At 39.7% G+C, this 72,089-nt stretch overlaps 5 protein-coding genes across 5 annotated transcripts; 1 reads left to right on the plus strand and 4 right to left on the minus strand.

Annotated features, from left to right (window-relative positions):
* The first annotated feature begins 4,387 nt into the window (after positions 1 to 4,387).
* On the plus strand, positions 4,388 to 6,099 carry ppp1r3c2a (protein phosphatase 1 regulatory subunit 3C2, duplicate a). The gene is made up of 3 exons (XM_080510552.1): positions 4,388 to 4,448; positions 4,564 to 4,670; positions 4,795 to 6,099. Exons 2-3 carry the CDS (start codon positions 4,657 to 4,659, stop codon positions 5,780 to 5,782), a joined length of 1,002 nt encoding a protein of 333 aa, XP_080366678.1. The 5' UTR covers positions 4,388 to 4,448; positions 4,564 to 4,656; the 3' UTR covers positions 5,783 to 6,099.
* A 1,536-nt stretch (positions 6,100 to 7,635) lies between these two features.
* On the minus strand, positions 7,636 to 8,221 carry LOC308140114 (phospholipase A2-like; the record flags this gene model as incomplete). Its single annotated transcript, XM_080509785.1, has 3 exons — positions 8,076 to 8,221; positions 7,848 to 7,981; positions 7,636 to 7,754 (listed from the first exon to the last, which is right to left on the minus strand). The coding sequence occupies exons 1-3, from the start codon at positions 8,180 to 8,182 to the stop codon at positions 7,636 to 7,638; spliced, it is 360 nt and encodes a 119-aa protein (XP_080365911.1). The 5' UTR covers positions 8,183 to 8,221.
* A 1,053-nt stretch (positions 8,222 to 9,274) lies between these two features.
* On the minus strand, positions 9,275 to 10,026 carry LOC308140113 (phospholipase A2-like; the record flags this gene model as incomplete). The annotated part of the gene is made up of 4 exons (XM_080509784.1): positions 9,981 to 10,026; positions 9,728 to 9,875; positions 9,509 to 9,642; positions 9,275 to 9,393 (listed from the first exon to the last, which is right to left on the minus strand). Exons 1-4 carry the CDS (start codon positions 9,994 to 9,996, stop codon positions 9,275 to 9,277), a joined length of 417 nt encoding a protein of 138 aa, XP_080365910.1. The 5' UTR covers positions 9,997 to 10,026.
* A 2,804-nt stretch (positions 10,027 to 12,830) lies between these two features.
* On the minus strand, positions 12,831 to 22,244 carry prkab1a (protein kinase, AMP-activated, beta 1 non-catalytic subunit, a). Its single transcript, XM_080509767.1, has 8 exons — positions 22,155 to 22,244; positions 19,662 to 19,844; positions 19,405 to 19,574; positions 19,132 to 19,225; positions 18,681 to 18,795; positions 17,432 to 17,565; positions 17,188 to 17,256; positions 12,831 to 14,704 (listed from the first exon to the last, which is right to left on the minus strand). Exons 2-8 carry the CDS (start codon positions 19,803 to 19,805, stop codon positions 14,627 to 14,629), a joined length of 804 nt encoding a protein of 267 aa, XP_080365893.1. The 5' UTR covers positions 19,806 to 19,844; positions 22,155 to 22,244; the 3' UTR covers positions 12,831 to 14,626.
* A 9,702-nt stretch (positions 22,245 to 31,946) lies between these two features.
* On the minus strand, positions 31,947 to 53,708 carry phf24 (PHD finger protein 24; the record flags this gene model as incomplete). Its single annotated transcript, XM_080509700.1, has 8 exons — positions 31,947 to 32,043; positions 33,656 to 33,733; positions 34,974 to 35,006; positions 39,147 to 39,313; positions 40,169 to 40,371; positions 42,222 to 42,300; positions 50,450 to 50,635; positions 53,283 to 53,708. The coding sequence occupies 8 exons, from the start codon at positions 53,706 to 53,708 to the stop codon at positions 31,947 to 31,949; spliced, it is 1,269 nt and encodes a 422-aa protein (XP_080365826.1).
* Positions 53,709 to 72,089: the final 18,381 nt, after the last annotated feature.

Genomic DNA, 72,089 nt, shown 5'->3' on the forward strand with positions numbered 1-72,089 from the left:
AGTGGCACTTTTGGTCTACTAGTGCGTAGTCAAACCTCACTCGTAAACTACTGTACTGCACTCGTAACACTACGAGGTCGTGGCTGGCTGACATGAACATGCTCAACAAACTAATCAGAAAACTCAGTGATGTGGTGTTGGTGCAGAGAAACTCCATACATGTGGTCTCAGAGAGGAAGATCAGGTCCAAACTGATGTCTGATCACTGTTACCTGTAAATTGTGTTTATTGTGTTTTTCTACTTAATAACATTTAAAAATGACTTATTTAACTTATTTTACTTATTTTACTTATTTTGAGATTTTAGCTTCTATTTATTTTGTGTTATTTTCAAAATGTTTCAAAATTCTATTCTATTCTATTCTATTCTATTCTATTCTATGCTATTCTATTCTATTTTGCACTAGAAGGTATTTGGCTTTGTTTTGAGATTTTAGTAATTGTTTGGTCTTGTGAGAATGTTTTCATCACGTATACTCTGTGCCAAAACAAAGAATTCTTTTTTTGTAAAGGTTATTATGGCATTATCTTACTGGTCCAGCCCACTCAAGATGTAATCGAGCTGTTTATGGCCCCTGAACAAAAATGTGTTTGACACCACTGATTTATGGGATCTGGTTGTGGTACCTTTTTTTAATCAAGAGGCCGGAGTGAGTAAAAAAAAAAAAAAAGAGGTCAGAGTGAGAATAGTTTGAGATGCGTAACTAAGCAAATAAAGCTGTATTTAATGGAGCTTGTTCATTTATTCAGTGGGCTTTTGTAAAGGCGTAGAAGTGCTCTTTGGATGTGGTTGAATTATGAGTCTAAATTTAAGCACTGGGCATGAAGCCAACCTTTAGAAACCACTGTGCTTTCACTATGAACATAACACATCACATGACATGATTTTTGTGGGGTGACAATTTACCAACACGAAATCCTCACAAACAGGCATGCCTTGTATAAATTGTTAGATTTTTTGGTTTGGTTTGAATACACAATGTGTATCTCACAAGGTTAATTTGCATAAACCTCAGAATGGCTGGTTTATCCTCGCCACCTACACCTACATGATGTTAAAGATTTTTTGGCATTTGTGTGTAAAGAAGGCTGATGCATGTTTATTGACTGCTTGGCCTTAAATTGTACAAAGTCATTTGTGTGGATGTGACCTAAATAAGACATTAATACACACCTTCAGAGAGCAGATCAAGAAAATGGGATGACATGGCACCATAAAAGGAGACACTGTTGTACCACTGTTCATCAGACATTGGGCAGACAAATGAACTGACTGCAACGGGAGGTATGTGTCTTACTCATTGCTTCATTAGGTAACCTGACTTCACCTGCAAAAGTTGGCAGCAGGGATGCACCAACCCTTTTGGCACTGGTAAGCAATGATGCATGTGGCAGACGTCACAGCACCCATAAACCTGTTTCTGCGGATGGCAAACGTGCTGCACGTAAAGTTGCCCGAGAACACAACGGCTGAACTCAACTGCTTTCTTGTATTTTGTTCCGGTAGGACAAGGAGTTGTGTGTAACCGTGTCAACTATTTTTGCAATTAGTTGACTATAAAAGGAGTATGATTTGAATTCATTGTCTCATTTAAAAATGTTGTAAAACAATCAATGAAATGTAAAGCGGCATCATCTTAAAGATGTGTATGTATTGTATGTGTTGCTTTGAAGAGTGACTGAGAGAAGCTCACACATGTTTGCGTAGTGAGTCGATGCAGGATCTTTTCTGTCCGATATTCAAGAAGACAGGGGAAAAAAAGACTGCTGATGTTGATACAGTTGGAGAGAGCTGCAAACACAACAAATGGTAGATAATTTGGCAGTTGTGCACAAAAAACCCAACTCCTAAAGCTTTGAGTGCACCGGATGCCATCAATGCAGCACAATTCAACACAGAAACAAGATTCATTAGAATTTACGAACTGCTCTTTTGAGGTTAAAACATAACTGCAAATATTAATAATCAAAACAACTTGCATAATATCAACCTTTACCTTTTCATTATACTGTGTCTCTTTTGAAGTTACCAATTTCTGGTCCACAAAGTTGTTATCTGCATTATAATTACTCAGTGAGCTGGCAGTAAAGCAGCAAAAGGTGCCACTTTTGTTGAGTTGCTGCTGTCAGTTACAAGAAACAATGCTGGGTGAAGGGTTGTTTGACATTATTGGTGGCAACGCTGTTGCTGTTTTTCTTCAGGCACCATCTAAATGCACATGGATGTGAAAATTTGTGTCAGGCTCCAATCCGGACTTCACATATTTTCAAAGTTAACCATTTTTTTTGTAAGCAACTATATTTGGGAACTTCAATATGTAATTTATTCACATATTGACAAAGGTGTATTTTGGGCAACACTTTTAGAATTTATGGAAAATTATGATGACTAATAGAATCTCATGAATACCGTTGAAGTTTTACCCATTTTGTTTTGAACAGATATATTTTGTTAACTATAACTAATCAAAAAATGTTAGGTTACTATATAATACTATTACATAAAAGCTTTTGATCATGTGCACTGTAACACCGAAAAACACATGTCAAGTATGTCCTAATAGGGTAACTAAAGTGCTATACTAAAGTGTAACTAAAGTGCTATATTAGTACTCAGAAATGTATACACATAAAGCATCAAACATTATGGTTTGGTTTAAACACTCATTTCGAGATGGCGCCAGTGTTTCAAAAAGTTCCACCTTGTGAGCCATTTCAAAAAAGTTGCACTTTTAGTGGCTCTGAGAGCCGTCGTCCTATAAACGGACACCCAAAATATGATGAAAGTTTTCTGTTTTCACTTGAAAACATTGCGCTAGCTGTGTCTAAAGCCATCATGTCTGCACTCATTTGTAAAAAAGTGTTTTTTTTTATATTTAAATATTCTATTTTTGAAGTCCTGAAGCATGTCAGGCTTCAGGACTTCCCAGACTGAAGAAAATTCAAACAAAAGCATAAAATGAAACCCAAACTCGAAAGAAGCGTTTCAAGAACTACTTGAAATTCTCCTGTGTGACAAATGGCATCCAATAGTATCACCTGAATTGAAGTTACGATACAATATACTAACCCTTGGCATATAACAACTCCACTAATGTGAAAAATGCTACAAAGCTTTAAATGTCTTTAGTCCATTTGGTCAACACATTCACACTTTGGAGCAGTGCTTGGGTTGTTGAGTGGTTCCTCAGGTGCCTCTGTAGTCTGGATCCCTCCTCGCTAGCCTCATCCTGCTCTTTCCCACGCACGTCTGGTAGGTGCTCGCATGCATGATTCATCTGGCTGGCGGCTTCGACTGGGACGCCTTACAGGAAGATTTGTCATCCTTCTCCACTCTTCTAGTTCTTAATGCCCACAGTATCTACAGCCTCAACGTAACCCCTGGTAAATATGGACTGGGAGCCATGACACTGTGGAGGCTGCCATTGTTGTCATTATTGATCTATGCACACATGTGCAGAAGAACTATTCACAGCAGCCGTGGGGCTCATGGCAGCGTTTCAGGAAAGTTGCATTTCAAGGACATGGAGTCGGAGTGTTTTCGAAACGTTCCACCTTGGGAGCCACTTTCAAAAATGTGTATTTTCAGTTCCTCCAAGTCCAAGCCTCCACCATTGTCGTGTAAACGGACACACAAATCGCAACACAAGATTTCCTTTTTCTTGAAAATGTCTTGCCATTAGACTGACCCACACAGTGCTGAGCTATTGAGCGCAGCGCTATGATCATTTCACAAATTAGTATTTAAACAGGCCAAACTGAGAGACATTTTGTGACACACAAGTTACTTTACAAGTAAAATTTTAAATAATCTGTATAAGTATGATTAAGTAGTCATACATTCATTACATCAATCTGTTGTACAGAAGTCTTTCATCGTTGTGCGACCTGGAAAGCAATATACTACATATAAGTTGGGATGAAAGGTGAGTAATGACACTATAGTGATGAGAGCCGCATTTTACAGTCGTAGCCACTTCTCAGCCCTAACTGTTTATTTTTACACTCTAATTCATCACAGTGTGATCAGAGGTTTGCGTTTCTTTTTATGCTGGCATAGCAGTTGTCTCTTGTCGTGTTTTTTTTCCCCCTCCTAAACTCATTCTGAAGTCACTGTGCTTGAGACTTAAAACATTAGATACAAAAACAGTAGTATTCAGATTGCGCCTTTAAAGAAACGTGATACTTGTGTTTTCTAAAACCAAATCCATTTAAGGAGACACACGAGAGTAAGGCTTTCATGCAGTATTCCATCAGGGGCAGGACATAAACACGGCTGCTCTGCTTGATTGGCTACACTACACCCCCATGCAAATGCAGTGACACAGGAGGTGCAGCCTCATTCAAAAACTCAACACATAAACTCCAGAGAGAGCAGAGAGGAACCACAAACACAGTCTCAGCTTCCTCATTTCCCTTCAGTCCAATCACATGGTGCTTTACATCCTGTGAGTATATTTTTACATTAAAAAATGTTGTTACCGTTTATTTAAGGTATTTGGCTGTTCAAATCTGTTTTACAACTTTTTGAGTTTTTTTGACTGAAAATTTCTCAATCTACAGATCATATTGTGTGGTGCAGCCGTCTGGGGAAGTCTGGGAATTGGATCAGGATTAAGATCTAGGAAAGTCAGCAAGCTTAGACACGGACCAAAAATGACCTGCACAAGGTGGGTGATGGTTTTCCTTTTGTCAGATTACACTGTAAAAAGCATATGCTGACATGCTACTGAAATTATAATAGGAATAATGAGTGTATAGAAAACTTATTTGGAACATGTAATGTTTTATCAGGGTTCTTCATGCTTTGAGTCAACCCAACACTGCTGGAATAACGGCTGGCCTGGCAATGCATCTGACCCGGCGCCAGCCTCTCTATCAGCTGCTGCCCATGTCTCCTCTGAATCCGACACAACGTCTGTGTCAGTCAGCCGACTGCCCACAGCAAGGAGGCCTTCACTCTTCACACCTGTCTTCCACATCCTCCTCATCACATGCCTCCTCTCATGCACCCTCCGGATTACGGAGTTGCCTACGCAGGTATAGCAGCGGCATGAGCAAGAAGCGGGTGGTGTTTGCCGACACCAAGGGACTGGCCCTCACCGCTGTGCGCCTCTTTGTACCTGAACTCTCATCTCCCACCTCCACCCTGGTGACAAGGGCCAAACCCCAACTGTGTATTTCAAGCAGACTTCAGCACCACAGACTACAGCTGGGCTTCCCTCAGCCAACTCTGGACTTTACACAGTTCCTTACACAGTTGCAAGAAATGCACATACAACTCGAGAGCTGCAGCATTTCTGAGAACTCTTTCAGAGGCAAAGTGTATGCTTCCCATTGGGGTACTGGGAGTGCTGCGCATGTGAGGGTGACTTTTGACTCTTGGCGAAGCCATCGCGACATTCCCTGCAAGTTTTTGCAACAGCAACGCTGTGGCACTTTGGACGTGGATGTTTTTACCTTTGACATAAGCTTCCCCCAGAATGTAGATTCAAAGGAGCGGATAGAGTTTTGTGTGTCGTTCAGGCCAAGCGTTGGCTCCATGCTATACTGGGATGACAACAGGGGGCAGAATTACAGATTGCACATAGAAAAAGATGGGCCAAATGTAACTCAAGGCAGTGGGAGCCGGTATTACCCCACCCTCTCAAAGTACCGTCCTCCTGGTTGGCCTTTGAACTTAGTTGGCAAGGTGCCCAGCTTTACATCAGACTGGCTGCATATTCAGAGGAATTCAATAAACAAAGGCATGGAGTGTAAAACTTCAGTTTTAACCAAGTAGTCCAGAATAATCAGTCCATACCTTACAAGAGTTATTATAAACGATATAAGATTGACTTTTGTTTTCACTCATTGCCTGTTTATTATGTATCCTGCACTGCCACTAATGCAAGTTGGACATGGCTTCAAGATGAAAATGGATAAATGATGGATGTGTTATTTAACGGAAAAATAGAAAAAGTGTTCTTGTGGGGTTTGGACTATTTGCAATCTCTTGTTTCACAAGATTTGAAGCTGTTCTGTCAGTTCATACAAACTGCTCATCCACTTGGGATGGATTACCCTGCTTAAATGTGAACAATGCATTATGCATTAATATTCTCAATAAACTTCTTTTGGAAGATGAATGGTTTGTTTGTTTTTGTCTTTGTCTTTAAGTCCCAACTATTCAGATCAAGATAAACTGCACACAAATGCAATTGTGTGCATTTTCACAAAGCAGAAAAAAATAAAAAATAAATAAAATTGTATGTGTATATATATATATATATATATATATATGTTCAATGTCCATTGACACTGACATTATTGTTCTTAGTTCACACTCCAGTTTCTGGTGCGACATTTCATCCAATTCGTCACGCATACCAGACGAAGTATATAAACAAACTGGATGATCATCTGGGGAAAGTAGCGCAGGTGTTGTGAGTGAGACACTCCTTCAGCCGCCGCCAAGAGTTGAGTTGGGATGTGTTCATTCTTGTGTTGTACCTGTCAGGTGAGGCAAACAGTAGGTAACCATGGCAGCAGTGGGGCCAGCATGTACTCTGGGATAAAGCTCGGGTTCGTGTTTACATGCCAGGGGTGGAACCATTATTAGATACTGTGGCAGTCTACAGTGAGAAAGTCTCTTTACCCCCCTTCTCTTCTTTCATTAGTCACTGTTCTCCTTTTTCTCTTACTTTCCCCTACCTCCCCCAGGGCTAACAACCCTTGAGAACCGTCACAGCTGAGTGATATCTGGTACATGTGAGGCACTCACACATGTTTTGTGCTGATAGCCTGAAATATGTTTTATGTGGTTTCAACATGTGTGTCATGTGTTGGATCTTTGCTTTCTTAACTTTAAGTGAAAAGTGTGTGTGTGTGTGTGTGTGTGTGTGTGTGTGTGTGTGTGTGTGTGTGTGTGTGTGTGTGTGTGTGTGTGTGTGTGTGTGTGTGTGTGTGTGTGTGTGTGTGTGTGTGTGTGTGTGTGTGTGTGTGTGTGTGTGATCGAGCCAATAGAGCGGGCATGAGGACATATAGAGTAAGATTCTCTTAAGTTTAATTCTCATTTGACACAGGAAAAAGTAAACGGCTCCAACTACCAGCAGTAAAGATACTTCTAATGGAAACGACAGGACAAATGACACTTTGCCTAAAAATTGTTCACACACAAGGCATTGGGTGAGAGAATGACTTTTCACTCGTTCTTTTTTGCCCGCATTTGTCATCATTCTCATTTTATCTTTTAGCTCACAGCAGGCACAGCTGGCTCGTGGCCAGTGGACAGCCTGCTGGTGCTCACAGTGCTGATGCCTGTGTTGTCTGAACAATGGCCTGAAGACTGATCCAGTGGGCTGCCGCCACAGCTGTGATCGCAAAAAGTGAGCTGTGCTAACGGAGGGGCTTACTGAAAGAAACACATTAGGCAGAAGCAACAACTTTTTTTTTTTTTTTTTTTTTTTGCTTAGTGTCCAATAAGCAAGTAATCGCAGAAGAACTATGTAAGTTAGAGTGAAGATTGCCAATGAATTTCAACCATCTTAAACAGTTGTATGTTTGTATGTTCATCCCTGTCCACCTCATTCATGTGAAAGAGGTCATTTCTGTGACAGACAGAGGTGACATGTTTCGAGTTATTTGCAAAAGGCTTCAATTGCACTGGTCACTAGGGAGGTGCTCGTGCTCGGGGTTCCAAGGTGATCTGGCAAAACACTCGGCAGCCTTCCTGTCGCACTCACATATGAACATCTCGCATTCGTTGTTATCACCTAAAGAAATTGCAATAGAGAGCAATTACTTGACTGTGATCTGAAAGCCAGCAGCTAACATAATTTTGAACAACAAAATGAGAATATACTCACTCCCACATTTGACGACCTTGTTGTTCTTATCACAGCTATAGTCGTAAAACTCAGTGTACGGGTTGTCAAGGATGGGCCAGCATTCAGAATGCTGCATGGCATCGGTGTAACACTGGTCATGAACTTGGCAGCAGCTGCGGGTCCAAAAGACATGCCAAGTGTTAAAGCATACATGACATAGGCTGTTTGATAGTGTTTTAGCATGAAGGATTGAGGCACAATGGCGACCTGTCCAGCTCATCCACAGGAGTGCCGGAGCCTCCCAGTCCACAGTAGCACCCATAGTCAGCGTAGTCCAAAGCTGGCCAGCTATCAGGGTTCAGGCATACAATCATGTCTCTGAACTGGTGCAGTGCCTTGTAGTCCAAGGACTGGGCTATAATGCAATAAAAGGGCACAATCACAGTATATGAAGGACACATTCAAAATTGTGCTCACAGCGGAACAGCTTTTAGGTTGTACTCACCAAAGGACAGGCACAACAAAAGAAACACGTTCTGGAGGGAATTCATCCTGTAATGTTTGTTACGAACTGGTGCTCTTTCAAACGTCCAGCCCGTTTTTATATGAAATCTGGGAAGGCTTTGCTGGTCAGCTGTTACTCGTGCACAGGGTCACATGGGCCGTGAGAACAACCTCCTGGTCTTACATCTGCTGCATTGTGTTGGACTCTCACACTGAGCGAACTTGTCTAGCATTGAGCATTCACACATATGGTTGATAAGCCAATTTCACAAATAGATAGTAGATCATTTTTGGGAAGAGCTGGTGATTATTCATGAATTACGTTACCTGTCACTGTACAGAATAGCCCCAATGTCCTTCATTTTGTCGGCACTATCTGACTCATTGGACTCCAGCTGACAGTGAATGAAATGTATTGTGCACACAGGACTGGCCATAACAAGGTAAACACATATAGATATTCAAACACAGTCAATTTGGAGACACCAATTCACATAACTGGAGTAGGAGGGAAAAAAGCAATCACAGGGAGAATATACATGTCATCAGACAAAAATTATTTTATTTTTTAATATCTGCAAAAATATGATATACAAGTGACGCGGATTGCCAAGTTTTTGGCCTTGTCATTTTCCTGCTTTCTTTCTTTTTAGCCAGAAAAGTGAAAAGTTGAACAGTGTCCCCAATATGGGTAATATTTAGTAATTAACCATCAGGATCTATACAAGGAGTTAGGAAAGCATACGATAAGATTGGGATCTAAAGCCAATAAGACACACAGCAATTTAAAAAATGATCAGGTGGTTCAAGGTGGTAACTGCACCAGAAATAAACCAGAATCCCCAATTTATGTGATTTGGGAAAGTCCATTGAAATGTATGAATTATGATCAAGTTAACTTGTGATCTGCCACTTTTGTGCTGCATTAATGACAATGATCCATATTCAGCATCGTTGAAAGCCTATTTGCACTGGTCGCTGGGGAGGTGCTCGTGCTCGGGGATCCAGGGTGATCTGGCAAAACACTCTGCGGCCTTTCTGTCGCATTCACAGATGAACATCTCGCATTGATCGTTGCGACCTGGAGAAGACACAATAAAAGGTGTTGACTTATTTCTGCAACTACTGTAAATACAAGGAACACTGCTACCATTTGACCAAAAAGATAGAACGGTTTAGGTTTGCGGTGGACTTACTGCCACAAGTGACCACTCTGTTTTTCTCATCACAGCTGTAGTGGTACAACTCGGTGTAAGGGTTGTCCAAGATGGGGAAGCACTCAGAGTGCTGCATGGCATCGGTGTAACACTGATCATGAACCTGGCAGCACCTGTGGGCCCAAAAAGCATTTAAAAATTCTCAAACTTGCTTGTTGTCTGTTGTTTAAATACAACGCAATGAGGCTCAGTAATAACCTGTCCAGATCATCCACAGGAGTGCCGGAGCCCCCCTTTCCACAGAAGCAGCCATAGTCAGCGTAGTCAAAAATTGGCCAGCTCTCAGGCATCACACACAGGATCATCTTTCTGAACTGATTGAGTGCCTTGTAGTCCAAGGACTGGCCTGAAGCACAATAAGAGGGCATGATCGCAGTTTATCCTGCACAAGGACAGACATCTATTCTTTATTGTATGCTCAGGCGAGAGGCTTTTGTCAAGTTGTACTCACCGAACGACAGGCACATAGCCAAGAGAAACACAGTCTGTAGGGTATTCATCCTGTCAGCTCAAAGGTTGGTCACTGAGTAGTTCTCACTCTCGCATCGGCCACCTTTATGTATGAACTCCAGTCAGCTGTTCATACTACTCAGGGTCACGTGGATTCAAATGTAAAGCAGCATATGTGTGAGCACCGGTTCATTCTCACACATTTTGGAAACTTGCCACTCAGCACTGAATTCCTATAGGAGACATTTACCTCAGTGATACGTGATTCATTTATTCCCAAAAAGACCTGAGACTCTGTGTGAAATGTAGGAAAACAGATCGCATTTGTATGGAAATATTTAAACGCTGCTTTCAATAAAGAATAAATGGAGATTCTGAACATCACCCCTGGCTTCAAACACTTGTGTGACCCAACAAACCAGTTTTACGTTTCACTTTAAATCCGTTTGTTGGTTTTGTGGTCAAGAAACACCTTTTAGTTTTAATTTCCCTTCAACTAACTACAACCATTTCCTATATGTATCCTGGAAAAACATTTATGAGACATGTTTAAGACCGTGCTGCATTAGCTTATCGACCTCATCATGACAATACCAAAAGTCGATTACATTGTGGCTTGTTGTGCTACAACTTCATTGCCTGACTCCTCATATAATGAATTATGGACCCCCGGAAATATGCATAGATATACTTTTGAATAAAACGTTATTCTGCACCTGGTACTTCCTTTAGAAAGAAAATGTCAGGATGCTGGATAAGATGTGCAGTGATCTCCAGCTTTGCCCCACAATGAGAATGGAAATAAACCCAGCCTGCCGACCAATATGTCCTCACTGAGTGGAGTCTGTCTCCTTCCTGCTTTCCTCTAAAACCTAATATTTGAGCGAAAGTACACTCTATTATATAAAATAACATGCTCATGTGATTACTTGGCATTTCTAAATTACCCACAGTCATATGAGTGTGATTGTCTGTCTGTATTGTGACATAGTGATGATTTGTTGAGGGTTTATTGTGCCCATTGTCAACATGGACATGTTCTGCCGTCCACACTTCACAACCCTGTGTTATTAAAACAGACAGTTGGATGAGTGGATGGATGGTGACTAGGGTAGTTATACAGTATATGAGCTTCTCGTTCACAAGGAAATTACACAAGGAAACCAGCAGGGGACAGGGCGGGATGAACAAGTGAATCAGATAAACTTGCAATTGACATTACACAGCACACCACCCAGAAGGAAATGCTGAAGGAAATGAGACACAAGGAATAGGACTGCACAATTAGCACAGAGAGATGTGCATATGAATGTCTGCCATGCTCAAAGTTGCCACAACACTTTCCACAGTATGATTGCTGGCTAGAATGAGATCATAAACTAGAAAAGATTGAGAAGCCCTATTCAGATATATGTAGTATAAGTCTCAAATTGTCATGCACAAGTGAGAAAGTGATTAATAAATTTGATTCACTTGATACGCATTGAGCTACAGATGTACTCTGAGCAGCATGAGTATTAATACTTCACATGTGTTCAACATGTGAAGTATTCCTTAAGCATTCCTTAAGGCAAGTTGATGTGAAATACAATGGCTGTCTGTAAGTCTCTCTGGGGACACAAGTGGACAGTAACAGTACCCTCGGGTATTAAAATAATGTGAATTATAAGATAATAATCTCCACACTTCACCATAGCCAGGAGACTGAGAGGTTGAGAGAGAAATGCCAAAGATCAACTCGTTTGGAGTTGTGTGGAACAATATTGCAAATTATTCATGAATTTCAGACCTGTATTTTATTTATGTTTTACAGATGAGTATGACTCGGGTTATTTGCCTTGATATTGGTGAATATATTTGTAAAATGACTGAATATTGCCTTAAACATGATTTTGAAAAGAAAAAAAAAAAAAAAACTACATTGCAAATGCATTAAACATAAGCGCGGTGAAGATCTGGTGTTTAAATTATAAGCAGTTGCTGCTTGAAAAATCGTGCCACTCCACGCTTACCAGTGAGACACCTTGATGATGATAGGGTTTATGCTTGAACTGGATCACAAAAAATGTTAGAGACTGAGGGTAATGTAAAATGAGATGAATGAGGATGATTTAAAACCGAATCATAAACTTCTAAAGCATATTCAAGAATAAAAAAAACCAGAAGACTATATTTAGTGTCAAGAGTGATCTGTGATAAAACGGTCAGGTCTACCGGATGGCAGTGAGACCAGTTATCTTGTTTGGTTTCCTGTCTTTTGGCGGCACAGACCAAAAGATGAGCAAGATTAAGAGTGAGTTTAGATTAGAGGGACGGCTCCTGTTTGTGAGAAGTTGAGAGAGAGGAGCTTGAGGTGGGTTTGGTCACGTATGCAGCAGAGATGAAAGGTTTCGTGAGGTGTGAGGAGGGCCGACACTGAAGCAGATGGTTCACAGTAACAATTCCCACTGTTGTTTTCAGAAGCAGAAAGTTCTGACTGGATTCTAGACTTCTTGTATTTTTACAACAAAATATATTGTCAACTTCTGATCCACAAGCAGTAAATGATTGCCGTCAGGTTTCACCGTGTACAATTTCAGCTCATCTTTTCCAACTCTGGTTTTTATCAACAGAGAACCCGTGTTCTTGAAAAATAAACTGAAAGCTTATCGTAATCAACCTCGTTACTCTCCACTCTCTAAATGAGTAACTTCACTCTAGATATGAATATGAGTCAATGCGGAAAGTATACACATGCAGTTAAAAGAAACCACGAGAATTTTAATGATTGTGCCATTTATTTAAATGTTAAACATCTTAACATCAATAGACCAGTGAGATCTAAAACAACAGCAGAGTGAGCACAAACAAATGAGACCTCAGCATTTACTGGCCTCTACAATTCTGTAAGGAAAAGAATATTTACTAATACCAGCTCATTTGTTTGTGTGAATCGTATCTAGATGCTATATTCCGAGCCACAGTAACAACATTGCTTCATGTCATAGTATTTTGTTTTTAAACATGAAACACATTCACCTCCATTCTTCGGGAAAAGAAGCAGGTCATTATAAATCTCTCACTGGTGGTCCATATACCAGTGTTGTGATTGGCTGCCTTACATTTGCTTGTTTGGTCTATTTCTGGCAGAAATAAACCATAACTTGCTCAGAAACATTATTCACAGGAAAGTAGTACAGCTACTCAAGGTTGGCAGTGTTTTGTGGCACAAACTAAAGATGCCATATCGACAAAGCAACTGTCAGCTGTAACTCTTATATAAGTGCATTTGCTCCATATAAAAGCAGGATAAACATGGTGTTGTGCAAAAGTAAATCCACACTTCATGAAATGCAATAAAAAGCAATGACATTTCTTTTCATACATTGTCATGCTGCAAGTGCTTGAGTTAAAAAAAGAAAAAGAAAAAGAAATCAGTTCAAGCATTATTGGCTGTTGAGTGACTTAGTCATGGCCACAGACCAGAAAATAACTAAGGACAAAAACATGTATTGTAATGTAGACAAATATACAGACGTGACAACATATAAGCACAGTGTTATTTAATTTCTCTTTTTGTGGTGATGATGACTTACTATGATGTCGTTGTTTAACTTGGTATTCCAATACTTCATAGATCTGGGCTAGTTTTTTTTTTAGTTTAAAAGAGAAAAAAAAACAAAAAACTCTGATATATGTTAAAAAAAAAAAATTGCTGTTAAATAAAACCATCATTCAATCAATGTGGCCTGAAATAGTTCCAGCAAACAAAATTAGTCAGCATCAAGTTTCAAGGTTTTTCTTTGTCACCTGCCTGTATAAAAATTAAATATATTAAAGAAAACATCTACTAAGCGCTGCATAAATACAACTAAATAAATTCTCATCGTCAACAACAAGAATTTTAAACAACAGTGGAAAGCTACTGCAGTGCATTTCTTTCTTCCTTCATCTTCTTTCACTTATGACATTCTTGAGTCTCGTTCCGATCCGTGGGAAAGACGACAGCAGGTCTGAGAGTGCGCCTCTCCCAGCGTCGCCTTTCAATCTGTAACCTGATGACTGTGTTTGTTTTGGTAACAAACATGCCAGTGTCCTACCCCATAATCATTACCTTTGTAGCACACTAAGCTATTATTACATCACTGGATAACTCCGGAGGGTAGTCAGTGAACGTGGAAGGCAGAATACGAAGGATCAGGGCCACACTTGGATATGTTTACAATACATGGGTATACAAAGATATACAACATATATCGCTTCTTACCTATAATCGGTGATTCTCGTGCACAGACTATTTTTAGTGTAAGTTAAATAATGAATAGTTGGTGGCATTGAATCCCCAAGATTAAGGTCACTTCACTAACCATTTAAAGCGGAATAGTAAAGTTTTGCTGCCTCAATTGATCCGTTGACACTAACATTTGCTGCTTTCAGTAAACTACTGTAAAGTATATAGTAAACAAATCTAAAACCTTTTTCGAAGTTGCAATTTCTCTAAATCGTGTCTTTATTCGATCTTCAATATAGTAGCTTCATCAAATGATGAATTGAAGAGGTGAAATACGACCAAGATTACATCCAGGTCCAGCGAAAAAAAAATGGTGCTAAAATAATGTACACTCTGTGTACACACTGGGCTGTGATAATAATAAGGCAAGTCTTGGATCAGATGGGCTTGTATAATAAAGTGGTGACGTACTTCTTCTTATAGCGATGTGTGGCACTGAGTACCATCACTCCATCCTGTGACAGGAAAAGACAAAACAGAGAACAAATTAAACAGATGCACTTTATAAAGCAGTTTTTGAATGTTTTGATTTTTAATCAAGTGCACTTAAGCCAAAATGTTTTTGATGGAATTTATTCACTTGCATAAACCTCTTGAAATGTGTCACCTTGTTTTTGTTTTTTTTTTTATATTACAGTCACAAATGTAACCACAGAGGCTAAAATGACAAAACACATAACCAGCTGTCGCCTCAGTCCAAAACTTTGGCGCACATATGGAATATTTAAGCCGATCCTGAAAAAAGACAGCCGCAGACCAACGGTCACTTCCAACTGAAATATGTATTATGTGAAAATCGATTACATAAAACTGCTAATCATGAATTTAATATGTAAACTCTAATTCCACGAGCTGCCCTTTGCAGTTAGTGTTGTGCTTCCTCCTCTGACCACCAGGTGTCACCAATCATATTTTACATTTTTGCAGGCAGCAGCTCAGAGAGAAGGGAAGCCATAAGTTAACCATTATCCAATAAAATTTTTCTTTGTTTCTGCAAATAAATATCACAGATCAAGAGCAAATATATAAACTATTACAAGATCCTATTTTCGATGCAATTTTTCGTGCTTAGGAAAAATTGGTATAGTGGATAGCATGGTCGCCATCTTCATTCATTACATACTCTGCAACACTCTTATCAATCATAAGACCATGATTACATTATTGAATGTTAAATACCGTACCTGTCTCGCCACAATTTCGGTCTTGATAATTACTTAAGCTTCAACAGCTCACTGATTGTATTTAGATTTTAAATCGGGGGTGTTAAACTTAACGCCAGTGCGCCAAAACCGGCTCACAAGAGGCACTAATTCAGCCCACCAAACCTTACACAATTATTAAAAACACTAAAGAAAAATGTAAACAAATTCCTCAGAAGTAGCCGACACAACACAACACTGAGACCCAAGCTGAGATATCAGCCATGTTGCCAATAAACTTAGTGACCTCATTGCGAGCAAACTCGCCTCAAAGCCATGCTGACAGGGTGATTTTGTGAAAACATGCATAACGTAACAGCTGCAGGAGAAATGTTCAGGACATTTCACTATATTATACACCAAAAAGTATCATTAAAATTGGCTATGCGTAGAGATTTGTCGTGATTTTCTGTAGCAACTGTTTGGTTTTGTGAAAATATAGACATATTCATCACACCTTTATTTTAAATCAATAAAATGAGACTTGTTTTGAAGACTATAATATGTGGTATTCTATTTAAAAAAAAAAAAAAAAAATATATATATATATATAATACATAACTCATGACATTATTATCAGGATGCTGAGGCTTATTTTGATTTTGTGGAGGAAAACATTCGATGAGTGTGTGTGTGTCCCTTTTTCCAAAATAACTTCAACTCTGAACATTTGGGGGATTTATTTAGTAGTACTGTGTTTGTTGGTGTTGAGAATCTCATATGAGAAATATATGGCGCACTGATGAATTTGATCTGCGATTGGGTCCAACATAATGGCTTTCCTGCCAGCCAAATAGTCGACACAATTTCCTGTTATGCTCCAAATTTAGTTCATTGGGTTTCCAATCTACATACTTATCAAGGATAGTCAGACGTCACTTTATTTATTTATTTATTTTTTTGGACTGATGTTCAGCATGTGAATTTGTGAGTTTTGGCCACAAAATGAGACTCGTTGATACAGCTCCAGGAGGCTTGGACTGGATGTTCCCACATTGGGAATGTGTTTGTGAAAACCTGCAATCTCCCTGGCTGATGTCAAAGGTAAATAAAATAATTTGCCATGGATGGATGGCAGCATTGTAGCTGCTTCTTGTGCGTTTGTTTGAGCACAGCTGCAAAACGCTGGCCTTGCCTGCTTCGCTTTCAGGAGACTGGCACACATGAAAACCACAAAAAAAAAAAAAAAATACAAATATATATATATATATATATATACACATAGCTACAGGTGTGACTGAATAGAAAAAAACATGTCAATATCAAAGCAGCTGTCAGCTGAAATGGAAAATAGTGTTTTCGAGGCAAACAATGTACAAGTGTGAAGTCTCTTGCCTAATTATCCTCACACAGCCTTCTGTGTCTCATCTTAACGTGCACATTTTTTTTTTTTATTCCCACAATGTTGCAAGAAGGGCAATTATCTGTCCTTCGGCCCTGTCCATCTGTCCCATTAGCAGCTTGTTATCATTTGTTGGCATTTGGTCGATGCAATCTGCTGTGCAAGCTGCACGTGAGCCATCGAACAGCAGCAGCAGCAGCAGCAGCGGTGGTGGCTCACACTTTCTGTTCAGAAAAAACTGCCAACAAAGCTGAGCTTTTTCTCAAACATCGCCAACAAAAAGTTTCCTCACGTGGCATTGATGAAGAAATGCCAAACACACACACATGCACCGGGGGGGGGGGGGGGGGGGGGGGGGGGGGGCATGACTTCGCTGGACGTCATTTGGCCTTACCTTGATAGAAAGAGCATAGAGGTGGTTGAGCATGACATGGTTGGGTTCTGGAAGGAGTGCAGGGTCACACTGGATGTTAAAAAAAAAGAAGGTGTTTTTAGGTGTTGAGTTTAAATGTCATATTAGATTGCAGAATTTCAATTTGTATTCTCGTTTTGGGAGTGAAACTGACATTTTTCAAGAAAATCGACAACAAAAAGGCTGCAAACAAACGGGAAGATACGTTTCACGACACCCGACTTACGGAGATTCCTGTGTCTTTGTTGAGGATGACCTGAAGGAGGTGCGGGGGGAGGATTGGTGGAGACTTGAACTTCTCTTCCTGTTTAGGAACGTAGGCGTCCTGATGATATGGCCCAGGAGGGGAGCTGGACAGGTCTGATAAAAGAAGGGTGAGGAAAGTGTGACGACCAGCGGCTGCAAACGTGGCCGGCACTCGCTCATGAATGAAGCCCGTGGGTAGGTATTCCACAAAAAGCCTGGCAGTACACTGCAGAGGGGTCCAATATGAACTTTGTCTGGAAGGAACTTTTGTTCATCCCGATTTTCCTTTTTTCATTTGGAATAAAATCAGCGGCAGAGTGGAACAGTGTGTGGAAAGGAAGTACTTCTGTGTTGAGGGCCTGTGGAGACCGAGCATTTTATTTCTGGTAGAACGTGTCAGGGAAGCATCTGTGGAAGTTTTATTGTTTATTCAGTTTTTGCTTTTTTTAGGTAAGAAAATACTGGGAGGCCATTTCTGAGCACAGCAAAGAAATAAACATGACGAAAAAGAACCCATTGATTAAAATCAACTACATCAATTAGTTGTTAAATAAAATGTTATGTCAAATTTTCAACAAATCTGCTCTGGCAGCTTCCACAGTGTGGCAGTAATGAGCCCCCTGTGGCCGTAATCTACCAGCACAGCAGGGGGGGTGCACGTGACGCCTTGTTTGGCGTCACGTGCACAGTCAACGCACGGTCACAGCACAGTCAACGCTTTCAGCAAGATAGCGGAGGCGGCTGGCGGAAGGTTCAAGAAACGGGAGAAAAAAGAAACATCAGGAAAGAAAACTTTATGTAAAAAGTCCTAAAAGAGCATTAATTAAGCTCACTGTATTCGTTTGAGCTGTGTTTTACAAAATATATTAAAATAAAATGCAAAATACACATTTTTCTTGTATTTTTCTTTTTCATCATGAAAATTCTTCTAATAAATGTTCTTAAAATGTTTGTTTAAAAAATAAAAGATTATTCGAATAATTGTAAAAAGCATACTGAGCAGATTAATCAATTAGCAAAATTATGATTATTTATAAATAATTAAACTGTTAATTAAAGAGTGTTGAAAATGGACAGATGGTAAGAAAACTGTGAATAACCTGCTTCCCAAAGACTGAAACAAATATGTGCACATTGACAAAAATTTTAGGGATTTTTGCAAACATTTTATAATTGCAGTTTACAAAAGTGAATAGGAACAGATGAGAAATGAAAATGTCTTCACGCACCTGACATGTCAGAGCATTTCTGCGAGTCCACCATCAGTGCATCAAACACCTCAAAGTCGGTTTTCTTCACCTGTATGATGTTGTTGACGGTTCCCAGCTGGCTGGTTATAACAGGCTGTCACGAGAAACACAATGAAACCAATAAATACGGCTGTGGAAATCATAATAAAACAGTATTATTTGATTTGGTTGAAGACTATTTCTCTTGATAATGGGTAGCTGATCTTGTGTGTTCACATCTCATGGGAGGATTGCACATGTGCTGCTGGAGCTCCTGTATCTTCTCGAGATAAGCTCAATTTTAACAGCACCGGAATTATACAAAGCAAAAAGAGTCCACTTTGGCTCGTGGTTACAGAATCTTCGCTTTGTAGAACAGAATAAGCTCCAAATATACGTTGATCTCATTCCAGATAATTGAAGCGGAAAGACTTTTTATGTGCTGGTGTACCTCAGTCGGGTCGTGGGTCCACTGGCCGTCCACGTAAAACTTGTACTGATGCTCCCCTTCTGGTAGATCAACAATTGCCACGAAGGTGTTCTGACTTTGACAGATGATGTGAAAGAGAAGAAGACACTTTGGTTTAAGAGTCAGAAGGTCCTCGTAAATCAAATGTCTTGTTGTGTACCAATCTAGACACCGAAGCCATCAAAGTTATCAAAATGTGCAGGTTAACAATATAATAGCAGACCATGCCTCATGTTGTTTAGAGCAAGTTGTCACCTTCTTATGAGGGGAATCTTGTTGGCCCAGTTGTTGAAGGATCCAGAGAGGTAGACCTCTTTTCCATCACCTGTCCAGCGGAAGACTGTCGGTCGGTCTAATGTGGGCCCTTTGTCTTCTGATTCTAAGTCCTGCTGCCAAGCAAGAAACTCCTCTTTCTGCAAAGGAGCCTGAAATAGAACCATGTTAAGAAATCTGTGGGATTTGTAGCGGTGTGGGATTTATCAAATCCTCCGAGATACCAGCCTGCCTCATACCTTCATGTCCTCGCCATGAAAAATGTCTGCATCCTCGGGGCTATCCATCAGAATTTTTGGCCCTTCTTTGTTACCCCTGCTGTCCCTCCGCAGGGCCTTTTCCCCGTGGCCCATGGCGGCCCTCTCACTGCTTGTATTCCCCATGGCTTTGTCTTACTGGAAGTGGGGAAAGTTGCAAGGTGGCTAAGAGAGAGCGAGAGAGAGAGGGAGAGATAGAGAGAGATGTGAGTGAGTCTCAATGTAGCATAAATATTAATACTTCAGAAGAATTGAATAAAGAATTTTTTTTTAACTATGCAGACATTGAGAATCTTGTGGAACAACTTCAAAGATTTCTCCACCCACTGTTCACCGTGCAGTACCATGTATACAAACTGGAACTATGTGTTCAGTACACAGAGCGTCTTTGTTTACTTACTGTATGATCGCACAGAGTCATACAATGGAAAACTCAACAGCAGCGGTGAGAATTTTCCGACACCCCATCCATGTACAAGGAGGCTTAAAATAGCATGTTATGTCTGATCAGATCAGACCAGACCCTAACAGATCACGCCTGTCTGCACGATACCTTATCTCAGTGAGTTTGCTCAGCTACATACCTCCCAGTTTCCAAATTCTCGCTGTTTCAGCACACTTCGCATATACACCAACAGCTTTGGGGAGGATATGGACTTTAATCAAATATATCACACCATGTGATAGACCTAATATATGAGAAGAACAAGTGTTTCAAAAATGTCAAAGAAAATCTTCACAAGTTTCTTCGATTTGTACCGACTTGTGAATGTGACTTTTATGTATGATTTCAGTTATTTTACAACTCTCCCTCTACTGCCAATAAAGCAACAGTAAGTCCAAACGTTAGTCATCTCAATAACCAGTGTCGCTGTGACTTCCACAGAGCAATAGCAGACACACAGTAATGTATCATTCATTATGAGTTTCACTCGGTTATACAAAGATATAAATCTGAAACACTGCCAAAAGTTCAGAGGTGTCACATAAGACATTAAAGTCATATTTGCCACCATCTCATCAACTTCTTGGTGAAGTAAGTGGTTATGACTCTACATTTTAATACATAAGCTTAATTTAATATGTTTGATTAAAGAGAGTGTCAGGAAAAATGTGCAGGTGTGACAGTATATTATATTGTATGGTCATTCGGTTGTCCTCAGTCGACCCAAGGAATTAAGAAATACATGAAAAGACGTTTTGATGCATGGAACACAACTGTATTAGGCCACTTCATTTAGTAAAACTGAATCTACAAAAATGAATAGCATTGAAAAACAAACCATTTTGTCACAGCATATACACAAAAAGGTGTCAAACTTTTTTGAAATGTTAAATATGATAAATACAGCTTCCACTTTAAAAATAACAGGGAAAACATATTTAAGATTATGTCTTTTTTTTGTTTTTATGACTTGTAAAGTGAATAAAAAAAGTTTGGGATATTTCATTAAATGTCTAATGCAAAGCATATGGAAGTTTCACAGTGTGAGGTGAACTCTGGGGACACTTACCTTTCCCAATGTCATGCCATTCGTTCATATCATGCACCATTAGTTTATATTGAAGTTCATATCTCCACAGTAGTTGGTCATGTGACCCCTTGAGGAGAACTACAGTTAGCTATCCCTGGTTTAGAGGGCGGGTTGATGTTTAACAGCTTGAATGCTTGATGATTTCAAACTGATCAGTGTCTGACCATGAAATGAACTGGAAGGATTATTGCAAGCCGCTGTTTACTGTGATTATTCATACGATTATTGGTGACGTCTATAATTACTGGTGAATGGTTGATGTCGTTATCTTGCCATTATCCATAATACACTGCATGAAAGTGCTCAAGTTCTTTTTGAATAAAATGTATTTTTCATCAGTAGTTGCAATGTCATCACAATATTGGTAAGATAACAACATATGGTGTGTTTATCTTGGTGTTGTTGACATTGTTTACAGTGTGTAGTTCGTTATAACGGGATGCACCCAAAACAAGGCTAACGACATTGCTTTAATCCCCCACATGAAACAGATGCAATATCACCTCTTGCAAGACGAAAGCTTCACTGTGCAACACTGGGTTCACATGTATTTACTCTTTGCATTCGAGCTAACGGTGATGTCGCAGCTAGCCTCAACTGTTACAGATAAAGTGGTTTCCGTGTCAATTGGTGACCTATGTCCTTGAGAGTCCGTTGTTGCTTTTTTAAATGCAAATATTGGAACTCCAACAGAAATACGAAGCTGTCCCGGCAAAGGATTCCTGTCGGATCTTAACATCTCCTGTTATTAGGAGTAATAACGGACAGTAAATGAAGTCGGCCAGTCGAGTTAACAGGGATGCTAGTCAATACGAAACACCGGCAGGATTCCTTTTTTTCGCCAAATAGCTCCTCATTGGTCCACTGCAATGACACTAAACACACGATGGAAGCTGCAATGACTGTGAAAGAACACACACTCGCATAGATTTGTTTTCACCTGATAAAGTGCTCCCGTCGTGGCTGTCGGCGTTAGCCCTTCATTTCATCTGAGCAGCATAAACATGAGAGGATGCTAACGAGTTCTCCGGCCTGCGCATGCGCAGAGAATCAGACCCGAAGGTCTATCTGTGGTTAAAATGCAAATACAAAACCTAATGTAATCCAATTTCATATACGCCTTTTTTGCATCATTAATGCCCAAATATCGTTTCAATCAGTGGATGACATCAATGATAATAATGAATGTCAGCAGCGCTGCAGATAAATGCAATTTTTCATTTCCAACACTAGATGGAAGCCTACGTCAAGTCCAGTCTGAACTACAGTAATGGCTACAAATATAATATTATAAAGGTGCTATAATTTATAGTACCTTTCCAGTGGTTTACTGCAGCTGCAATATTTGACAACCACAAAGATGAAAATGATGCAAAATGACCACAGGAAGACAAAATTATTACACACAGACCACAAAGAGAGAAGATTCATTTTTGATATCATGAAACAGACTATATATATATATATATATATATATATATATATATATATATATATATATATATATATATATATATATATATATATATATATATATATATATATATATATAAACTCCATTGTGACCAAAATAAGAGCTGCTGAGAAACATAAAATGATAACACAATATCATGAAATGACAATATAAAGACAGAACAAAGACAAAAATATCTATTTTTTGTCATAACACAAGGATTATACTCACTACATGACACAGTGTTGCCATGGTTCGCTCTCTCACCTCACAGTGAAAAGGTCCAGGTTTGATTACCAGCTGGGTCTTTCTGTGTAGAGTTTGTATGTTGCCCCCTGTGCATGGGTGGGATTTGTCATGTTTCCTACAGCCCTAAAACATGTATTTGAGGCTAATGGGTTATTCCAAATTACTAATTATGACTGTTTTAACTGCCTGTGATTAAAGGTTTTTCAAGATTTACTCAATCTTCTTTCATGTACCATATTGTCTTACATCTTTTGTTCCGTTTTCCACAGCACTACTCTAAATTTAGACTGCTTAGAGAGAGCAGCTTGTACACCCGGTATCGTGTAAAATATTTAAAAGCTGTTTTATTTTTAAGTATATTTAATACACACAGGTTTGACACAGAGAAAAGCACAATGCCAAGTTAAAATATCACAATTTATGATTAAAGACATCCCGGTTAAGGGTGAAAATGGTCCATTTAATAAGGTTCATATTTCTTCAAGCTTCACGCAGTATTTCTTAACTCGGTCTGTTTCTTTGTCCTTTGGATGAACAGCAATACTGCATTATGTTTGTTCCTCCCAAAATGTTCTCTACTTGTTTAATTAGTACTTGCAACAAACGGGGAACATTCACTTATATTTTTAATCCAATTTGCATACAAAATCAAGGCTCTAATACAGGTGCGGTTGTGTGAAGCTGGATGTTGTCAGAAGTACTCCGGTATAGAAAGTTGTTGTTCCGAAGGATGCAACAAAGAGGAAGAATGCACAAGTTTAACACTGGACCATTTTCTCGGTGAAGTTGTAATAGGTTTAACCTACTGGGAGACCTTTGTCATGCTACTTTTCACTCACAATGCATTTATATTTTATACCAGTAGGTGTCCTCTCTGTTTTCTGGCTGTGGAATTGGAAGTCAATGTCATTCTCTCTTGCCTATAATCAGCGCATGCAAGCATGGAAGCTCTCCCCTCTCAAATGTTTCCTGGTGTTAAAAGGGCTTCTTTTTCTTTTTCACTGTTACACATACACATAATCTCTTATTATTAAAAAAAGTGTCTTGAAATATATGCGTTATAATTTGCAGCAAATTACAAAAATTTTATTGAAAAACAAACTGATTTGAGCCCAATATTGACCTCTGTGGTACACCTCACATTTTGCACTATGAGATGATGTAACTTGTCATTCACATGCAAGAACAAAGGCCTATCATGAGTTGTCCAAAATGATCACTTTGTTTGATATGATCACTCTGCATAAAACATCCACATGGCTGTTAAATGTGTTCACAAACCCTGTCCATATGCACATGCTTATTAAATTCTGAGCACAATTGCAAATGACCGACAAACTTCAAAATAAGCATCCCAGTGAAGGTCACTGCGGATTGTTGAGTTTGTAGGTTGAACTGGGACGTTCAATTTTCTCTTGGTGCAGACTCCTCACAACAAGGTAAAGTCGACAGCATGGATGTGCTGTGGAAATCATATACTGTATGTGCTGTAGGGGGGCTCTGCCAGAGGGATTATTTCTTTTCTTTATCCTCGAACATGTTTATTTATTGTCGAATGCCACTATTTGTCTGAATAAAAGCTGACTCTTGCAGAGGATCACTTTCTCTCCATGAACACTGATGTGTACAACCAAATGAAGAGGATGTGATGTGGCTGGATTTGCAAATATCAGCACTATGTCTACAATTCTTCTGCTATTATCAAAAAGCTATTACCATTATTGCACAGTCTATACAAATGCTTCATGGTATTACATATACAAACCAATACAATTGAAAAGGAATATCTCTTCTATTGCATTTGTGTCTCCGTTGCCACCTCTCTACCTTGGAGCTCTTTATTTGTTTCCCAGTTCACCACCTTCTGGCAGTGTTTTTTGAGACGTCTGCAGCCAAATCTAAGCAAAAAAAATATATTTTCATTTGAATTTTTTCCATGCTTGCCATTACTGTCATTCTCTACCAAATTTATTTTCCACAAATTTCAAGACAGATTTATGAAGTTATCAAGTTTTACAAGATTTAACAACCCCGAGTAGGAGGGGAGAAGCAAATGTTGCCGGCTTTGGCGCATAATGAGGACCTAAATTAAAAAAAATTTAATAAAACTGTCCTGTGGGGATATTTCAACTAATGAAGGGTTTTTTTTCACTGCATGATTCTAAAACTGGAAAATTTACATTTCACACAGCCCCATTATCTCAAATGTCACAGCACACACAGCCCTGAAACCTGGACAGCATCACAGTTAATTGTCGTGGATGTTTGGTCACATAGTTTTGGTTTTACCCCTCCAAGCTTTTAAACGTCATCATAGGAAGCTTACTGCTGGTTTCATCTCTGATTGCTTCTTGTCTGTCTAAATATTTCCATACAAATGCGTAATTGTACATGTGTCCCGTTGTGCAGAGGGTGTAAAAGAGAGACGTGTGCCAATAAAGAAACAAGGCACATTAGATGACTGTCCTGGTTCCAGACGGCTGTAATTGGCTCATGTCAGCTGAGCGGAGACTGAGTGGGCTCCGAGAAACAACAAGTTGGCCTTGCTGGTGGAGGTGGGATTTTTTTTTTTCTGTTCTTTTCTTTTTTGCTTGCTTGCGGAGGTGGATCTAAAAATGGGGCTACAGAGACGGAGTTGGATGGTAAGGCATGTTGTTAGTTTTGATGTGTTGAAAAGCAGTTGGCAAAGCAATGAGGCGGCTCTAAACCCCGATGTTGGATCATTCCAGTACTTTCATATTCCTCTTTTCTTGTCGCTCATTCAGCTAGAATAGAGTATGTGCCTTTCTTACCATCCAGTCCTCTGTCTCCCTTGCTTCATAATGTTGAAAGTTAGCAGCTTTTTTCTTCTTTTTTTTTTTTGCAGTATTTTACAAAACCAACAACAACAAAAATCTAATGTTTACACATTTTGTGGTATACACAGCTGCAGCAAAATACAAAAATTGTTCAGCTTTACTGCTAGTATACCACTAGTACAAATTAACCACATGAATCCCTGTTGGACCTTAAGGTTAACTAACTTGTGCGCATTTGAATTGTACCTCAGTGTTACCCAATCTGATAAATAGGACCGTATCAGTCTGATAACTGGCTATCATACTTTGTTTCACACCACAAAACAATATTTTGTTGTTGTTTGTTATCTCTTCAAGTTTCTTTGTAATAATTACACTTTGTAGCTATATTCTGCAGGCTGTATGTTTGACATCCCACTGTGAAGCATATTGACTGTATCTCCAGTTGGACAAACAAACACGTGCGCAATTGTTTGCTTGCAACTGTACTATTCCTGTAGATATTTATACCATTGACAGGAATGTTGACTTGGTACTGTCTGTTCCGTGGCACCACCGCCACCTCTCACCCCTGCCTCCCTCTTCATCCTCCTCCTCCCCACCCCGTCTCCATCTGTGCGTTCACCCCCTGTGATGCGGCAATGCCCAGCAGCCATGCCAAATATGCTTGAATAAAGACGGCAACAGGAGGAGCAATACAGTCTCCTCCTTCGCAGAGCAAACTTGTTCTGACACTTTGAGGAACTCAGTCAACACATATTGTAATGTCTTGGCTGGCAAACAAATCAACAACGAAAAACTAATTTTTAGAGAGATTTTAAATGAACTGTCCTTTGATATTGTGTTACTCCAAAACCAGAAAAACTCACAGTCTCATTAGACATCCCACTTTGGCTCGCAGATCGGTTGATGAACTCTGATGTGCTGGCATTTTACTGTGGCTCAATCTGGCACTGGCTCCCCAGAGACATGGCCACCACGCCACTCTTGTTTACCATTACTCATCCGCGCCGAGCGAAGCCATCACACGGACATCAGTGAGCCACATCGCAGTGCCTCGGCCAGCAGCGGTCCCCGATGCACTCTCTGTAGGACGTGCCAAATAACCTTTGTAATGAGTTCCTCGGGAGTACACATGGGGGAATGCGACTGAAAAACTCACACTTGTTACTTTGGCCCTCTGACAGGCTCACATCTGTGCATGAAACAGAATGGACACAATTATGATTGTGAAATGGGTTCGTCTTGTTTAATACTTAATAATTAAATGTTGTTAAACCTTGCAATTGAGACAGTTTTTAGTTTTTTTTTTCAAAGTATGGAAGCATCCTCCGTGCGCTGTTTGTCAGCCAACCTCTCTGAGCTCAACAGTACAACGTAAACAAATAGAGGCTCATTTCAGGGTGTGAGAACCACAGACCAGACAAATCTCAACTCCATTTACAATAAAAAGTGATTGAAGTAGTTTGCAATTATTAAAATTCAAAATTAAGAATTTTCAAGCAGCCTTGATCGGGAGCTCACACTCTGGCCTGTGGCCTGTCTGTATCGGCACAATCATGGTCAATCAGAAATACAATATACAACTGTGATAGAATAATCAGGAACCCAGTTATTTGTGAAGGACTGTTTGTGGAGATGGTTTTTGCTGAGGACAAGTGTTATTGTAGCAGTCTGTCGCTCTGGGCAAGAGGCCAAAAAGAAGACGTTTCAAACTCTTGAAGTAAAAGTCACACCACAGAAAAATGGCCACTTGAAGCAAAGTCTTCTTGTGCGATGATGAAGTTGATGAATTGGGCTATTTAACCACACGTCTCAACTGCACGAGTGGATGAACACAAGCAATGTATCATCTGATCAATCAAACTGTTGAAAGTGGTGGTGACAGTATTACATTGTGAGAATATTTTTCTTGCAAGAAGGACTTGGAAACTGGTCAAGGGAGAGTCCAACCGGTAGACAAATGAAATCAGAGCAGAGAAGTCATGAGTAGAGGTTTTTCCAGGAAGTTTAGTATCTCAAGATGAATTAGGGTGGGTATTTCTGCAAGACGGTATTGTGAGGAGAACATAATCACTTTTTTTTTTCAAATGCTAGGTTTTCAAATGATTGACAGACTCTTCAACTGAACTTCAACTTAACTGAATACTCTCAAGACAGAATTGATAATGGCGTGGCATCCAACCTCAGTGAGCCTGGACCATTCTGCCAAGAGGATATGGAGAAACTATCAGAAAGACAGAAAGAAAGGCCTGCTATGTTTGTTCGATTCTTTTGTTGGATAATGTTTTTTTCAGTGATTAAGACCATGATTTGTTATACATTTACAAAACAATCAATTGTGCTTTTTTCCATATACGTATTCCATGGAGAGCAATGGACAGAATCTCTTTCAGAATGAGTCACAGTGAAAAGATGAGGCAAAGGAAATTGATATTTTTAATTCTATGAATACTCTTAGCTGGTGTTTTGTACGTAAATGTGTTCCCCGGGAAGAGTATCCGATAAATGTTTGAAACTTCAAACAATCCTTCCCATTAGTGTAATCATCTGTGAGACTATTTGAGTGGGATAACCTTCAACTAATCTAAAGCTTCAAGTTTCACATTTTCACTCAACATTTAATGGAGCAATTATCCAGGTCAAGAACATTATCATTGAATCTGTTATGAAACAATTATATAACATCCTCATCTAAATGATTTCTCTCCTCCATATTGCTGTTTGCGTCTTCGATACTCCAACGGAACAGGCTGACCTTCTATTTCACATTTGGGCCAAAGCAACTGCTGGACTCAGTTGTGTATTTTCTTTTAATGACAAATATGAGAAGGAACAATAGCTTCAGGGCAGCAGTGTCTGACTATCAGTATATTTTCATTGGTTTTGCTGTTTACAGATTTTCAAGCCTTCAAAGCAAAACAGATTCAATTTGCTGCCCAGAAAAGCTTGTTAGTGATAAAGATAATCCTTTAGTTTTATGAGCAAGGGTCCTTCTAATTATAATTATAGGCAGGCAAAAGGTCTAGTGGCCATGATGCTTCTCCAGCTGACACTCAGCCGCAATCTCCTTCACAACGAACACTCCTGATTGTCCCTTGGCCACGACCTTCTTGACACCCACACTACATATTTGAGATTTTAAAAGTGATATCGGTCAAGCACTTTGCAATCTATGAAACATATGATCTGTGCACCCCTTGAAGATGCTACGGTTGTATTTCAATGTGTATTCTACTCCAGCCTCTCGAAATAGAGTGTGCGAGCCAATCAAATGGAGCTGATGAGTGAATATTAAAGTAGTGTAACTCCAGTGCTTCTGTATTACGACTGTAAATCAACAGTTATGCGTATTGAGCTTTCCATTCAGGCATGGCACGGCAATAGCTCTTCAATTTCACACAGAACTAAACAAAAGCTTTATTTTGGACTGGAGGCCGATAGTACTGTATGAAGCAGGATTTTGGCTTTGCAAGGTAATTTGAGGGATATTTGTAAAATTTTGATATTATGGAGGGCGGTTAACTATTTATCAAGGTAGGATTCTGAGGAGACGGAAAGTGTAAAATATAGAAAAAACATTTACTGAACAATCAGCCTCTTTTCACTGAAAGAATGGGACAGTACATTTTCCAAGAGAACTATTATATTTTTCGGTGCTTTCTTTTTTTTTAATAAAAGATAGTGTTGAAATGTAAACTGAAACAAAGAATGTCATTCAATATATTTGTGTGAAGGACACCTCTTACCTGCCCACACAAAATAGTTTTCTGAAGATAGTATTTTGCAATGCCTGTAGCACAATAACCTTAGAAAAATAGAAATATGGCATTTCAGACAGACACAGATGTGTTCAGCATAAACTAAAAACTCACCCGTTTCGTCAGAATTTTGTTTTTCTTGGCGCTCGTTGTGATTTTATTGCTTGTTGTTTAATTTTCATCTATGTGGGGAAAACCATTTTACACTATTTTACGATTGTTAACGTTTGTATGCTTTGCTATGGCCTCTTTTAGCTTTCTCGTGTGTTTTATTTATCTACTTGTTAATTTACTGCAGCCTTGATTCTCAAACTGTGGCACCCGCGCCACCAGTGGTACACGCACTCCCTCTTGTGGTATGTGGGAGACTGTCATAAATATATGTATTTAAAAATATATAAACTTATCATAATGCTATAAAGCTTAAAAAAAGGCTTAATGTTTAGGTAATGAGTCCATTGCTAAAGGGTAAACCTCTGCAATTGTACTTTCAAGTCAGCCATAATGGTAATGCTTGAAGAGTTGGAGAGTTTCTCAGGTGATACACGCCGTGGAACGTTTGAGCACTATTGTACTACAGTATTGCCCTTTATATGATATTGCTTGATAATATCATTGCCGACCCTATTTTGACTTCTTTCCTCGCTGTGTATGTATATATATTGTGTGCATATGTTTGTGTTTTTTTGCTTCATCATTTCATCAAACGCTCAGATTTTAGGGGGTGACTTGCGTGACAGTTGACAGGGACCCCTGTTAGGTTTTGGCAGACAACCCAAATGGAGTTTGATTTATACTTATCTTCAAATGTATTTAAGTTAAAAAAAGCAAACAAACTACTTTTTTCATGACCACCTTGTAAAACAGCTGACTGTAAAATCATCACTGGTACTATTATGTAGATCCCATTTTAAATGTAATGTCTTATTGAAGAGGAGCTCAGTCATTAATGGACTTTGACCACAAACAGCCGCAATGTAAATATACCTTTATTTACAATGTAAAGGCGGTTTCATCCATATCAATGTTTTTTTTTTTTCAGTTTGTTCTTCCTTTTTCTTTCACTCATGCTTTCAAGGTACACATCACACAAACCCATAATAGCCAAGACAGAATCTAGATGCCATGCTTTCATTTGAGCACTGAGACATATCCCCCAGACCAAGTTTCATATCATGATCATACTTTATTCACTCAGATCACCTGGCATAGAGCTTTCATTACATGGCATAAACATTATACATAAAGCCCTACTTGTTACAGTTTGTTTCCTGTGATTCTAGTGGCCATTTTTATGTGCATTTAAGTTCTTGTAGTTTCTGTTATACTAAAGATTTCCCATCAAGTTCACCACAGCAACATATTTTCAACAGTGCTTCAGCATATTACCAAATGACAAATATTTGCTCCAGACCTCACGTTGTCTTTTCAGTACATCATTACAGTGATTAAATCACACAACAGTCCTACTACGTTTCATTCCCACAGTGCAAATAATGACATTAGATCGGGAGGAGCGGATGTTTTCACCTTGTCGAAGTGCAGTTCTGAGAGCACAACAGGAAACTAATGTACTATATGGCAGTATATACACATCACTTACAGGGTTAGCGTTCATTAACGTTCACTTCACATCCTCTTTCACAGTTAGTATTTCAGCAGAACATAGATTGGATGAAAATGGGGGAAAGAACAGAGGATACATCATCGGATACAGGAATAAATACAGACTTTCAATGCATAATAATTTATACTGGTATGTGTAGCAGTTCTCTTATAATATAATAAGGTATGCAGACAGCTTTCATTCCCATTTGGTATATATTCTGATATTGTGTATGGTTAGTCTTTTCCCGTAATGAAACAGTACCGGTAAAGAATTTGCATGTGCCTCTGTGCAGCGTGATTAACAATAGAAGGTGAATAACACAAACCCGTTACAGTAAGCATGGGGTTAATATTAGGACAAAATGGGACCCAAAAAGAAAGAATATTTGAATCGGTCACACTTGGAAAGGTGCGTTATGTAGCGTCGAGTGTTTTGTCATGGTGAGCCTCCCCAGGTGTTTGTCTGACTTTGCACATGACACACAAAACTTTAAGCAACTTCACGTCGGACTAGTGGGTGTCGTTCTCTCTCATCCCTATCGCTTGCGTTTGTCGGAAGCTGTCAGGTTTTGCAGAGTTGGGGACCCGTGACAGTTGTTGTCAATATCGTTGTCGGTGAGTCAGTCAGTGTGTATATGCGTGCGTGTGAGTGTGTGCGTTTTCAGTGTTGTGGTGACGCAGAAGAGCGATGCTGCCGGTGGCTTGATCCGCTTCCTCTCAGTGTTTCATCCAGGTTCGTTCAGTTGCCGTCCTCACGTCAATGTGTCAGCTTGTCTGTTTTCTCCCGCTCATGTGTAAGACTACAGGGTGCTCCCTCGATCTCTCTCCATTTTCTCTGCCGGGTACAAGAAGAGGATCCTGGACTATAGAGGCAGCCGGATGTGCATGGCAGAGCTATTTGGCCGTGCAGCCAAAATGTAGATGGCACTCTCCTTTAAAAAATCTCCCCAAGTCACTGGCCTGTTGAACACAGAAATCATTTGTATTTTAGAGTGAAATCACAAAGTCCTTAAACATGGTTATTGATGCAATCGTTTATATAGAGTTAAACTGTTGGAGGATTCTTTGTCTGTCCAACCTGCAAGTTTTCCATTATTTCTTCACACATGAGTCACATAAACAGCAACAGCTTTGTATTATCCAGAAATAATTAGATCAAACTTGTGCAGATAAAGAACAAAAACATATTCGGTGTCTCTACTTTATAAGTCACTCACTCACTTTTACTGACAAGGAAAGTGATTCTGTCATGTCCGCTTGTTATATCTGTTCCGGTTCCTCTCTGCAGGCATATACTTGTATCATTGTAGCTGGTATTTGTTTGTACACCAGCATGTTTTTGCCGTTATATTTTGTGATCCTCATGCCTCATGGCATCATGAACATGCTAATTTGAAAGTAATGTAGCAATATGTCTTTGAAGATGTTCAGTCATTGTGGTGAAGGGATATTTAATTGCAGCACATATTAAAATGAACTTGCTTGAGGCTCTGAAGACGTTTTCCCTCATATTGAAGACGCTTTATTAGATGTGATGTTCATCAGAATAAATTAATTCAACAAGACCCAGAGAACAGAGGGATCCCAAGGGTTTAGTACACCACAAGATTATGATGGCAATATTCACACATTTAATATTTAAAACTAATAAAGCAGCACCAGAGTTTTAAGGTCGAATCAAACCCAGGAATTATGGTTTAAATTCGTATGCCATTAATTATTCTCATGCATAAGCGTTATCTTACCTTCCTGATAATGCAATGCAGTAATGTCCTCACCGTAAGCACATGTTCTCTGCTCCCGTGTGTCTCATAATGATTTGGAAATTCAGTTATACAACCTGTCAATTCTTTCAAAGCATGCTTTGTTCATTATTATTCCACTTAATAGGACTCTTGTGTACTTCTCTTTGTAGTCATGGCCCCGGTGGCCTTTGCCTGAATTCCTTGTGTATTGGCTCCAATTACAGAAAAATGTGTAGGACAGAAAATTAATGATGCACCAAAGAGGTTTCTCCTTCATTATATGATGAAGGCTAAGTTGTGCGCACAACATAATGTTGTGCAGGCAGCCAAGCAGGTTATCCCTGTCTGCAACGAGGGCATCTGGGTTTCATTGATTACTCAATGTCCCATTGTTGCTGCTTGAGATGGATTTGCATTTGTTTTATGGTCCTGTGCTGATTTGCTTTTAGGAATAGTCCTAAAGGCTGGAATGAACAATTTCTGGTTGAGCATTTTAAAATAAGCCCTGAATCAGTGTGTGTGGTCACAACAATGAGTTAGCGAGTTAATCGACCGGGCCAAGCCTGTAATGCCGCTTTGTCATTGCAATGTACAGTCTGTTCCCAGAATAACAAAAGAAAAAGAACACATTTTAAAATGGACACAGTGAAAAACTACTAGACCAATGGTTACCAAAGCTGCTACACAACTTTTAAAGACCACGAATACCCGATACAGAAAAGGTGAAGGTACCGGAATGTAATATATTTTACCTTTATGCTCAACCCTTGTTACAGGAGAGTTTCAACAAACACACACAGATACATTGAAGATATAAAACCACCAACCTGCTCTCATCAGTCTTGCTCCTTTCACTGCCTGAGCTGGCTGGACTGTTCTCGCATATGGGTCCAACGTGACTTATACTGTATCAAAGAAAAGTAGAAATATGAAGAAGCAATTACAACACTCACAAAGGTCAAGCTATAGTAATTTCTTAAAGAAAATGGAAAAAAACAACAACAAAAAGTCAAGTGTAAATAGGGATAATGCAACTGAAATGATTAAATATGTCATATATGAATTTACAGGGATTACATACATGTCATTTTACATATATCTTATTTATTTGGTTGGTCAATCACGTGTTGTCATATCCTGTAAAAATCTATAACCCAAACATATCAATTTTGCAATGTTTTGCACTGAAAGATTAATCATTTCAAGACCGCTCCTGAAGCAGTTTTTCTTTCACCTTTGGGTGACACCTATTAAAATCTATTGACTTTACTGTGTGAAAATAAGCAGTTTGAACTGTAGAGGTTGTGACAAAGTATCTGATGTCCATGTTTGGAAAATGAGCCTGCTCAATTTGAGGTAATCAAAAACTAATGAGCAGAGTTTAACGTCCGGATTTTCCATAACTGCCATTTCTGAAAAAAACTCAACTGAACATTACCAAGTAAATATATTTCCCCCCCCACACTGTATATAAATATGCTGCTTGAGGATATTATCATTTCACCTGCACTCCAAGTGACTTTCATACACACATTTATGAGTCATGGATGTTTGATATTTTCAGAGTCAGGAGCTGGACTGATAAACCCCTCTGACTGATGCCTCTTTGAACGACTCCCTTTCACGTCCAGACTGTGCCTGCAATCAAAGGCATTGCAGCCCTCGAACTCATCTGATGTTTATTTGCCTTTAATTGAAGCGGCATTTTGAGGAGCTGACGCCTGCCGCTCACACTCTCAAGTCCCATCCATCCGCAGTGTCCTCTGATAAGTGGGGCTTTTAAAGAGAAGCCCCCCTGAAGAGAACAAAGGGATTTCTTTTGATCCTTGTAATGAGAGGCCAGCCTGAGTTTTGCCGCAATATAGCAAAGACCTGATCATGTGAAGAGCTGATGTTCTGCTCATTAAAGTTCATTCAGGGTTGTATGATTACTAAATGTTCAGAGAGATTGTCACTTCGGCGATAACAAGTCTCTCTCTCTCTCTCTCTCTTCTCCCCTTCATTCCTCCTTTTAAAGCAAAGGGTAAATTACAAATTAAATCCAAGTCAAGGAGGTTGTCTGAGAATACGTGAGGAAGGCAGAGTGCCTGAGGGCGTTGAAGTGAGGAAAAGGAGACAAGCCATGCAGCGCTGAGTCACACTCACCCACAATTGATAGGAGAGCAGAATGCCATGAGTCTGCGGGGGGTGCCGCATGTCGAATAGGTGAGAGGGATGAGATGGTACAGCACAGGTGATGTGACAGCACAAGTGGTTAGGCAATGAACATGCACATGCACACGTGGAGAAACAGCTGGTACGCACATGTTATGCTGTAAAAGAAAATGTGAGGTTGCCACACTGGAGTATTTTAGACGATCCCTATTGTCAGCCCGACTGAATAGCTGTTCATGTACAGTCTGCAACACACAGCCCTAGGGCCACTTTTGGTCTTAAGCTCCTCTGTAATAGCTAACTGGAGCTTTCACCAATTTTTATTTTATTTGCACTACACAATGATTTTGAAAAGTCATTTTAACTCATGGCTTAAATGATTTTTTTTTTTTAATACATCAAATTAAATGGTTAAAACAACTCAAATTGGTAATGCTGCTTAAAATAAGTAAAGCCACAAAACCACCAAAACAACAAAAAAACACACCAAAACAACCAAAACTGCTACAACTGCTAAAACTGCTAAAACTGCTGAAACTGCGATATTTGCCATTTTAAAAAAAAAAGCTAAAATGTGTAAAATAGATTAAATCAATTGAAAATGTGAACAGGAAAAAAAAAAGCCATGTGGAAAAAATGGCTACAAACTCACTAAATGTATCGAAAGCTATAGAACCTTAAAAGCTGTGTGATCCTCGTTTAAAAGATGAAATGTGTTTGCAACACCTAATCAAAGTGCAAAGTGGCAAACACTGCAGTTTGTAGATCCCAACTTCCAGACATCTCAATTAACATACAGTGGACATCTAGTGGTTAATGTGATAATTATATTTACAAGTTATGTCGGAAGACAGGAGGTGGAATCTAAAAAGAAATATAAAAATGGACAAAATCAAAGTCACCAGGAAAGTTATGTTTGAGGGAAACATCAAGACCAGTATTTTCACCTAATAATATTTAAAATTCCATAAGCAAGCAACAGAAAACTCATAGTTATGTAAAAAGGAGCAGCATAAATAATGGAACAATGACATTACCATCTGTGATGCATGTTTTGCCTCAAACTATTCTGGTGGATAAACAAGTCACGTGGTGCTTAAAGCAAACTCGAAGCATAATATGTTACCTTCTCTGTCTCCACTGTAAGTTTCTATAGACCTGGTGGTGGGTGACAGTCATTTTTTTCACGGGTGAGGGGTAATAATGCTGAGAATGGCCATTAAGTGTGCGTTAGGTGAAGATTTGAGCCCATCTGATGACTGATAATGAATGCTGTATACGCCCTTTATATTATGTGGACTCATTGTAAATTGTATCTAATTGCATGTTTTGTTTTGGTTTTTTTTTTTTGTTAGCCCACTAATGGAACAGCGAAATGTTTTATAATACATCACTGCCTTTTTCTGGACCCAATAACAAAGTTTCACTCACAGTAGAGTGCTTCTAAATGGTGTGTGCTACTTTTCGGCATGCTGAATATCACACAAACAAACAAATGTAAAAGTCAATAAGAGCTCACTCTCCTTTCATTATCTCAAGGGAGAGCTATCTGTGGTAATAAAACTGTTTAGGACAGATGAGACTTTCTTCCCATTCATTTTGAAAATCCCATTTATTTTGTTCATTATTAGTTCCATTTAGAATGTTATACCACAAATGGAGTTAACAATTGTATACAGAATAAAAACATATTCTCAGTTTGATTCAGTCCGACGGGCGTCTATGAAGTACTACTTTGGAGCGATGTTGCGCTGGGTTGCGTTAGACTGTGAATCGTATCAAACATTTTGTCTTCCCCTTGATCCACTTTCCCCCAAACGCATCACAAAGGCGGTATTTGTTGTCAATGTGTTGTATTCGCTCACTATGTCCTCGTCTGTGCCTATATCCATTTAAGATTGGGAGTGCTAACGAACAAACACACAACACTAAACTGGCACAGTCAATTTTTTTCATTCGATTGCCACACACTTCCACACCTAAACCCGTTCGTTCTTCAAATGTTTATGATGAAATGTGGAGAGTTTGATACTATTTCAGTTACATTTTGAGTGCCTGCCAATGCTTTCGCTGTGTTGCACTGATGCGAGCCAGTGTTGCACACCGCACCGGCTATTCTGTGCGAGTCAGATTCGCTGCTTTTGATTCTTGAGTTTTCTGCTCCAGCACAAAGCTTCAGGGGACCGGGCAGAAAAACAATACTGTTATGCCCCGGTCTGGTTAAAGTGCACTCTGGCACAAACAAAGTCCAACTCTCCGTGGACGTGGTAATCATGTTGCCAAGAGCCTGCAAACCGTGGCAAATTTGTTGACCCTGCACAACCATAGGGAACTCCCAGTAAGAGCAGATCTCTGAGAAGTCCCCGCTGTGGCTTTTCTGATTTGCTACTGTAGCTGCAGAAAATGTGAAATACGAAACACACACCTGTGCAAGAACTGAGGAGAAAATCTGTCTTTTTTTTTTTTTTTTTTTTTTAACAGAGTGCTGTTTAAAATATTCATACATGCAGGAAGTAATAATGATAATCACTTTTTTAAAAGGAATATCTTCCTTTTTTATCATATTGGAAGGGAGACATGATGAAATGCAAATTATGCAATCAGCAAATGGTGGAGCGAGACGAGCCTGTCTGTAACTTTGATATAAAAAATTCTGTTCTAAAGCTAACACCTAAACCTTTCTCTTTTGCTTTTTTTTTTTTGGTTTGTTAACAACAGCCAGTGTGATCCTGCAGGATTTAGAGTCTTCTTGCCACATGTATGCAACTATATTTATCTAGATGTACGTCAGAGATTGTGTAATCACAAAAGTGGCTGCATAATGAAGCTTGATAGATGAGACTCTCTTCTTCATCAGGGCACTTTTGTGAAGTAAATTTCGATTGGACTGTGGAGCTTCTGATTGATTATCGTACTGACTATCGTGCAGATGGGTTAACGTAGCATCTTTAAGCAGTACAGCGGTATATAAAGATGTTAATTCGGAGGTAAAGAGTGAAACTTGAATCTGCTGAAGTAACAAGCACATTCCCAACCCCATTTAGGCCACATTTACATGACAACGTTTTTTAAGTGAAAATGGAGAATGTTTGTTTTTGTTTTGGGTGTATGACAATGACATGACAATGGTGCTCCTCGTCACTGAAAACTTTTTAAAACAGCTCCCAAGGTCGAACTTTTTGAAAACGCTCCAACTTCGTCTCCATGTAAAGGAGGGAAAATGCAACCTTTTTTGAAATGCTGCTTCTGTGCATGTGCACTATGGCCGTAGTAAATAGCTCTTCTGCACAGAAACACAAAGCTGAACAGAATGAATGGGTAAACGAGTCCAAAACCCTCAAGTAATGAGGTAAAAACACAAACTTGTTAGCATTTATTAATCATCAAAGAACAACCAAAAATCACATAAACAGTCTTCAGGAACAATATTTACATAATTTTTTTATGGTTAATAATTCAAACATTTTGGTTTGTCCAATTTCCCCTCCTGTAGCATGGAGAGATTGATGGTTTATGGCCTGAACAATAACTGGCCTTCAGGAGGTGGTCAATATGTTTTGGTTTCTCTTGCAAGATGTTGCTCAGCCTTCCACCTTTACATACAGTCAATATAGCAATAAACGTTGTTGAAACCTTTGAGCTGCAATGCATCATGTTTTTACCACCCGTGTCCTATTGCATTCACCACAGTTTTAACAACAACCATATGTTTGATTATATTTATATTAACATATAATGCATATATTCAGCCACACTAATAAAAACTGTAGCTGCACATTTGAACCAAATGTTTCTTACTAAAAATAAAAATGAACCTTTCAAACTGTTCCGAAACAGTAACACAGTTTGAAATATAACAATGTATTTAAATAGAGACAATTATGTGTTTCTTTAGTTATACTGATTTTTTTTTAAAAGAGCTGTGTGTCATCTTCAAATGAACTAAAATGGACTCTGCCACTTTGATTTATGTCGTCTAAGGGAAGCACATGTAATGAGATAAGGACACAGCTTGTTATCTTGCTTCCTTCTGGCTGTCTTTTTTTCCCTTAAGCATCCCCCTTTTTTTTCACTCTGTGACTTGCATTTTGCATACAGATGAGATCCCGACTCCACAAACTCCTGCCTGTGGGACACATAGAAGTGGTGAAGAGCTGTACTCACCTCACGTTGCAGGACTGTGAGTCTTTGTTGAGCTTGTGAAACCAGGACTGTTGGGCTTGGCGGCATTCTGCTTTTGCGATCACGCCGTCTTTGTCCAGGCCCAGACCCTGGAACACTGTCCTCGATTTGTCTCTCTCCTTGGCAGTCAAGAGACGCACCATCGAGTTCTACAGAAAAGTAAACCCAAACAAAGCATGAGAGGAGGTGGCCTGGGATGACTGGCTCCCGTTCAATCACCCTTATTAATTTCACCCCCCCAATTTCACTCCCGCCCCATTTTATGATTTCCATTGCTGCAATTTAGCAGCCTGGCAAAGTATATTTCAAAGTTAGTCTCTTTTTAGCCACAGTTGTTCTCAATCACATAAGTGCTGCCTGACATAATCTGCAAGCACTGCTTTTGCCTCATGCAACCTCGGATTCACATACAGCATACAGAAAGCAAAAACAATCTTCTGAGCTATAAACAAAACACATTATGTCCTCTGGTAAATATATATATAACTTTGGACTCATGATACCAAATTATAGGAAAATACCATCAACATATGACCAAGAAGATTCTCAAATATAAATGTCAAGCTTTTATTCTGCTGGTATCATGAAGGCAGATTCAACCAGGTCCAGAATCTTCAGACACACTGAGGCTGGTTTAACTAGAATTTTAAATCATGACTCAGAAGTTACAAAAATACTGACTTGCGTAACAACTGTATCATTAACACACATCCAACCAGACCCATCTGGATGGCTGAGAAGCTCTGGAGGAAAGTGTTGATATTCATTTGCTGGATTGATTTAGCATGACTCAGGAATCACAACAAGCGAAATCCTGCAAAAAATAAGGGCTTGCATATCACACGTATTACAAAAGTCCAACTGGGTTCATGCACCTTTGTGATACCATTAGATATCACTTTAATTTGGACTTTTTGGTGAGTTTGCCATGAAAATTATGCATATTGGATTTGATCAAAGTTGTTTTCATATATATGTATTATCTTTCCAACCTAATACGATACCTCTGTGCGAAACTTCCTCAATACCGCCAGAGACTCAAAGTAGAGAAAATCCGACCACTCGATGTGGCCCTTCTTCTCGGGATCTAACGCGGCGAACTGGGCGAGGACTTCCTCCTCCTGCTCATCAGTCAGGTCCTTATCAAACTGCTGCTTGGATACGAAGTGGCGGTACTGCAGCAGCTCATCTGACACCAGGCAAGACTCTGCAGAGGCACAGGAACAATCCATCACATCAGGCCCAATTAGTCACATAGCAGTCTTCCAGATATAATTAACTTAAGGTGACGCATTTTGAGCAAAGGCAGGAGCACCTCCCACTGTTTGCCGACCAGCGAAGCAGCACGACAATAACCACAGACTGGGTCGAGGGCCAATAATGTAATAACTCTGGGGAGCAACACAGTGTGGGAAGTAGATTTCTCAGTGAGGTCAATACATTTGTCACCCTAATAATAACAGACACTCAAAGCATTCCTCTTAGGTTTTACTTTTCTTTTTTTTTTGTGCACCTTTAATGTCATTGCTATTTATGGAACATTCAACCAGCAGAAAGCAGAAGAAGTACACTGGGATGTATCGGTGAATCATGATGGATTGTAAGTGACTTACTGGTTTTTCAGATGGTGATTCGGGTTATTAAAAATGAGAAATTAGAACAAATGTCATGTTTAAATGTAGCGGATGTAATAAGCATTTGTTTTAGACACGGTGCCGGGATGGAGGCATTGTTACAATATTACCCGTTTGGAAATATTGCATGTTAACTATTGCTTCTTGTTTGAATTACAGACTCAGCTCTGTTTTTTTTTTTTACGTTTTCTCCTTCGCCAAAATTGTGCATCTGGTCCATTCACTGCTTTAACCTCAAATAAGGTTCCAACTGTACGGAGCTGGTGCTAAAAGCTGATTGCTCATAGAAATTTGAGTTATTACTTTGTTCCTACACAAACTCACCAAGCTGTTAAGTGCTTTTATCCAACTCCTGCAGAAGCTCTGTGGAACAGGTTCCCGCTACGCCATTAACAAATTGATTGGTAGTCGGGATTAAGCTGGGGGTGCAATATGACGCTTAGCAAATTCACTCAAACACTACAGATTTGGCTTGGCCCAAATAAAAATCTCATACATTTTTCAAGTCCCTGAGCTAACAAAAACAAAAAAAAAACAAACCCAAACAACAAACATATTTCTATTCCTGCTATTGTGGGGGGAAAAAGCTCATTTGGTTGGATGAGCAACAAACAGGTCATTGTTCTACTTGCCTATATTTTGTGGGCACCCATGGCCAGCACACAGTAAAATTTGTTGGATTAATACAACTGAAGCAGGGCCTGCAAGTCATCAGCTACAATCTGACAAATAGAGTTTTGGTTCTATGCATACAATTCATAAAAGCCAGTAAAGGCCATGGAGACATTTTTCAGACTATGATATTACAGCTTGGGGCAGCTGATAACTAATCTTGATTAGTCATGTTTTTGATATTTCTATTCCTGCTATTGTGGGGGGAAAAAGCTCATTTGGTTGGATGAGCAACAAACAGGTCATTGTTCTACTTGCCTATATTTTGTGGGCACCCATGGCCAGCACACAGTAAAATTTGTTGGATTAATACAACTGAAGCAGGCCCTGCAAGTCATCAGCTACAATCTGACAAATAGAGTTTTGGTTCTATGCATACAATTCATAAAAGCCAGTAAAGGCCATGGAGACATTTTTCAGACTATGATATTACAGCTTGGGGCAGCTGATAACTAATCTTGATTAGTCATGTTTTTGATATTTCTATTCCTGCTATTGTGGGGGGGAAAAGCTCATTTGGTTGGACGTGTGTCAATTGTGTTGGAGTAGATGGGTTACATGCTGCCAGAGCAACAACAAATGGCTTCCATTTACAATTGACCGAAATCCAGAATCATATATTTTTACAAATGAGTCAGACACACGCATCAGCGTTTTCAGACTCCATCAAGAACTTGAAGATATTAGATATTTTTTGTCAGCAAAAAAATATTGAACAAACAGTGAGAAAAAGCACTTGTCAGTGACTCACCGGGAATGATCTTGCACTGCTTGAAGGTCTCCATGAGGCTGTACATTTCCTCCTCTGTCAGGAGTAGATTGAGATTGTCCTGCAGAAAAGGATACACCTCATTTTACATTGATGCTTTCTTTTATACATAAAGTTTATGGTGCTTGTTGACAGGTATGTACAGTATATTGGTATCATTCATCTACAACGAAGCCCATTTCATGTCAGACTATTTTTAATTAAATTAGGTGGGGTTCTGGTAAAGCTGGATACCGTTTGAGAAAATTTCACATAATGAAAAAATAATGATAGACATTATTTATCAGATAAGTGACATCAGTAAACTTTATTGATCTCTTAGGGATCATTAAGGTAAATCAATCCTGGTTTGTTTACATGGTCATTAATCACAATAATTACAAGTTGCCTGGGCTTCACAAAAACTGCTTTGAGAAATCTAATATGAAAATAACCAATCAACCACTTTTAAAAGTACAAATGGACAAAAAAAACCAACAACAACCTGCAAAGCAAAATGATGCAGGGTAGATATCTGGGTGATTCACAGCGACTTCAAGTTCTGACCACTAAAATTCAATCAGCTAAATCTTTGATTTATTAAGTAGAAAGTGGATGGCTTGAAATCATAATGCCTGCAAATATGTCTGTTTCTCATACAATGACTGGAGAAGTCAATTGGGTTGAGTTAAAAACACAAAAGGAGAGAAAGAGAGAGAGAAAGAAGGCATAGCCTTTTAATATCAACAAGCTGGAAGCTCAACATTTCCACCTCTAACCGGTTATGATGATCAAAGTAATCGCTAACACCTCGCCACCACACTGCAGCATTTTCTAATCATGCGTTTGCCCTTCATCTGTGACTGCAGTGCTTATTTGCACTGCTCTGAGCAGGACTCCAGTATTTACATCTAATGACCTCCTTCAAACTGATAGTTTAGCTTGAAAGACTTGACTCAGTAGATACAAGAATCTCATTAAAGATGATCTTTGCTCCTTTGCGTCAATCAGTAATGGATTTTATAAAGTTTAGTTGCAGCATGTGTACTGAATAAACAAAGTCAAGCGACTCTCAGACAGTTTATGTCAGTTTGTCTTGGTCAAAGTGATATATGCCACAATTTAAAAGGCGGCACCATATCAAATAACTGGCTATAGCTCTCACTCATCTCAGACATTTAACAAACTTCATAAAGTGGCCACTGGAGGACATAAACAATCACAAAATAGGGGTCACCTTGGTGTACTATGATAAAAAATTGAGTCCCTCAAGAAAGACAATTGGGAACCACTGCTCTAGCAAATCCCAAAAGTTGAAATCCTGCAGATCCATATTGACAGAAGAGATGGGTGGAGTGGAGGAATGGTGAATGGATCTCACTGATATAGTGCTTTTCCCACCACTTGAAGAGCCCCCAAAGGGCTTTATATTGTTGATCACATTCACATGTGCACCAGTGGAGGCAGCTGGCATGCAAGGGAGCGGCTTTGGAGTTCAGTGTCTTGCTCAAGGACACTTCAGCACGTGGAAAGACAGGTAATTGAACCTGAAACCTTTTCATTGAGCAAAAACCTGCTATACCAATGGAGCCACAGCTGCCCTTTGGGTCAAAGACTGTACTGACACGTAGGAGATTGGGTCTGAAATGTCTAACCAAGCAGCAGCCATTCAACAAAAGAAACGCTATTCAAAATACCTCATGGTTGATCAGGTTTATTTCAATTTTAAAGAGGTGTGATGATGTGTCATACTGTATTTGTTCTTCTGGGTCTCAGTTGAAAACAACATTCTGGTGGTTTAGTATGACTGTGTGTTGTGAAAATGTAATTAATTAAAATGTTCCACCTTTGTGTAACTGTACAAGGCACACACTGAAACGCTTGACAGACGTATTTCCGTCACTAGATTTATTACTATTTTAACGGAGGTGTCTCTTACTAAGATGTGAAATTTAATCTTTCTAAATGGAGTGATCTACTTGAAGACTTCATATTAGTATATCTCTGTCTGTATCAGCATGTCACTCTGAAATTGGATCAAAATCAACAATCTGAAACAAAGGAAGCCCCATTTCCTGATGACAGCATGATTAATTATTTGCTTGTTTACCCGACATCATTTCTGTGCCTCCCTGATATGATATGTTTATTAAGCATTATCCTTTGTGCTGCCTGCGAAACACACACACTGCCCATCTGCTGTGGAAGCCTTCCTGATATTATTGTGTCTGTCCAACAATATATTTCATCCAGATTTAAATTCAGAGTAGCCTTAAAAATTGATTTAAGGGTTTATGCAACACCTACTGACAGCATCTGGGAAATGCGCTCTCCAAGACACAAAAGGCCTCTGGGGAATAAAGAATAGAAATAACAACACATTCTAATCTTATGCTGGCAGCTTGCATAAATAGTTATTTCAGGCGGTCTCGTTTGGAGAAATGACAGTGCTGGTGATGCTTTGAGAACAAGTGGCTTTAAATAACCCACTTTTAGGCTCTGGAGCCAAGCAGCAAGTTTTAGCAACAAACCATTCTTCCTGAGTTTAAAGGTGCAACAAACAATATTTGCATGCTGATGGCAGTGTGATCTGAAAGAGGTCACTCATGTGCAATGACAAGACAATGTCATGAATAGCGACACCGAGCCCTGCAATTTCCCTCAGTTCTACCTCACAATAACTTTTTGCTCATTATAAAGCCATCCCTAGTGAAAGCTGAGATTATAACCTTGTTAACATGTCCATGTGGTATTTTTATACATGCTGAAATATAATGAGCAAAATGAGAAGTGAGCGTCGTGGTTGTGCATTCCCAACTGGGAAATTACACTTGAAAGCTGTTGAATCTTGATTGGTTGAGGGCTTTATGTCTGCGCAACGCTGTTTGTGCATCCACATTAAAAAGGGTGTTCCTTAATTATGCTTAACATCGCATGAGGAATATGATAAAGATTACACAGTATTATAATAATAACGCATACAGTCCTGTAATAGGTGTCACTGGTAAGGTCAAGACTGAATTTAATAGCTGATATTTACAAAAAAGCAACATTTACATGAAGATCTGTTGAAATGTGGGATTTAATATTTTTGACTTCTGCTTCTTTCAATCCCTTTGGTAATTTATATCATTGAGGCTATTATCACTTTCCTACACATTCTTAGGATGTGAACATGCTGCCTTATTTGTTGTTGTGACATGAACACAATCAAATATCATCTTTCCCAAATCCCAACGGCTGGAAGGCACAACATTATTTTGTGAATAGAAACGCAGTCACTGAAGGTTTTGAGTAACATGCAAACGACACTGATGCAACATCATTTTGAACAGCAGAAGGGAATTTAGTCAATGTAGGAGCAAAATGTACATTTATTGATCTATGGTCCACAGTCTATTGGGTGTCATGATGCAACGAGCAGTGGACATACATCTTTGCTGTTCCATAGTTCTGCACAGGAAAAAAGTAGTTCTGCTCCTACAGTCAAATTTACAAGTGGATCTTTTTCCTGAGTTAATTCCACAACAGAATAAATGTCTTTTAGATTCAGATGGTGGAGCAGTTTTTAGTTTTTTTTCTTAAAGTTGATGGTCTTTAGTTTGAATCCTCTTTGTGGGTCTCCATGTTTCAAATTCCCCTTGGGCGAAACAATACTGGACCTCAAGTTTCCTCTGATGCACCTTGACTGTCAAAGACTGCGTTAATGGGTGAATGTGGATGGTACAGTGGGAAAGGATTACAAGTGAGGTCCAATTATGAATAAATTAATAAGCCCTGATGAACATTGTTACCTTCGTCACCACTTTAAACTGTGGCTATATAAGTACTTGTGCATAAACTGAGAGGTAAATGAAGAATCAATAGTGGACTAACATTCGTCAAGCAGTCACATGTTGTAATTAGTTTTTACCGTCCACTCGATGTCAAAAAAATCAATGCCAAAGCTTTACATTTTGACTCTATCTAGGAAGTTCATCTGCTCCAGCAAATTTAGAGGATTAATTTCACCTTCACCTAATTCCAGCTATTAGGTGAAGAACAGGGCACACCAGGAAACAGCTCAGTGGTCCATAACAGCGAAATTTACATGACGGATCTGGCCTAGATTAGACAAAAGAGCCTCAAAAAACCGGAGAAGGTACAAACTCTACATCAAAAAGCCAAAGACCACAAGTACACTTTTGCTTTCTAACTGCGAAGGAACCATTCCAACAGCATGCCAACCAGTGTCAATAGAATCATGTATATTTTAATTAGAAAATAAAAACTGCATCTGATTGTTATAAATACACTGCACCATTCTAACTTGATTATGTAGAAGATGAAGCCGGTGCTCTAGAGAAGGGTCACTTATGAGTGAGTACACTTTCTCTCCATGTGATTGGTTGATTCTGAGCCGCAGTTGTCGCAGTGTACTTTGAAGGCTGACTGTAAATCCACTTTCAAGGGAGCTTGGCCCATCCGCCAGCAGCTGCCTCAAGTGTGTATAAAATTAAATGTCAGATGTGACGAGGAGGTTGAAACATCTGACTGAAAAAACTATCTTTTTCAGCAAATCACAGCGATGAAGATGGGCATTCTCAACTTCGATTAAACATTTCTCGCTTGTATCCTGACAGCACTGTTGCCTTTCATTCTCATTTCCTCCACACACTCTTAAGAAGGCAGCCAGAGAAAGAGACTTTTCAGTGGACCTTTCTCTCAGATTGTGTGAAAACACCCACCCCGCTGCACAACTTTGGCAGAGGACATTGCTTCTCAGGGCTGACAAAATACATTGAAGCCTCCACTTCATTCTAAAGGGTCCTCCAGCAAGAAAGCCTCTTCAGCTGTTTATGCTCGAATTAAAAGCGATTGCATTATGCCTCTCGCAGGGCGCTCATCACCCAAGAGTCATGGTTATTGGCAGTGGCTTTGAATTCCTGATGAGGCTCTACTGTTCTGATCCCAGGGAAGAAAAAAACAAACCTAAAACAGTCACTTATTTGAATTCTTACTGAAATTGGTTGACAATGAAAATATGTACTTTCACGCCTATCAACTTAACGTTTAAGGCTATACACAGCACTGCTGCTTTCAGGTGAGGCCTGGTTGGATTCTGGGACCTTTCTGTATGGAGTTTGCATGTTTTCCATTGAATAGCTTTATTGTCATCATACATAGGGGCATGGCAGAAATATAAATAGCTGCTATTGGATTGATAACAAGCTAGACTAAAAATCAATAAATAATTAAATCAAATGTATAAAATAAGACTATATCAAAAATGACAACTTGTTCAAAAAAGGCAACCCATATGGGTTTATAGTCCAAAAATACAATTGAGGCTAATTAGCCCTGATTTACGCAAAGTTTCCAAATGAAAATGGGAAACTTTCATTGCGCTTTTGGTGTCCGTTTATATGACTATGGACTTAGTAAATAGTTCTTCTACACATGTGCAACTATATCAACAATAACAACAACGACTTTTGCATGGCATCTCCAGCTTTTGTTCATCGGCAGCAGGATGGATGCAAGAAGACATTTCTGTAACTGCAATGTATATACAGTATCGCTTTCAAAAAATGTATCTGACTTCATGTAGCCACAATCATAAAGCCATACATCTCTCTTGATCAGAATGCTCTGATTACACCTGAATGCAAAAACTGTCAATAAAAAAAGCCTTTGGTTGCCTGCCTGTCTGCTGAATGTCAAGTATAAACCATCAGAAGAGCTTCTCAGCAACTATTAAGCATTGCAGTCAAAACATTTTCTAAAGCACTGCACAATATGCAGTCACATGGGATATACATTCTGAAACAGTTCCAAGACTTTCTGAATAAACTGCTCTGGCAGTTTATTCAGACAGTTAGATTGGATGTGTCGATTTAGAAGGGAGGAAGTAAGGAACAGACAATCAAAGAAAGAAAGAAAGACAAAAAATAAAAGAGAATGAAGCAAAAACAGAAAGTTATTTATTTCACCAATAATATAAACGATCTACAAAACCTCAGAGTTACTATCATTACTTTCTGTTTCTGCTGATTTTTCCAATGAATTCTAAAAACAATTTGTAAAGCTTTTTTAATCCTTCTAAAATAAATGTTTAAAACATTTTATTGTGGCGTTTTCAAAGGCTATGCATTTGCTGTTTGCTGAAGTGAAATCTTTTGTACATTTGGCACAAAACAAGTCAATCATTTCGAGGCTGTTTATACTTTTCAAAGGAAGGTGATTCTGGACTTAATCGATGGGAAAACTTTGTAGTACGTGCTCACTGTACGACATCTTGTCGGTTACCTTTCGCACGTTTTCTAAAGTTTTCACATTGCGACCGCTTCCGTATTTATCACAACCTCCATAACTGGTTGTACAAGCTGAAAGCAGTAGCCACCAGTTGATTTCACCAACTAGAATGACAAACAGCTAATGTACTCAACTGTGGCTAATTAATGTGACTATCTCACCAGTGGTGACACCACTAATCCTATTAGTTCCACTTGAGATTTTCACATCATGACAAGCTGAAGTATTTGCTAGATTCCTTTTTTTCGCAGCTCCACCGTTCAGTAAGCTCTCTGTTGGAGGGCATCAATAACATGTCAAAACCTTGTCAGATGTGATTCAAGAATAGTTGAGCAGCAATTTGCACATTATTAAGTGTTTGATTAGCACCATTAACACATTGTCACTTTTGAATGTCCTGATCAACATTATGTCCATGTGAACGTATATTAAGTGCTATTTCAGTTTGTATACAGGAGATACCCTCCCCCCTGCGTACAGTTTACTATCCCGGAAAATAGGCACTATGAAATCACAAAATGATTATTTTCATTCAGCAATGCTTGTTGTGAAGCTGCAGGTGAAATTAGTGACCATGTAGAGCCGGGATGTATCGTGACAAGGTGTTTGTTTTTGTGAAAAGGAAGGTATCACTGTATTAAAGTGGCACGACGACTTTAGAATTTTCTCTACAGGATAGTCTGACACCCTTCATTTAGATAGAGAAAGAAACAAACACATTTTAGTTCAGGGACTATAAACAGCCCTATTTTGAGTGAGCTGTGCTGGTAAAATAATGCCATAATAACCTTAAAATTTAAACTTTAAAGTTATTCTTTGTTGTGGCGTAGATTATAGGTGAAGAAAATGTCTATATTTTTGCAATAAACAAACAATTAGTACAGAGAATGACCACTATCTCAACATAAAGACAATTTTAAAGAGAAGACCTTCGAGTGCAAAATACAGTGAAATGTCCAAAAAAGCAGAAACTCAAACAGACAATGTGGTTTTGAGGTTCATTCACATCTGCTCATATCGAGGTAGTGACCTTTAATGGCAGCATCACTGATACCTCAGCTCGGGTCTCAGTGTTGGGCCTTATGTTTGACACCCCTGCTATAGGTCAAGGTAAATAAAAATGACTAATGGAAAGTTTCATGAAAGCATAAAGAAAAATTAAACCTATCCTTGAATTTTGACATGAAACAATTGCAAATGGTCTTCCCATCAATGTTTCTGTGTCATAACAATATTGTATTTAACAAGTTCAAGTCACCAACATATTACAGCATATTCTTATGCAGCTCATAAAAAGGTGAATATTAGCAGGAGTAGAACTCAAAGGTCAAAATGAATATGTTAATGCTTGAAGAGATTCCATTAAGGCCTTTCGAACGCATTTCCCTCACAACGGGATAATGATTGAAAGAGCACCGTGACTTTGACTTTTACCCACCATAAGCTAATCCGTTCTTCAGTTTCCCTCTCATTGAAATGTGTCTTGTGTATAAAGTATAGCGCTTTGAAACAATGACTGTCAGCAGTGTGGAATAAGAAACACAGAAAGCTGTCATTTTGTGATTGGAAAATATAACCCAGAACTGTAGATTGTTTTTTCTCGCCATAGTAAAGACAAATGCAATTATTCAGGAATAGAACTGATTTGATGTTTGTGGCAAATACTAAACTGAACTGGATTGATTAATGGACTTTGACCTTAATGGTCCTCCATTAAATCAAACAATGCATCTATGGCCAACTGTCTCTCCAAATTCTTCAGTCATCTTCAGATTTGTTGAATAAAATTGTGCAACATAAAAAAAAAAACGGGCTTCAATTAGCTTTTTTTTTTTTTTATCTTAAGTTTGTTGTTTCGCATTTGCATAGCACAATAAAAAAAAAAAAAAAAACTGGTGTCCAGTGCGTGATGTTGAATACAAGCTGTGTGGACTTACACAATAGTAGCAGCTCCATCCAGTAACAGTGTGGGCTGTATCTCTCATCTCCTGCAGGGCCTCAGCACGCAGGTAGCCTAACTCCCGGAGGCAGCCGTCATGAAACACCCGCGTGCAGATCCTGCAGGGGTAAAGGTCGTCAGCTGTCCACACCTCGCACACGTCACACATCTCGTCACTCGGCGGCTGGAAGATAAAACCCCCCCCCAAAAAACAGACATTTATTTTGCAAGTGTTATATGCACAGTCACCTTGATTGGGCACATAAGGGACAAGCGGAAATGTAAAATCACAGTGGTTTTGGCTTGTGCTAAGAACACAGAGAAAACGCTCGGGCATCAGTCCACAAGTGGTGGGAGTGTAGTTTGAAGGTGGGATGATATTATATAACCTAAAACAAGTCTGTGTCGTGTCTACTACTTTTTTTTCTTTCAGGTTTCAAAAGTAGGTAATCAAAATACAGCCTTTGATAAAAGGCTGATATCCGTGCCCCAGTCTGACGTGTTCACCGTCGTCAGTCTGCCCGACTTCTCCTCAGCTCACTTCACAGTCAGGTTGCTCTCGGCTGTTACGCCAAGGAAAATGACTGCAGCATGCTTGGCTGGTTCAACGCACAAATACACTGTCAGTTTTATTTGCTGCTTAATATTTCTATTCCAGTGCCACAGCACTGCATCATGGCTGGAGACACTTCCCAGGTGAACTTTATCTTTTATCAATTTATCTTCTCGCTCGCATCACCTTGTTTAACCTGATGATATCATCCACGTAAGCAAGCTGCTTCTGTCAGTGCTGCACTCAAGTTAGGCTCTTTAACCAAAGGAATGTACGAACGATGGAAAAGATCATACATCAATTTGTCAAAATCGAGTCTAGAATCAAAAGTGACCTTGGCTGACTTTATTTTTCATGATGAAACATTATAGAGGAATGTGTTGTTGAGAAGCACGTGTTTGATGTTTTCATCGCTTTTGGATTATGCACCTTGATGGCAAGCCAAAGCATTTATAGTTGTCCCAAATGTCTTCCTACTGGAGACGGAATCATCTAAATATGGCAATAGCATCCCACAATCCTTCTCACCTGTGGGACACTCACAAAGAAGTGACAGGAATTGAAGTTGACCTGAAAAAAACCTTGTTTTGATATAGAATTGTGTGCAATGGGCATGTACTTTAAGTAAAATATGTGAAGGAGGAATAAATGTGATTAAGACAAATCAGAGTTACAAATAAAGTTCACAAACAAGTAGATATGGCGAAGTGTCCATTGGTTGTCTTTTCCACAGTTTTGTTTCTTCTTCTGCTGCAGTCCACATCATCTTATCTTTTATTTATTTAATTATTTATTTAATTAGTTAGTAAGTTAGTTAGTTAGTCTGCTCGTGAAGGAGTTTTAAGCTCGGTGAAAAGAAGATTGACATGAAATTAGATTGGTTCAAATAGTTTTTGTAAACTATACACAGCATGTACAGTATACTATGTTAAGAACTTTGGTAGTGTTGTCTTCATTTAAAGCTGCAGAGATTTTCAACAAAGGTCATGCTTGATAGTGTGCTGGAGGGTTAAAATATACAGTAACAATGCAATTAGAACTTGTGTTGCGTGTGCTGACTATTAACTTTTGGGTTTGACTGAAAAAACTTCCTATAAAACATGTTAGCCATTACTGATAGCATGCTTCAAAAAAAATGAAAAGAGTCGCAGTTTTTGTTTGGGTATCATGAATTTGTCAGGGCACATATTTGTTTTCTTGTGTTATGTTGATATTTTGACTCTCTTCTTCCTCTCTTTGTGTCTGATTGCTGTTTTCCGCTCAGATGTGTTTCACCTGTGCCAGTGTGTGATTTTCAGGGAAGCTGCGGTACAAGTACACAACTTGAGGATTCACTGTGTGTTTTGTCATCTTGGGCCTCTTTTGTGTGTTTAGTTTCAAATGCCATTGAAATAATTTACTGGAGGCAAATTACTGTAATTTATGAGTCACTTTAGTTGGCTCTGCTCAGTGAATCAAACTGAAAGGGGAGATCCATTTAACAACCCAAGTAACATTATTCAGATATGACAAGATATCATCTGCATGCCACAGAAACAATGTGTGCATTGAGGAGATGCAGGACATCATATTTGACAGGCATCAGGCCAATTCATGTGCCGTACCAGATACACTCGCGCAGAATTAACAGGTTGCTTAATTCACTGCAGTCTAGCAAGGCCAGTATATTAGATAACATAAAGTCAATATACTTTCTGTTTAGAATGAACAAGTACCTGCAGTATGCATTGTCCATTCAAGGTTTCTTTTCTCCATCTTTTGTTTAGTGTTTTTTTTTTTTTTTGTCGAGAGTTCTCCTGTGACCTCTATCACGACACTCAGCATCACCCAGGCTATGGCCACCTCTTACAGCCTGCTAAAGCAGCCGGCCGACAGGATGCCTGGTGAGAAGAGCCCTTGCATGCATCACCAACATACGACATAAATATGAATGACCTTCCAGAAAACAACTTGAATCTGGGACTTGTTTTTAACCTACAACACGGCTGTTTAGAGAAGAGTCCCTTATACAGGCTGCCTGAACTCTTTTATCATAATGCCAAATGTGAGGGAGGAAAAAAGATGATACACTGCTGTTGCCATGGAGATTCTTTGACATCTTGCAGTCATCTCCTTTAATCCCACAACCTGAGGATTCAGTGTGTGTTTTGTCATTTTGTGAGACTCTTTTTTTTTTTTTTCTCTCTCTTAAACACAATCACACACGGCCACATTTTTTTCAATAACACACAGCAGATTATAAACCACCACAAAAGAAGTATTATCATAATTTCTTTACCTGCTCTTTCTTGTCCAGCTCAATCTCGACAGGCTGGTCGTCATCGGCTTCCCGTTTGGGCCGAACAAAAGTGGGTGGGGTGAGCTGGTGGCTCTTGTCAAGATCTTCCGGTTCCACTCCCTTCCCATCCCGTAATCTCGACCAAGCCTCCTGGTTGACCTTGCACTCGTCTCTTGTCGGAGCCGCAGCCTGCTGGGAGGTTGATGGACCCGCGCTGTTGTCTGTCTCCTCCGGATCTGCCTCCTTGGTATTTTTCTCATCTGCGTCAGTTGAAGTCTTCGCAGCACTATCGCCCTCCTCTGCTTCTTCATCTGCTTGTTTGACGGCGACGGCACGGTCCTTCAGGCCCGCCTGGAAGGCAGAGACGACCGCGTTGCATTTCTGCACCTTCTCCACCTGCTGCTTCTTTGACATGAGCACTCCCATGGCTGCAAACGTATGTAGATAGAAGGAGGGACATACGGAGACCAGTTACATACATATCAATGCATCAACTGTGATCCGCTAATGCACAGTTCCTTATGGTTAATACTACATTTTCTTTTCTTTTCTTTCTGGTTAAAGATTACATTTTGTACAGCAAGGCAGCATCATGAGTTGTTCTACCTTGTAGACTCAGCTCTTTCCAAGACTGGTAGAGGGAATAGTAAATATGTCAAACTGATGCTACAGTCACTCACCACAATCACCATCAAAATGCATCAAAGTGACATAAGTCTTCTGCACTCTGAACAAAAATGCATTTACTTTTTTTTTTAAACTTCTGTATTTAAGCGAATATGCTCTTGTACATTTCATATAGGTCAGCCATATGGCAGTTGAGTGGAATCCAAGGACTAATGGACCTGATCTATTTGAGCTTTGCACAGATAAAAACACATGCAAAGATAACATTACACACACACAGATGTGGAAGCTGTTTACTAACGGGTTGCAAGGGGTGTTATATTACATAAATGCACAAAATAACATACACTATCGATATAATGCACTTGCATTTTATAAATATGGAATTTCTAGATTGCATTTCACATTGTACAGAATGTTGTGAAGAGTTTATACTACAGGTTTAATCTACAAGACATATTTTGTTCCTGGTGGGTGCGCATCCACTTCATGATGACTGAAAGCAAATGACCAAAGAAAACATGGTTTAAAGCATGGGGAAGTCTTTCTTTGATTGCCTCTGTTTGTATGTCATATAATTCGACGTATGTTTCTTAATAAATCCTCTCCAAAATGCATTCAATGTGAAAACCAGATCTTTTTTCGTGTTCATGTGTTATGTAGGTTCTCCAGCTTTGATGTATTTACAAAAATGTCCTAATAGGTTAAAAATGAGATGAGAAAGGGGGAGAGCATAAAAAAATATACAAAGAGAATATAATAGGTATATGACTATGAAACTATGATCTGTGAACTATGACTGTCAATGAGGTATTTTCTTCCACTTTTCAGTATAAATTAAAGACCTCAGTAATAAGGACAGAAGCAAATTTGCTGGGACTAACTGCAACAATAAACTGCACGTCTGCTTCCGCCACCACATTTCAGTGACTTGCTGCTGGTATTTCATATAACAGTCAATTCTGCATGGAGACATGGTTATTGACCAAGATGAAGATTTTATTTGCATCGTTTATTATGAATGTAAAGATTGTAAGAAAGTAAAGCCCACAACTATCTCAAAGTGAAAAAAAAAGTAATGTATTGTAGATTATATACAGGCCAAGTATAAAATTCAGAATCTCAAAAAGACTTCAAGGCTATTCAACCTGGCAGATGCTTGACAAAACATGAGCTCATATATGTGGGCTGCCTTCAAACATCAAGGTTCCTCTTTGTATTGACAGAGGATATCGAGCATGTCAATGAAGGAATCTCTACGTTGCACTAATGTGTCTGACTCTCCAATATTCATGACATCGAGGATGAAGGCTATCTGAACGAAAGACTGGTGCACCTGCATCATGATGCATGTGGATAAATGTTCTAATCTGGATGCTACTCATGAAAAGAGGGGTGTCTATTTCCATATTGCTGAAATGCATTGAAATTAAGCACATGTTCATAACATACTTTACCATCTTATAATGCAATTATCTCACGTGGTTTATACTTTCTGCTTGTGAAGGCACTACTTCTGACTACTGTGTAAGAAGGGTTAATTGTACTGTGTCTCTTCCAGTGTCTCTGTATCTCTGTTCAACCTGGTGATCACATTCTGTGACACCCTAAGCTCAGTGGACACTTCCTTCTGAGAACATCTTGTTTGAAGCCTTCATTGTGTGTCTTTGCTGATCCATTGTTAGGTGTCTTCTTCTTCGTCACATCATGTCAAAATGTAAACAGCATGATGAGGAGGATTGTTTAAATATCAATTGTAATTGAACCAGGAAATTATTTGGTCGATTATGGACCAATCATCTCTTGTGAATTTTGCCATTAAGCATATTGTTAGAGAACAGCAAGTTGTGCAAAAAGTACTGAAACATTGAACAGTTAGACATTTCAAAGTTTAGAGAATGTCACATTAAGTGCACCTGTAAAGGTTATAGTGCATTTTAGATTTATCCTGAAATTTCACCCAAATGCCAAATACCCCTAACATTTTGAGTAGTGTAGCTTATATATAATATGCAGCAGTGCTGCTCAGTAATCCAACAACTGTTCAGAAATGTAGTTCAGAAATTAAAGAGGTGGTTTAGAAATAAGCTTTTTTTTCACTTGCCCCTCTGGTGACTCACTGAGTAGATGAAATTTTTATTTAATTCAGTTTTATTTGCAAAGGTTTGGATGCTTTCACCCCTGTTTAATGTAGATGAAGGGGATTTTTACTTGTTATGCTCACAGCAGCGTGTCTATCCAGAACTGGTGCCCTAGTTATTTGTGAAAGCTCAACAGACCTTACCGTGCTTTCAATCTACTTTCAACCTCCTCCTGAAAAGAAAAAAAAAAAACAGTCGCCACAAAAAATGCTGACCATTAATAGATTTCTAAAATCTGTCATCTATTGGTTTTTCTTTCATGATTCTGACAAAAAGAAGAAAAGAGAGAATGCAGCACAGTCTAAGCCTGTTCAATGAAACTGCATTTTCACCCAGCATTTCACATACATGCGTATTCAATTATGAACGGAGGAAGGTGTTCCATCTGTCCTCAACAAATATATATATATATATATATATATATATATATATATCCAATTGCTTTGGGATCACAGCTGGTGTTCTGCTGCTGGGGCCTGTGTCAACAAAAACCTTCACCTCATCCTTTGTATTCAAATTAACTTATATGCTTATGTCAAAGGGCCAGACTTTGTTCTGATTTTCAAATAACCCCAGGAGACCTAAACCTCCTGCCTGCTTGTCAATATGTGCACGTATAAATGGGATTCCATTTGTTGTTCTTTTGTGTGTTATGTGTGTAGCCACAGTGGATACACAGCATCAATCACCACAAGTTGCTGAGTTCAGCCAGCTGTAGATATCTAACATCACTCCTCCTCAACTCCCGACTTTTCACCAAATGAAAGGACTCCAGATAAGATAAAGCCAGATCTACCTCATTGATCCCCGAGGAGAAAACTAACTTCCCCCTGGCTGCAGGTTTCCAATGAGATTTTGTTCGTTATTAAAGCCAATACCTTGAGACGGCAGCATTTGTCTGATTCTTATTCTGAGGAAATCCAGTTTTGACAATGTTATTGGTATAGTTATTGCCAATAAGACTGTGTGACACCTGAGAGCAAATAAACTACATGCAGAATTAAACATATTTCTATGATTTAATCAGCATCGAATCGTGATTGATGTGAGTTTTGGGTAAAAACTCAGTAGGGTGCCTAAGATGTATAACATAAAACTGGCATAGCGTAGAGCAAAAGGCTGCACGGCAGTGTTAACACTCTTCTCATAGCGAGGAATTCCCATATCGATTCCATGCATTCATGGGTTTTCTCTGAGCACTCTGGTTTCCTCCAGCAGTCCACAAACACGTAATTGAGGTTAACTGGTGGGTCTAAATGACCCGTGCGGATGGTAGTCTGTGTTTGCCCTGTGGAGGACTTGTAACCCGTATGGGGTGTGCTGTGCCTTCATCCAGTCAGCTGGATTAGAACAAGAAGACAGAAGATAGATTAAATGTGAAAAATCTACGTCATAGATCCATCCATCCACATCTTTATCTAAATTTCCCAACAAGCATGTCTTGAAATCCAAAGCAGTGAAAGAAAACATGCAGGCACAGGGCAAACATACAAACTTCACCAAAAAGTAAAAAATAAAACTAGCTTGAACTAGTAGTTGTTTCTGCTGTGAGAGGGCAGCGTTACCCACCGCCTCAATGTCTTATTATCTTTGGTCTTGAAATCCTGTTCTAAATTTCATACTCACTCTACTGCAGTAGATTTCTATTTTGATTGCGATCAATATTCAGGTAATAACAACACCATGAATGACATGACATAAAACGTGGAGTATACCTGCATTAGGTAACTTTAACACAGAAATGATCAGCTTAAAGTGGGATTGCTTCTGCGTTTGTTTGATTGCGCTCGACATAGACTGCTTTGATGAAGCGCTGAAACAAGTGCAAAATGAAATGTGATCATGTGGAGAAGGGCATGGTATAGGAGGAACATACTAGAGCACGACAAGAAATATATTTGCATTTGGCAAAAACAATGCAATATGGGTTATGATCTCTCACAAAATCAAAACTGAGGGAGAAAGAAAAGCAAAAGAAAGTTGAGGAAATGACTCTAACCACAATAACAGCAGCATCTCTGCTAAAGGCGAAGCCAATTTGCGCTTCCTTTTTCGATGCATTAGAAAGAGATGCAATCATGAGCAATGTATAATGTGTGAAATCACATTGTGGATTGTACAATAATCAGTTAGCAGATACTCTTCTCCAAGTATTTCGCACAAATGGGTCGATCCAGCTGATAATCCACATTCATGAATGCAATCATGCTAAATGGATAGGGTGTGATATTTTACAGACACAATCTTCACGTGCGTTACATTAGTACATCCGTGTCTATTACTATATCATGTTTGCCCCTGTTCTTTACCCTTAATAGGTCTTGTGTGTTCCATCATGGAGTTTAGTCAGCTCGGCAATGGAATAACACTTTATGCCACAAAAGCCTGTTGCGAGCCAATATTTTGGCTAGCCTGTCATTAAAACATCAAGGAAAAAAGCGGGTACTAACACTGTTTGACAAGACAATAAATACAGGGATGGGTGGGCATCTTATCAACTACTAACATCGAACTGCCAAAAGTTTCAGAGCGTCTGAAGATAACGCCAACCAAAAGATGCAGTACTTGAATTTTTCCTTTGATCTCACACCTTCTACACTTAAGCAATGTTCAGTTGCGTGCTTGGTTTCTAAATATAACAAATAGACAGTAAGTTGTGGCAGGCTGTACTGTGAGGATGGTCGATGAACCTCACTTATATATTTAAATTGCTCAAGGACACTTTGGCATGTGGACAGGTGGAGATGGGAATCGAACCTTCAAACTCCCGATTAAGAGACGGCCACTTGACCAACAAAGCCATGCCACCCCAGAAAACAGTCATATCTCCCATTTCCACTGAATAAGACACAGATGTGAATTAAATTATTGAAAAAAAAAGAAAAAAAAAAAGGCGGGATAGTGAGTTCAAGTTGATTACATGGTACTTATGGGACATGTGTCTTTGTTCTGAAATACAATCGCATCCGTCCATGCTCTGCTTAAGTGCCTGTGAAATTCAATCACATTTATCTAAAGTGAAATGGCAGTCCCCCCCCCTCCACCTCCTGGCTCTCGCTATTTATGATTGGACAATCTGGCAGTGTGATGCATTCAGTGGGGATTTTATAGTTATCTCCCTACAGGTTCTCCCCCTACATGTCCCCACTGAAAAAAAAATTCATGAAAGAGTAAAAAATACCCACTAAACTCCAAAACAGACCTGGAAAAAAAAAGTGCTCATGTGAGAACAAAAAACTGAAAAATCCTGAAAACCACAATGAAACTATGTCAATTCCAACTTGAAAAACAACATTGAGAACCTCCTCCTCTTCTTTGCTCAGATAAAAGTTATGCATTCCCACCCCATGTGTTGTGGAAAATTAGGGATGCACTGACTGACATCATCAAGGACAAGCACTTCATTGAAAAGGTCTGTGTGACTTCTAACAATTCCTTCCCACAGGAATTTTTCAGTCATTAAAACACACATTTGGAGGCCTACAGAATATCGAACAGACTGTTATCCTATCTGCAGGGGTGACAATCAGCTCAGTGGGTTGTCTTTTAGCACAGACAGGCTGAGGCTGAAGAGTTTCTGTCCCACTATTTTACTGCAGGCTTCAGTTTGTGTTTGAGCTACCAAGTAAATGAAGACAGAAGAAGATATTTTCACAAAAGTCCACTAATAAATATAAGATTTAAAGGAATTTATGGGAATCATCCACACGATCTCGCTGCAACTACCAGCTACTTTCACACTCCTAACATATAAATCGTTTTGCCTTTGTGCCCAAAATATATTCATATATTTTATGCATAAGATGTGTGATGACAATCTGCAGCCACTAATTACAACCTATTCCTGGCGTTATCTCTCTATTGTCTCAGAGTCCCTCAAAGCCCAGTTGCCAATTAAGTCCTAGCCACTGTTGTCCAATTATCTTTCCATCCATGTATTTTGCCCAAACCAACAAGCCCCTGCTCCGTGATCTTTAAATATCATTCTGTCAGTCTCTGCTTCAGACCCTGTGACGTGCATGCCCTCTTGACTCCTCGAAACAACACCTCATCAGTAGATTGAACATGGATTTCTCTCTGTGGCTTTTCTATCTGCCATCTGCCACCAAGCAGAAACTCATTTGTTGTTTTCTTCCCACATGATCCCAGACCTTTATTTTCCCACAATTCATCACTTTAACTTAGCTTAAAGCTTAAAGCATAAAAGATTCAAAAATCAGTTTCACCTCTAATCCAGGCTGAACTATTCACAGATAAGATGTATATGTATTCTTTCAAAGGGAACCTTTATCATTATTTCAGTGTTTTGTTCTTAATATTCTGGGGCACCACCTGAGCAGCTTCTTGTAATTCAAAGTAAGATTCTTGCTCATGCTATTGTGACCTTTAGTAGAATGCCTTATTACCTGTTTATCACCTTAGGCCTCCCTTAATAATGGCTCTGATCTTTCTATCTGATTGGCTTCTGCAGAGCCTGGACTCTCCACAGTGTGATAACAAGCATGCCTGCATGCATGTACTTGTTGTTGTAAGACAAGAATAAGATCCAGCACACACATACCATACCATACCATACCATAGTGGTGTACATGAAGAGTGTGAATTAAAACAAAGGACACAAAACTAAATGGGAGCCATAACTAGAATGTGCGACTGAAAAAGGAATACAAAGATTAAAACAGAAACTCAAACACTGTATAAGCAATGAAACAATTTTAGACAAATAAAAATAAATAAAATCGGTGAGTAAAAGTACATTTCGGACAGAGAAGAGGGTTGTCTGATGTGTCAACATAGATCAACATAGATCACACTTATGGCCACTTTAACATCACCAATCCAACTAAAAAGCATATATTTGGTTCATGGAAGGGCCTGAAGTAGCTGGCATGACTCAGGCCAAGAAGCAATCTCAGAAAGGCAAAAGAGTTTATCGCCATTCCGACATACCGCCCAATACTGGAAATATAGAAACATGTAACTTTGATGTCTTAATGGTGTATCACTTTCCAACCTCCAATCCAAGCATCACTTCCCTCTCTCCCTTCTTACTTCCCTGTACACAATCTGCACACTATTCACCATCTTCTATATCATTTGATCCTTTTCAGGATTGTGGGGAGCTGTAGTCAATCTCAGCTGAGCATGAACAAAGGCTTGGTATAAAAGTAGTAAGACACATTCAAATGTCCCCCTATTTGCAATTCAGGGTTTATAATTCAGCTCAAATTCATGACTTTTTGACTGTGGAAAGAAACTGAAGCACTTACACACACGGGGAGAACACGCTCGCCATGACACGCACTCTGCAGCCCGCACATTCTTCATTGCACAAACATTTTAAAAAAAAACTGATCAGAAGAAGATTTAATCAAAAAGGAATTTTCCAAAATAAACATTTACATTAGAACACATTTACAACAGAGGGATCTCAAACATAATCTTATATGAACAGAAATGACACTAAATAAGCCAGCATGTCAGTCTGTAGTCAAGTCTTCAAAAACAGTGGATCTGGTGATGCGATGACAACACAGGACTACGCAGTGATTATTACAGGGACTTAATTATGCACTGAAGTGACCTTGCTGCTCTGGCTCAGAGCGGCGCTGGCGCAAATTGTTCACAGTGACAGCGCTCAGCTGCTGAAGGTGCCTGCAAAGACCTGCTCGTAAATTGCCCCTTCTCTCGGATGCGTTTGATTTCTTCTTTTTTTTTTTGAAAAGATACAAGTTTGAAAGCCTTGTGTATGCTTGAACCCAATGTTTCAAACATCCTCATCATGGTTGATATATTAGCAAATATATAAGCCGCAGCTGCATCCTGAGCTGGATGCTTGGTTATGATGCAGTGCAGATAATGGATTGTGCCATTTCAAATGAGATAATGAACAGAAAATAAATTATTCTTTAATGGCCAGCAATGGGATCGCCTTCATAAACTCCAGATGGGGGAGGGGGGGGGACAATAACAGTAAACTATAGTGTATTACAAGGTCTTTGTACACTCCATCAAATCAGAGTGTTAAAAGGCCAAAACAATGAAATCTCAATGAAATCTCTAGGATATCACTGGAGAAAAAAAAAATACAAAAAACGAAACCGTCATGATTGTGTTAATTCTCCTGCATTACAAGCCTCATTACCAATACCCTGATTCATTCTTCAAGATTTAACTGAAAACTTTGTTTGCACTCTATTCTTGCCTTTTGTTAAAAATGATACCAAGCTGGAGGGAAAAATTAAGACAGAATGCTTGTGAGGCATTTGCATTCCTCGCACAGAGCTGGAGGCAAAGTCACTGCTGATGGGGAAATATGGGCGCGCACAGAGGACCTTGTCATTTTCAGGTTAACTTATGAATTTTAAATAAGGGTCTGATGTTTTTTTTTTTCTCTCCCTCCCTCGGTGTACAAGGGGATTCTGACACAAATGGGTCAGCAAGTGACTTTGATACCTGAGTTTATTAGATAGCGCTGAGCAAGCCGCCACCTGGTCGCCTTGCTTTTTGGGAACCGCTAAACCTTTTTGACCACAAGTCTGCCAAAATGATCAACCCCTCTCTTGTCTGACTGACAGCGACGTCTGCAAGGCCGGTGCGTTGCGCTCACAAAAGAGAAGCGTTTGCTTTTCATCTTTGACAGCTTCGCTGAATATCTCTTCAGAGGACACATATGACCTTGTCAGTTGGATTCTTTTTATAACTGTTTGGCGGTCTTTGTTATTCAGTGACATTGCTGTGTGTATGTATATTTTTATACCCTTTCCTTTTTCATTGCTTTGTGAAGTGAGTGATTTACAAAAATTAACTGGCCACGAACGTCCCGCGTTCTTTGGATCGCGTAGCTTGCTTGTTTGTTTTCAACAGCTCGACATTCAATGATGAGCCAATAACGTAAGGCACACTGAAGCATTGTCATCATGGTGACAATGAAGACATTACGACAACATTGATCCTTGGCACAATTTAGGATCGATAACAAGTTGTGCATGCTTTTGAGCTAAAAAAAAAATTGTATTACTTATATGATTGTTTCAACATTTTTTCTCCACTGGAACATTACAGTGAAACAACACACTGACAGACACTGCTCTCCAAACACTGGGTTTGGTTTGGAAAAATGTACTTCCACTCTGAGCAATCATCCTAATTACATAAATGACAGTTTCCCTCCATCTATTCATCCCTCTATCTTCTACACTTTTATCTTTTTTTCCAGAGTCGCGGGGCACTGGAGCGGATCACCGCTAACAATGGACAGGTCACTGATCTATCTGTCGAACACAGCCAGGCAGACTCGCATTCACATCTACAGGCAATTTAGAGTCACCAAATAACCTCCAATTCGCGCTTTTCAGGACTCAAATGCACCTATTGTATGAGGGGAGAGTGCTCAACATACACCATCAGGAGTGAAACAACAGGGTCCATTGTTTCCCTTACATACATAATTTCAGTACACATTTCTGGTTCAAGAGGGATGGAACATTAATCTCTGAGTGAGTGAAGATCCTGGTATCAGTGTTCCCTCACCAACCCTGTCTTAATATAGAGGCTGATTATATAGGTTACAAGTCAAAACAAATGAATCTGATCAGCATTGCTGAGGTTTTCTTTTATCAAAACAGTGTCATGACACGATTACTTATTTACTCCCTTTCGTTCCCGATGGAACATCGGTCTATTGCGGGATAGATGACATAGTTTAGCTCGTTAAATTACCAGATCCAGATTTTCCCTGAAATTCCATGAAGTTGAAAAGGTCATGGTACTAGAGACATTGCTTTGAGGTCAAATATGTATGTTGAATGCAGGTTACATCATTCTTCGTATTAGTACTGTTAAATGCTGTTGAATGCATCCATGGTTTGTCTACGAGCCTCCTGATGCCTTTGACCATTTTATAGTAATGTAGACCTCCATCGCTTCTAATCATAATCATTACAACTCCGAGAAGTCATTGTCAATCATACATTCTGCAACTTCATTTAAAGTTGGGCTCCACTTCCTGAACCGAACGTGGCCATTTAATTGAACGAATACACTTGCATCCTGCTGGTTGACAACCATTCAGATCATTGGATTGTTCAGCCGTTGCAGATCTCAGTAATTATTTTTATTCAATTTCCCTTGAACTTTAGAGAGGAGTGACTCCACTGAGGCTCAGCGGTTACCCAGATTCACCCTCTATATCACATCTGATGGGCGATCCAAGCAGGAGAGGATAGAACAAACCTCCCTACAGGCTTGGTGATCACTCGACTCCTGCAGGAGCAGCTGCCTCCGCTGCTCTGCTCTCCTTCGTGGACCCCTCTGAATGATTTAAACGCCCCTGGATAAAAAAAGATCTGGATGAAGGGAAGGAAAACAGGGCCACTCCTTGGGGCAGAACCTGACATATATGGCTGAAGAAATGTTATTCTGTTGCGTTGCGCTGCACTGCGACAGAATATTCCCGGAGACGGCGAAGCGTATCAGCATTTCACTCATTTTCAGGTCTTGTGTGACATATCCTCCATTCATTTGTATCCCGATGTGACACATCAATTTCTAACTTGCAAAGAAGAATCATTTTATTTCCCCCCACTTTGTCCCTGACATTTTAGGTACTTTTGCACAAGCATCTGAGGACGACTTTTGGTTTTGTCTGCATTTAGGCCATTGATCTATATCGGCAATTGACTATGACAAGCTCTCAGACAACAAAGCTCTCAGGAGCATCTCAGTTTAATTAAATATTGATAATTTCAGAGGGAGGTGGCACCAAAGTGCTCTTCAAATCCTTGTGATTTGATTCTGCTCCTCAAGGTAATCCTTTTTCTTTTTTTTTTGTCAGCCCACACTTCACTCACCAATTTACCACTACCAGATCACATCGAGCTAAAAACATCAACTTCTATGCAGTCAATCTATAGAACAAACATTTTGAATAATACTCATGGGAAAAAAATGCAAAAAATATTTGTGTAGTAATTTTCTGGGAGTAAATTATGAATGCATTAGGCTTTAAAAGAATGCAATTTTCTACTGTAAGGAAAAGGCAACAGGGACACCTTCAAGTTTATATTAGTATTCAGTCCTCTACTTTCAAAGTGTTACCAAGGGGGGAGTTACTGACTTCCCTGAGCAGCCATTTGAAGGGAAATAGTCCACCAGTCTATACATATTGATGTCAATGCATATAAACTGAGTAATTCTGCAGAAATTGTTTTATTTTTGTTCTTTTTGAATACAGTCTATGTATGTATGTATGTGTGTATGTATGGTTGATGATGATGATGATGATGATGATGACCTTTCATGAGGCAAACAACGTGTGGTTGTGGAAAAAACATTTTCAATGGCTCATTTGGTAGAGTAGGTTGTCTTACAAGTAAAATTTTGCAGGTTCAATTCCCCAGCTGTCTAAATGTCGACGTGTTCTTGAGCAGGACACTAAACCCAGGCCCGCCCCTCCCTACACGCAGAACACGCGCTGTGCGTAGGGTCCCGCGATCCATGGGGGGCCCCATTTTGCGCAAGTGAATTGAATTTCCCTCGGGATCAATAAAGTATAATCATTCTCTGCAAATGCGCAAAGGATGCGCCTGCATTTTGCCGAGAGGCGCGTAGAGCACCGCCACCGAGTCAGCCCGAGGCAGGAGAGAGAGAGATAGAGAGAGAGAAAGAGACGCAATGATTGAAAGCGCGAAGCGTCACCATCTGACCAATCAGCGGTCAGATTGGCCGGCAGGCAGTTGTTTACAGGTAGAGAGTAGAGAGAGAGAGAGAGAGAGAGAGAGAGAGAGAGAGAGAGAGAGAGAGAGAGAGAGAGAGAGAGAGAGATGGCTTCCAGACGTCAATACGATTGGGGAGCTAGCAAAAGAAAGAGAAAGTCCAAACAAGGAGAGGCTGGTGCTTCACTTGAAGGTGGAATGTTGTTGAAATAATAAAAAAAAAGACTTATGCCACAAAGTGTTTTCAGACGTGTGCATCTGTAAAGTTCTTGTTCCACTGTTGATAGAGGCTGTTCATTTGATTCGTTAGTAATTGTAATTTATTATTATTATTATTATTATTATTATTATTATTATGTTATTGGAAGGGGGCCCCCAAAATAAAATCCTGCTTAGGGCCCCCACTTGGCCCTGACTAAACCCCAAACTGCTCCCAATAGATGGATTGATCATCTTGCACGACAGCCGCCTCCATTGATGTTTCAATGAATGAGTGAATGTGACGAAGGCCCAAGGCGTTCCCAGGCCGGCCGAGAGACATAGTCCCTCCAGCGTGTCCTGGGTCTGCCCCCAGGCCTCCTACCGGAGGGACATGCCTGGAACACCTCCCTGAGGAGGGGTCCGGGGGGCATCCAAAACAGATGCCCGAGCCACCTCAGCTGGCTCCTCTCCATGTGGAGGAGCAGCGGCTCTACTCCGAGCTCCTCCCTGGTGACTGAGCTCCTCACCCTATCTCTAAGGGTACGCCCAGCCACCCTACGGAGGAAGCTCATTTCAGCCGCTTGTTTCCAGGATACCGTTCTTTCCTTGTTGTAAAGAAAAACGTCATTATGATACCAACTACATTTACTTGTTTTCTTCAAATTTGCCTGGTTGAATATATAAAAGTATTTTCTGGAAAGACAAGGACGTGTTGAGTAATTTGCATTGACACTTTCTCTCAGCCTTGTGGGCCTTTAACACTTTCAATTGTTTCAGTTGTTTTTCACAGACTACAGCTGCAGTGTGGACACGTCTTGTTAGCAACTCAACAGAAGAGCTGGAAATGTTCCCTCTTGGATCGGTTATTTTCACTGGCTGGGAGCAATAAATGTACCCAGTGTTTTACAAGAAGCTTGGTTTCTTATCTATTCAGCTGTTCTATGACACTTCAAATTCAAAATCAGCCAAACCCAACTCTTTTCCCGAGACACGTTAGTCTGCCACATTAAAGTCTACTGGTGCGTTTTGTGTCGCAAAAGCCTAAAATAAGCCTGCTAAACTGTATCTGGCTTTTCTCTCACATTATGTGGGTGTGTGTTTCTCGCACTGTATGGTTCCCTTTTCAAAGCTGTTGGATGTCACTGGTATGTGCTGATTAGATTCCCAACCAGTCCTCCTTTTCATTCCTTTTTTTCAGAGGGGAGAAGAGGGGGGGGGGGGGGGGGGGGGTGTAAGCGTTTTTGAATGGGAGGTCCACAAAGCATGCTTTTTCATGGGAATGAATCCGCCTTTAGCTGAAGATCTCACCCACAGGCTGGAGAACCAAAGACCTGGAACTAATTACACTAACGAGTTCACCCGGATCCCTGTAATAGCCTGCGAGTGGAATCATTAACAGCCCATCTGAAACACGCAGATGTACGTGCAGCGGGACACACAGAGATCCCCCAAATCAAATCACAGAGCTCAGTGATGGTTGCTATACTTTGGCTCCCCTTGGCGTGCACGGATCTGACTTCTTGTTGCTTCAGGAAGGACTACATTGATACGTGCATGGGCAAAAAAACAGTTCCCCCTCTGGCATTCCATTGCCTCTTCTCTTTCCATAGCAACATTTATTCAAAAAAAAAAAAAAGGAAAGAAAAGCTACTAGGGGTTTGAAATCCAGCTTGTGAACAAATCACACCCCCAAAATAGTGAGAAATGCCTGAATGGGTGAGGAATTTAAATCTCAATGCATCGTTAGACTGGAGACATCATGCTGGCATTCAGGCGCTGCCAGGCAGAGAGCCTGTGCCAGCACTGAGAAGAGTCCGACAATAAGCACAGAGCAGGCAGCACGGTGAAGAAGGCTCAGGGCTGCACTGGGGGATCTGTCACAGGCTGAGGGGCAGGACTGACTCGCTCCAAGGTTAACACCAGGATTGGCTTGTTTGCAGGACCTGCATGGGCCGGAGACAATGGGCTTGTAAATAAAGACTGATGGAGAGCTTAATGGACAGCAGCACTCTCCTGTGGGACAGTGCTTGGATGGAAATGTGTGTGTGTGTGTGTGTGTGGTGGGGGGGGGGGGGGGGGGGGGGGGGGGTGCAGAGATAGCAGCTGGAGAAAACTGCAGCTTGAGTGTCTGCTGCCTATGGGATTGCAGATTTCTCAACCCTACCAATTGTTACAAAAAAAAAATCACACAGCAATTGGTTTCAACTTGCTGCATACGGTCACCCGGAAAAAAAGAGGGCACACTGGTGCTTTAACAGTTATCCGCCCAATGACGTACATGCGCTAACTATAGTCCAAGAGCTCCCCTGTTTTCACTCATTTTGTTCGCACCAATGCGCCAGTGAGTGGGGGAACAAGAGCAGCAGGAGCCACCGAGAACTCCCGTAGTTTAACCACAAAAAAACCCCACCGCTGCGCGCATCCACACCCAGGTGGCTGCTGACCCAAATATGCTTCCCAAAGCAAGCATGTGTAGCAAGGCTTTCCAATCTACATCTATAAACTCAGCATATCGTCCCGCCAGGCAGTGTGTTACGTAACTATGTTTTTTTTTTTTTTTAATGAGCAGCAGTTGTAAAAGGAAAAGCAGATGCGCCTTGTGCGCGGACTCACCGTAAAGGGGTACAGGCTGGATGGTGGTGTTCACGGCGACTTATTGGAGGAGAGAAAGGAGAAGGATGGGGGGTTGGGGGGGCTAGGCGGACTTTATCCTTCCTATAGCCTCAAGCCCGGCCGTCCAGCATGGCAAAGACTTGGCTCGAATGAAGTATGCGCGCCTCTTTACGCCCGTCGGTGAGCCCCGCAGGGAGATGGATGGCACAGTAGTTTATTATCCCTTCAGCCGCGCGCAGTCCCACACCGGAGAAATTGACAGGCGGAAGCAGCCTCACTCCTCCCTTTGCTTCGTTATTTATTTTGTTTGGAGAAAAAAAAAAAGAGTCTTCTCCAAGACAGCCGCGGCGGACAGCTCCGGTGCTGAAATCTTTCTCCTTTATTTCTCCTCCCTCCCTCCTTCCCTGAAGTACTCCCTCAGCGTGAGTGGAGGAGAAAAGAAAAAAAAACGCAGCCTGCTGGCAGTTGGGCCAAGAGAAGAGACTCACACTGAAGTTAAATCGCGGATTTATGGTCTTCCCATTCCCAGGCCCGTCCCTCTGTGAGTTTCAGTCGCGATCGTTCAGGTTAATAACTTGTGCGCTCTTCAAGTCTTGAACCCGGGGACGGGAGGCTTGGATTGGACGCACTTTGCGCAAATCTCAATGACGTTGGGATGGATGTTTCCTCACCAGCCAATTATTTTACTCTGGAATTTTTAAGCATTTGGAGGATCAGGTTGGAGGCACATTCTGGCATCAGTGGATTTGGTAGAGAAAGAGAGGATGTAAAGGGGATATTTCACAGTGAGAGGAGCCTGGAGGTGGAATTTAGCATATGTGTGACATGACATGCAGGCATATGATGCTTGCACAGCTACATCTGCACACCACAGATTAAATTTCCCCTCCAGACCTTTTTGTCTCCCTCTCTCTCTCTCTCTCTCTCTCTTTTTTTAAAAACAAGATATAAGCTATACAACATATTCCAGCTTGGACTGCTATTGGCATACTCAGGTGCTCGTGAGGTTTTCATCAAAGCAGAAACCAGGAAGATCTCTTTATATACGGGCCTGGAATTGTCATACCCACTCATGGTTGTTCAGCTCAAATTGTGAATAATGTTGATTTGTCTTTATCAATCAAAATGACATTTACTCACAAAATTAGTCTGTCCGGTTCAAACTATTTATTGCACGTGGCTAATACTGCACTGAGCATCAATGTTTAAATGTGTTTATGAGTGGTACCAGATTTGGTATGAAACTATTGCAGACCACAGATAATCCAAAATGGAGTTAAAACAATTGTGCCTTTGTGCCCTACATTAGCTTAGATGGGCTCCAGCATCCTACAATCCTGAATTGAATAGATGGATAGAAACACAACCACTTTGCATTTTTTAGGTGTATTAAAATAACCCAACACCAACAATCATATAAGCAAACATCCACAAGTCCCTGTTTCTCCAGATTGTATTGTGGAGAAGTGCCACAGCTATAAACTGTTAAAACATTGAGCCAAGAAAAAAGTCAGAGAGAGAAGTGTGTGAAGGTTGGTGTGAAAAAAAAACATACACCATGATTTTGAAGTCTGCAGTTGTGATTTCAGTCTGTATCACAGACTGTTCCTGGTGCTAAATGGTAGTGCATTTCTAAGGATCTAAACTCTGTTCTTAACATTCTGAAGCAAGAAGAAAAGATTGATTCATTGTGTAGTCTGTCATCAATCCACAAACAGATTTGCATTTGTGAACCTGGACCTTGAATCACATTACACCTGACAAGAGTGAATAACAATGAGCTAAATGCAAAAACTGTTTATAATTTTAAATCTTAACTTTTAAATCTACAAAATTACATTGCTATTAGTAATATTAAGCAAGACATGAGCAAGAATCCACTGCATTTCCAAATGATTCTCAATAAATGTTCAATAAAAATATACAAACCTTCCTTTGGTGTAAAATGCATTTGATTCACAAGAAGTCAGATAGAAGATGAATGTATTGTAACATGTAGCTTATATACATATGTTTATGTATTTCCCCACAAACTATGATTTTGTTCAAAGTACTACACAATACTACCACAAACGAAAGAGCCACCCATCTCTGCAGTATATCGTAATACCAGAGAAATCCAAATGTAAACTGATAAATCAGATGTATGGGAGGGGTGACAGCTCACACGGAGCAGCTGAGTCAGTATCATTATGGGTTTTTGATAGGGAGTTTCCCCTGTGCCTGTCCACAGCAGCGCACACTGTATGGTTAATGTATGAACAGCTGTATGCACCGGGTCCCACTGCGTTGTTCCACAGCCTGCTAGTTCAAATGGAAATCCATGCATTAATGATGAAGATGTGAGTGCACACTGACCCCGGCGGACCCACAGGTCTAGAGATGCTTGGCCTCTTTTCTCAGCAGGAGGGAAGAGGGAATGGTCCGATGTGGTGGTAATCTGACCTCACTCCTTCACTGGCAGTGACATATTTTTCTTTCCATAACCAATAACTGTACATTTAAATGAAACCCATTTCCTTATGGAATTACATGGGGCATACATTACACGATCAAAAAGGTTGCAAACAGAAATATGTAATTATTTAACTTTTCACAGTTTAGTAGCACAACAACATGGATGTCACATTCATTATAAAATTGTTTTATGCAATATATCTCAGAAAAGCTGGGACACTGGCAACGAAATGGTCAAGACATGAAGTAGAACTGATAAGATTTTAACTACTATATCGGGGTTTTTTTAATTACACAGAGTTTAGGCTTTTTGTAGCCTATTGCCAGAAGAGTTGAGAGTATTACATTTACAAAATAAAAAATTAACCCAGGAATTAAAAATGTGTTTTAACTGATGTTTGGAGCTGTAAATTTAGTTTTCCATAGTTTAATTTAGAGCAACCTAATCCATGAACATGTCAAGGAATGTAGGTGGAGTGTAGATGGACCCAAGTGCAACAAAAGTCCATGGAACATGAGGAAAACACAGAAGCGACACAATGCGAATGGTGATATAATGACAAGCGGTGAGACACGTTGACGAGACACACCGACATAGACAACTGAGGGAGAGGGGTTTAAATACACAAGTATGGGGTGGACACAGGTGGAACACAATGATAGGAGCATGCAGAAGGAGAAGGCCATTGGTTAATTGGAAACCCGAGGTGAGACACACAGAGGCAGACACAGAGACCTGACAGAACACAGCCCTACTTACAAAAACAACTCATATTTTTGTTTTCCCATCTTGCTTTTTAATTTGTAAATCTACATAACTACCCATTGGTAAAGATATCTTAATTGACTTTCTTGTTCAGTGTAACTGAACCACCTGCACTTTCTAAACGTATGTTCACTCTGCCCTGCATTTTTCCATTCATTTTTATTTTCTTGAATGTTTTTATAAAAATTCTATATTAGCATTAGCAATTATATTATAATAGCATATTTAAATTCCATTTTATGTCGATTTTGTCCTTTTTTGGCTTTGACTTGTTTTGTTTTGTTTT

This window comes from Blennius ocellaris (assembly GCF_963422515.1).
Source record: "Blennius ocellaris genome assembly, chromosome: 15".
Taxonomy (NCBI): Eukaryota; Metazoa; Chordata; class Actinopteri; order Blenniiformes; family Blenniidae; genus Blennius; species Blennius ocellaris.

Coding starts and splice junctions, on each gene's coding strand:
- prkab1a (XM_080509767.1), bottom strand. CDS start 19,805: ATGGGGAATACAAGCAGTGAGAGGGCCGCCATGGGCCACGGGGAAAAG. Junction 19,575..19,661: donor TTCATGGCGAGGACATGAAG/GTATGAGGCAGG, acceptor GTTCTATTTCAG/GCTCCTTTGCAGAAAGAGGA. Junction 18,796..19,131: donor GGACCCACGACCCGACTGAG/GTACACCAGCAC, acceptor TTCTCGTGACAG/CCTGTTATAACCAGCCAGCT.